Here is a 72,089-nt window from a genome sequence, read left to right as displayed (position 1 = left end):
TCATTATGATGCCAGTGCTCATCCAAGGCCCTAAGCAACCAGGCAACGACATTGATGTGTACCTAAGGCCATTAGTTGAAAAACTCTTACAGCTGTGGAATGGAACAGGTGTACGTGCGTGGGATGAGCACATGGGGGAAGAATTTGACCTAAAGGCCTTGCTGTTCGTGACCATCAATGATTGGCCTGCTCTCAGTAACCTTTCAGGACAGACAACAAGGGATACCGCGCATGCACGCACTGTTTGGATGATACCGACAGTATATATTTGGATATTTGTAACAAGAATGTGTACCTGGGGCATCGTCGATTTCTTCCGAGCAGGCATCCCGTAAGAAAGAAAGGAAAGCATTTCAAAGGTGAGGCGGATCATCGGACGAAGCCTCGCCACCGTACTGGTGCTGATGTACATGATATGGTCAAGGATTTGAAGGTAGTCTTTGGAAAGGGTCCTGGCGGACAACCTGTTCCGAATGACGCTGACGGACGCGCACCCATGTGGAAGAAGAAATCTATATTTTGGGACCTGCCGTATTGGAAAGACCTAGAGGTCCGCTCTGCAATCGACGTGATGCACGTGACGAAGAATCTTTGCGTGACCCTGCTTGGCTTCTTGGGCGTGTATGGGAAGACAAAAGATACACCTGAGGCATGGGAGGACCAGCAACGTATGCATGGAAAAGACGGCATACATCAGGGTCATGCCAGCTACGCTCTTACCAAAGAAGAGAAGGAAATCTTCTTTGAATGCCTGCTCAGTATTAAGGTACCGTCTCGCTTCTCGTCGAAAATAAAGGGAATAATAAACATGGCAGATAAAAAGTTCCAGAACCTAAAGTCTCATGACTGCCACGTGATTATGACGCAACTGCTTCCGGTTGCATTGAGGGGGCTTCTACCGGATAACGTTCGATTAGCCATTGTGAAGCTATGTGCATTCCTCAATGCAATCTCTCAGAAGGTAATTGATCCAGAAATCATACCAAGGTTAGACAATGATTTGGTGCAATGTCTTGTCAGTTTCGAGTTGGTGTTCCCACCATCCTTCTTCAACATCATGACGCACGTCCTAGTTCACCTATGCAAAGAGATTAACGTTTTGGGTCCTGTATTTCTACACAATATGTTCCCCTTTGAGAGGTTCATGGGAGTCTTAAAGAAATATGTTCATAACCGTGCTAGGCCATAAGGAAGCATCTCCAAGTGCCATGAAAATGAGGAGGTCACTGAGTTTTGTATTGACTTTATTCCTAACCTTAAGCCGATTGGTGTTCCTGAATCGCGGCATAAGGGCAGACTGGATCGAAAAGGCACGCTAGGAGGGAATCAAAAAATATGTATGGACGGACATTCTCTCACTGAAGCACACTACACAGTTCTATAGAATTCCGCCTTGGTGGCTCCGTATATGGACGAACACAAGATTTTTCTACGCTCCAAACACCCGGAGCGGTCTGATGACTGGATCACACGTGAACAAACCAGGAGTTTCGCCGGCTGGTTGCAGACACGTACCATGCATGACGCCTCTATTGAAGATGACCTGTACTCGCTGTCCCAATTACCATCTTCGAATATAATGACTTTCAAAGGGTACGAGATAAGTGGTAATACATTTTACACAATCGCCCAAGATAAGAAGAGCACCAACCAAACCAGTGGTGTCCGCTTTGATGCAACAACCAAGACGAGAAAGGAAACATATTATGGTTACATATAGGAGATATGGGAACTTGACTATGGACGTGGTTTGAAGGTCCCTTTGTTTCGGTGCAAATGGGTCAATATGACACGAGGCGGGGTAACGGAAGACCCGCAGTATGGAATGACAACAGTGGATCTCAACAATCTTGCGTCTGCAGACGAACCATTCGTCCTAGCTAATGATGTGGCATAGGTTTTCTTTGTGAAGGATATGTCTACCAAGCCGAGAAAAAGAAAAGATAAGGAAGCGAATGCATCATACGATGAGCCAAAGCGCCACATAGTTCTTTCTGGGAAGAGAAACATCGTGGGAGTGGATGACAAGACAGACATGTCAGAAGATTATGAAAAGTTTGATGAAATTTCTCCATTCACAGTGAATATTGACCCGAGCATCCAGTTAAATGATGAGGATTTTCCATGGCTACGGCGCAAAGGGACACACGCGAAGAAAAAGTTTCACACCCAAAGATCTGGGATGTGATCGGCTTCACTATCATCACTTTCTTTTGTGTTTCACACCCAGGAGGGAATCTCTGTAATAGTTAGGGTAGTTATGTGTTTTGGCATTTGAAACGCGAAGAAATTTTCTATGCAAACAAATTCTTTCATGCATTTACTGATTTTTTCAGCTAAATGACCCTGAAATTGAAAAGCATTTCAAATGAACTCAGAAAAGGTTGAAAGTTGGCATGGTATCATAATTTCACCCACATAGCATGTGCAAAAAAGTAGAGAGGGTTACCGCAAAACTGGATGCACTTCGTGTACAAAATGGACAATCTCTTTCGAAGTATCAGGGTTTCGGACGAAAACTCATCCGTTACAAAGGCATTTAATTTTTAAATAACCTAAGCATTACCAAATTGAATATAATGATAAAACACACTAATATTAAACATAAGAAAAAAGAATCACTGAAAAATCTATTTTCAAACTTAAGTTATTCACAAACTAGTGAGTCACACAAATTTCAAATAATTCAAAATGTAAACTATTCAAATTTGTAAACTACTGGCACTAATAGGAAGTTTGTAATTTTTTGTACCTAAAGCAAAAATATTCACAAAGAAACTCTAAATACAGCAAAAAAACAACTCAAAAATAAATAAAGCAAAAAAATTAAGAAAATAAAAAAGCCCGCCTACTGCGCCACAGCGGCCTGCATACGACTAGAAAACCAACCTGTTGTTGGGCCATGATGCAGGCCCGCAAAGGCCCAGTAGGCCCACAGGGCAGCACAGAACATTTAGGCCCAGTAGGCCTGCTTTGGAGAGGAGCTCGAGAGAGCTACCGCACTGGGGCTTATAAACCAGTGCGGACGCCCCTCGGCTAGCGAGGTGGGACTAAACATGACGCACCGCACCTGCGCCAGTGCACCCCCTTTAGTATCGGGTGGTGGCTCAAACCGGTACTAAAGGGGGGTCTTTAGTACCGGTTGGAGCCACCACCCGGTACTAAAGGGTGTGCGCTTCCCGCCACTTGGCCTGGCCAAAACAGACCTTTAGTACCGGTTGGTGGCTCCAACCGGTACTAAAGGGGTGTTTTATATAAGAAAGCACTTCAAAAAAAATTAGTTTCTCATCTCTCCCTCTGGTTCTTTCTCCTCTGCCCCGTCGCCGCCGCCCCTCGTCGCCGCCCCCATCGCCGCCCCCGTCGCCGTCCCCGTCGGCGTCCGTCGCCCCGGCCGTCCCCGGTCCCGTCGTCCCGGTCGCCGCGCCCCGCCCCGTCGTCCCGTCGTCCCCGCCCGGCCCGGCCCGTCCCCGTCCCCGTTGTCGCCGTCCTGTCCCCATCCCTGTCGTCACCGCCCGTCTCCGTCCCCGTCGCGGCGCCCCGTCACCGCACCTCGCCGGTGAGCTCCTGCCCCGACCGTCATGTCCACACACACACACACATTAGTTTTTTAGTTATAAATTTTAGTTATAGAAATTTTTCTGTTTTTTAGTTATAGAAAAATTAGAAATGTTATAGAAATATTAGTTATATAGAAATGTTATAATTTTTTTTCTGTTTTTTAGTTATAGAAATATTTATAGAAATGTTAGCAATTTTTCTTTTTTTTTTAGTGATAGAAATATTAGAAATGTTATAGAAACGTTAGTTATATATATATAAATGTTAGAAATTTTAGAATTAGTTTTAGTTAGATGAATTAGATTAATGTCAAATTGTTAGAATTTGCATATAGAATTTTAGTTATCACAATCCAATCATTTAAAAAATGTTACTTTTTGCGGGCATATAGTATTTGTTCTCGACGATGCCCGGCCCGCATCCTCGCCGTCGACCCGTTCGCGATGACGTCCGGCTGACCCATGTCCGGGATTGGGCTCCGCCGGGCTGGCACTAGGAGGTGCTACCTGGAGGGGCGCGCCGCTTGGTGAGGAACCCGGCCTTGGGTCCCGTCGTCGACCCTGATCTCCTTTGGTGGCGTTCGCGTGGGCCACATTCGGTGCAGAGGGAGCCGGCCCCGCCGGAGGTGGTGCGTCGTCGTGTCAGGGAGGAGGACGAGCACGTCCATCGCTACATGGCTGCTATGGACGTCAGGTTCTCCAATACCTGGCAGGTTCTTTGGGCAGATGACCGGAGATATGATCCTGTGATGGTTCCTTGCCCGCGCCCCAGGAACCGCGAGTGGCCTAGATTCTTCTATAGTATTCGATCTTTATTAGGTACCTAGCCAATGATGTATTCGAGATTATATATTATTCGAGACGATGTATTCGAGATTATATATTATTCGAGACGATGCATATTATGTACTATATGATTCAGTTTTTCCTTATTGATTGCATCCATGCATTGTAATTTGAATACTAAATTGTTTTATATTTCTTCTGCATTAGTTAAATAAAAGCTATGGCGGACAATACCGGCAGAGAGGGAGAAGAGGCCCTGTTCGAGATCATACGCAGCCCTAACAGGCCAGATGATCTGAATGAAGCAAATGACGGCTCCCAATATCTGAACAATACCGGGGAGGGTGATGATAAGATACTCGATCTCGACGACCAAGCTGATGAAGTCATGAACTATGATTATGATTATGATGACGCAGACAATGACGACCAAGCTGCTCTTAAGAAGATGGCAATTGCATTCGACACCCACAAGAAAACTGTATGGGCCAACTACCTCGCTGCAGAAAGGCAAACTCCAGAATTCAAGGGAACACTGGAGAAGCAAAGAGAACACTGGCCCGCTTTCGTGAAATTCAAGGAATCAGAATTATCTAAGGAACGGTCGAGAAAATACAAGGCCAATGCCGCAAAAAAGTCACAGTTCCATAGGCTGGGTCCAGGTGGCTACGCGGTGGCAATGCCTAAGTGGGATAAGTCTGAGCAAGAGATGGAGGATGCAGGGGTCACTCCAGTTACTAGGAGCTGGCCCCCCATGTGCAGAGCTTGGTTCTATGCGCATGGGGGGCGTTGGACCCGAAGACAGGCCTGGTTTCGAAGAAGGCAAGTCTAAAAGGAGCAGAACAAAAGTTACTTGACGCAATAGAAGCTGCTCGAAAGGGGGTGTTCACGCCCAACAGAGAGAACGACGAGCTTACGCGCGCCCTGGGAAATCCTGAACACCCGGGAAGAACACGAGGCAAGGGCGTTATTCCCTAGTATGAGGGCTTTTCGGAATGGAACGACGACTACAGGACCCGTGCAAGAAAGAAGATGGAGGACGAGAAGAAGAGGAAGCTGGAGGAGGAGCAGAGGAAGCAGGACGCGGAACACCTTCAAGGCCTAGAAGCAAGGCACGCGGACTTGGCACTCAAGTTCCAGCAGCAGCAGCAGCAGCAAATCGACTCACTTAGCCAGCAAAGGGGGTCTCAGCAGCGGCAGCAGCAAGCAGATGATCATCCAGCATTGGATAGCACCGTCCCATCCATGTCGAGAAGCAGCGTTGGTTCCGCCCCGGGTGACGCACTGCTGGATACATACCCTGTGGATGACATCATAGAGAACACTAATTGTGAGCTACACTTCAAAATGAAGAACATATCCATGAAGGTGGCGGACGCCGTTGCTTTTACAATTACCCCCGAAGCAACCTTCCATTGCGCCCTGATTCCAGCGGGCTATGCTCGTGTCTTGGTTGATGAGGTGGTGGACCCATATTCGGGGCTACAGCTTGACATTCCTGGAGGTGACGACGAGCACACACTAGGAGAGGCCATACATCGTATCATCCTATGGAGAAAGGATTGCATCATCTTTTCAAGTCCACCGACACCGCGTCTGCCGACTCCTCCTCGAAGTCCGCCACCGTGTCAGCAGACTCCCGCTCCTCCAAGTCCACGAACGCGTGAGCAGACTCCTGCTTCAAGTCCAGCACAGCGTCAGGCCACTCCTCCTGTTTCAAGTCCGACACCGTGTCAGGCCACACCTCCTGCTTCAAGTCTGGCACAGCGTCAGGCCACACCTCCTGCTTCAAGTCCGACACCGTGTCAGGCCACACCTCCTGCTTCAAGTCCGGCACAGCGTCAGGCCACTCCTCCTGCTCCAACTAAGCCACGTCAGCCGTCTCCGTCGCCTAAGCAATCGCAGAAGAGACACGCCGCAGCTATGGTGCGTAGCGGTACGAGTCGAGGTAGTACAGGAAGTACAGGCGGAGACAAGCGATATAAATATGGTCCAAGCAGCCTCGCTCCTCTTCCTCAGAGGCCTTACGACATGACCGAGGAGCAAAATGATGCAATAGTGTGGGCCGAAGTGGACGCCCATTTTGGACCGAAACCGGCACCGCCGCCGAGGGAGAAAGTGCGTGAGGAAAAGATTGACCACTTCATTCGTATGGCTAGACCACCAGCTCCCAAGCCTGTTGACTCAGACTATGAGGGCCAAATCAGGAAGGCACATCGAGCACGACTACAGAAAGAAGCGAGCTCGAGCTCGAGCCAACAAGTAGCTGTGAAAAAATGCGGGAAAACCGTTGCCTACCTGGGAGAACAGGCGGCGCAATCGATCCCCCCGCTTGTTGTGCCAACAACACATGAGAGTACGCGCGCCCAATATTATTGTGGGCAAACCGTTTACGTTCCCGAGCTGGGCGATGTGGTAATAACCGAGGAGCATATAATGCAGGCTGAAATGCTCAAGATCACTGATGGACAACTCCTCGATATCGAGCCCATGTCTCCGCTTAGAGAGGAGGAAATAAAACGGAAATATGTCCGAGGCCAACCTTTGGTCGAGCCCTAGGAGGTCAAGAACCTCCCAACGAGAATGTATGAATTGCATGATTGGTACATGAAAATTACCAAGATTTCCAATCGAGAGTCCCTCATGGTGCAAGTCGAGGAAGATCATTACTTCAATAAGAAAGCTCTGTCCGTTGAGTATTCAGAACTATTTCAGTTATTCAATCAAGATGCCCTCGACAAATCTATCGTCAGTTGCTATTGTGTGTAAGTGCTTTCTTTCTGTAATTTAAGTCTCAAGCTAGCTCTAGTGCTCATTGATTGATCATTAATTACCTGTAATTATATATCCTCACTATATATTTTTTTCTGTGATATTATGCAGGATGAAGATGTATGAAATGAAAAAAGCTGGACGCTATGGCATTGGGTTCATTGACCCAAATACCGTTAATGAATACACATGAAAATTGGAATGGTGTAGACAAGATGTAGAGAAAAACATGCTAGAGTTCTTGAAGCGCCTCAATAGCAATGAAGATATACTACTTCCTTACAACTTCGAGTGAGTCACACTGTCTTGTACTACAAATTCTGTTTTTGCTTACTAGCTAGATGTTAATAAGTGTATAGGGTTTAGGGTTATAGTTGATTAGTGTTATGCACATGCCCGCTTAATTTATACATGCAAACGTATGCGCATGCAGGTTCCACTGGATCTTGTTAGACATTAAAGTTGACGAAGGAAAAGTTAAAGTACTGGACTCACTACTTAAAAAAGATAGTGACTACAGCATCGTGAAGGGGATAGTCGACAGGTTATTTCAATCATTATTAACTATATCTCGGCCTGTTTAGTTCGTCATTTCCTGATATGAACTATTTTTAATAACCCCTTTATTAATTTTCTTTGCCGACGGGCAGGGCTTGGGCAAAGTACATCAAGGTGACTCCAGAAAAATAACGACAAAAGCTATGTTGGTATCGACCCAAGGTAAGTAATTAAGTAGTACTAGCTAGCTAGCTACCATCTCTTTAATTCTTGTTTCAATACCATTAATTAATTAACGTGCTTGATTAATTATTATCTGATTAAATTCTATTCTCGTAAAGGCGCTGAAGCAAAGCAGGCGCCGGGGACTGAAGTGTGTGCATACTACGTTTGCGAGAACATTCGCATGATGGCGTCCGAAAAGAGCACATCTGATAGACAGGACTGGGTACGTTTGCCAGGATACTATTCACAAATCTTACATGATTATTGATATCTAGTCACACAACTAATACGCATGCATATTGATCTCCTTCTTAACAGTTCAAAGAGGTGCGGGACCAGCTCCTACCAACAGAGCGCATGCGAGCACTTCAAGAGGAAATAGCGGGTTTTTGCTCGACCAGGTCATAGATCCCAAAGGAGAATACTATTACCCGCTATCGCCCCCATGAACCACTTGTCATCGTGCTCCGAAGGCACCAAGGCAACATGTAGGAGAAATTGTATATATATACATGTGTATGTGTGAATAATTAATGGTGGTTGTGAGACATTCGATTATATATATATATATATATATATATATATATATATATATATATATATATATATATATATATATATATATATATATATGCGTAAATCTAATTAATGATCGGTTCTACGAGAAAATCTATTTATATATATGCGTAACGTGTACAATATGTAGTATCGTAAAATATCAGCAAACAAAAAAGAATTAAATGGAAAACACAAAATTAATGGAAAAATAAAAATTAAACCAAAACCCTCCAAACATTTAGTACCGGTTGATGCTACCAACCGGTACTAATGGTCAACCAGCACCCAGGTCTGGCTCGTGCCACGTGGTGGCACTTTAGCGCCGGTTCGTGCCGAACCGGTAGTAAAGGAGGGGGGCCTTTAGTGTCCACTCTTTAGTGCCGGTTAGAACCGGCACTAAAGGCCCTTACGAACCGGCGCTCAAGCCCGGTTCTGCACTAATGGCCTGGAGGTGATTGACTGCACAGATTATTGTCATGTGACAATCAGTCCTTAAACTTAAAAGAGATTTCAGTCCATACGTCCGGTCTGGTCTGTTCTTTCTTTTCTCAAGTGGCTATTTTCCTGGTTCCTACTAACTGGTTTACCTCACTGAGCATGCGTGCATAGTTCTTGCGCATCAACTTTCCATGCATCCTCGATTTTCACACAGTTTTCTGTTAATTAACTAGATAATTCTCTTATATTTAATTAATCAATAAGGCAAATATTTTCCCTCCGCTTCCAAAAAAAAAACATGCATCTGCATCCCTGATGCACCAATTCTTTTTCCAGATGCCTCGTACGTTTCTATACTCATGTGGCGCTTGTCGGTTATGGCGTCAGATCGCAAGAAACAAGAGATGGACTAGGTGTTAAAAAATTCCATAAAAAGCTGTAGCAACATAACAAAAAAAAGTATATCCTGAGAAAGACTAATCGGTAAACTTTGATAACCCAAAGATCGATCCTAAACTGTGACGAGCCAAATTGGAAAAAATATATATCAAATAATTGTTCATAAAGTTATTCTGTCTAGAAAGGACGGCACAACGCAACACGACTCAAAAAGAAATATTTTTAAAATAAATGTTTGTAGGCTAAAACCAAATTTTCATTTGTAGCGAGACCTGATCCAGCACAATAAGTCCCGTTATTTTTTAAGCCCAATAATAGTTACAAGAGTATACACATGGAGAGCAACTAGTTCATGAGTGCTCCTTCAGGAGCCTCCCCAACGATCATATGGGGTGGGTTGAGAGCGCGTCACTTCTTGCGCTCTCCGTCACTTGTTGCGCTCTGGCTGCTCTTTTCGAATTTTGTTTTTTTTCGCACCCGTTTTCGGCTTTTTAGGTGGTTTTTCCCGAGTTTTTTTTTGACTTTTCGATTTTCCACTGGTCTTTCTTAGCTTTTTGATATAAAAAATTGCGCGAAAAAACGTGTTTTCTTCCGTGAGAGGCATTCTTTTTTTTTCGCGAGAGGCCCGGCCCTGCCACTCGGAAATGGAAAAAAGAATGTGTTCTCTCTTTTTTTCCTTCCGTGAGAGGCACGGCCTTGCCTCTCGGAAACGAAAAAAACACGTTTTCTCTTTTTTTTTTTCCTTTCGTGAGAGGCACGGTTTTGGTTCTGCAAAAGGCACGGCCATGCCTCTCGGTAACGGAAAAAAACACGTATTCTCTTCTTCCTTTTCTTTTGTGAGAGGCACGATTTTGCTCCCACGAGAGGCATGCATTTTCTTCCGCGAGAGGCACGGCCGTGCCTCTCGCAAACGGAAATTACATGTTTTCTCTTTTTTTCTGTGAGACGCACGGAGTTGCTTCGGAAAGGCAAAAAAACATGCTCCCGGTTCGGTTTTTTCGCATGTTTTTTCTTAAAAAAAGTTCGTCAAAACCTATTAACATGAGATCTAGTTTAAAGATCTCGACGCGAGGAATCCAACGGTGAAAATGGTTCGAGATTTAGAGGCACGGTTTAAGAGATAAAACGTTTTGAATAAACGGATCTACGAAAAAAGGGAAAACTCCCAGGTTGCGACAAGTGGCGCACATGCAGCGCGTCACTTGCCACAATCTCGGGAGGTGGAAGTGATCTTTGGAAGAAGTATTCCTCAATTTGTGATTTCGGTATACATGAGTTTTATTCCCTGGAGGCACCGAAATATCAATTTGGGCGCTCTAGAAGATGTTATTACGAATTTCAAATTATTTTTTATCAACCAGAAATAAAAAATATGTTCAAATGCATACACAAAAGTGTTTCGTTAGTTTAAGGTATTGTTCTCATGGTACGAAATGATGGTGTGGAACGAAGAAAACCGTGTTGAACATAATAAACAAATATACAAGGAAGATAAATAAAAGTATACTTAAATATATGAAATGCAACCTCGATGCGGTAAAACAATGTTGATGAAACGGAAAATGGGTCATCTTGAAAGATACTCCCTCCGTCCGGAAATACTTGTTCTATAAATAGATAAAATGAATGTATCTATAACTAAAACAAGTCTAGATACAACGATTTTTAGGACAAGTATTTCCGGATGGAGAGAGTATATGTTACTGAGAACAAAGAACAACCGTAGGGAACAAAATACATTACGGAACTTAAGAATATGATCTTATACGGTGCCCTAGGCGCCAGTTGTCCTGCTGGCGCTCATCCTAAATGGTCAATTGGGTCGGCACATCAAGCACAACGCTTGCTCGATCTCGGTTACACAAGCCAGTTTGCTCACTCGATTTCCTTCACTGGCTCGGTTGTTTGTTGACCATTCACCATTGACTTTCAGAAATTTTAAAAAATCGACCTCGTGAAACTACAAAAAAGCTCTCGCCACAAAAATGTTCATGGAATTTAAAATTTTCATGAAAATACAAAAAACATAAATACGAAAGGTTCATGAATCTGATAGAAAAAGTTCAGGAATTTGGAAATAAATTTTAAAATAGTTCAAAAAATTGACAAGTTGATGAAAAAATAAAAAGGCAGGATAAGCAAAAAAAGAAAAAATGCTAGAAAACTCATCACAAAAAAACAATAAGGAAACCAGCCAAAAGAAGATAGAAGGTTCCCAAAACATGGCTGGCCTACTTTAACTCCCTAGCGCCGAATAGCAGCCCCCAGCTGACACTCGCGAGTGTCAAACAGACGCGCTTTTTGTTTTTTTGCGAGGGCACGATCCATCCCATTCAGTGGTGTCAAAGCGAGCCGATACTAAAATCCCAAAAAACACGCTCTATCAAGGAATCGGGCTCACAAACCAAAACTACATAGTAGATGTTCCTTACCACTTGAGCTGCTGAATGTTAGTGCTTAAATAGGCCACGCAAATATTTAAGAACTAAACGGAGCGGCAGATCCAAAAAGAAAATGAAAATTTTCAACCATTTCTTGGAAAATTGTGAACATTTTTTTCTTAAAAAAAGTGAATATAGTTTGCTCATGAACTAATTTCAAAATCGAAGAAAATTTGAAGTGCAATAATTCTTTTAAAACTGAACAGAACCAAAAAAACAAAATCTATTAATTTTTAACAAATATGACCATTTCCATAAATTATGAGCAAATCTCAAATGAGAACATTTTTAAACCCTGAACAAAATTTGAAAACAAGAATATTTTTGAATATGCGTTTTTCAATGAGAATATGTTTAGAAATTCTAAACAAAATTTGAAAATGCAAAAAAAATCGAAATTGGATAATAGTTTAAATTGTGAAAATGAATTACGAAATCACGAATTTTTTTTGAAATTTGTCAAAATAAAAAATGAAAAAAGAGCAGAAACGAATAAGAAAAACTTGAACATTTTCTAAAATATGAATAATATTTTGAAAAACATGAACCCTGTTTGAAATTCTGAACATTTGTAAACGTGGGGATAATTTGAAATATGTAAATAATTTTTGAAATCGTTTTTCTGGAATTTCGAATAGTTTTTTAAAATTTAAACAATTATGTACTTCTGAACATTTTTGGAAAAAAAATTACACCGCGCATTGAAAAATTCTTCGCCGTGTATAAATGAAAGAAAAGGGACAGAAATTTTTCAAAATTACAAAAGAAGGGGAAAGGAAAAAACCAAAAAAGCATGAAAGAACCAGAAAATTAAAGTCGAAAAACAACAGAAAAAACGAACAAAAAAACCGAAGTAGCGAACCCATGGACTGAAAAACAACTGGGTCGGCCCACCCATGGGGGAAGCCTGTTTTGTTTACTACCCGATTTGCTGTTAGAGAAGCTCTTTCCCTGGCTGAGAATTTGAACCTGGAACGTATATATGTTGCATCAGACTGCTTGGGGGTTATCGACGACATCAATCAACGAGCTGGAGGAAGAAACGGAGCAATTATAGTAGAAATAGTTGAGAGATCGAGTTTATTTCAGTCTTGTACTTTTGTTCATGAGCGTAGGAACTTTAATTTTGAAGCACACAATCTCGCAAAATTCGCATATAATTTAGCTATAGGTCGTCACTTATGGCTGGGTCTTCCCCAGACCAGCTTGTACCTTTGAACATTTTCCAATAAATAGATGCGAGATTTCTCAAAAAAAGCCGATCTACGGATCTTCTTATTATGAAAGAAAAGATAGAGTAAATGTTGTTGGGTCGTAACAGATGGATCTACCTAATGTTGTAAAGTGTAAAACGAGATGAACCAAAGAAACAAAGAGGAAGTTGGGTCAAAATGGGCCCACTTCTAGCCCAGGACCACCCATTCCCTCTCCTGCCAGAGAAAACCCTAGGGCGCCACGTTATATAAAATATCTCTTCACCTGGCCTGCCGCTGTCGTTGCCCACACAGCCTAGCACAACCGCCTCCCCACTCCACCGCTGCGGCCCACACAGCCCAGCCCAGCCGCCACACTACACCGCTGCGAAGGAGGAAGAAGAATCATCGAGCGAAGATAAATACCATTCTGGTGCCGGAGACGATGGAGATCCTGGAGGATGTCACCGTGAAGGTGTTAGTGAAGATGACCACGATGACGGAGCCGCATGGGATGCTGACCCGCAACTTCAAGCACTTACAAATGGGAAAGATTGAATTTCAACCATTGAAGTAGCTCCAAATATCAGGAGAGAAACAACTCACTGAATAGGTGCACTAGTAAACCGCTGCTACGATGGAGATCGGCAATCCCGCCAAGTATACCGACAAAGCATATATATACAGACAGACAGTCATGCAGGTATCTTGATCGCATTAACATAAGACTAGACCAAGACAATCTTGGTCACATTAACATATATTCCGAAGAAGAACAACAACAGTAACTGATGTTGGGCCGGCGCAGATGGATTCACGCACATGCTGTCAGGTATTGTAAATTCGTTCGGCATTAAGAATGATGATTGGCACAAAGATGAGAAGGGAAGCAGGGATTGACGGGACAACAGGGTCATGAAGTAATGATCGAGACGCGGCCTCCTGGAAGCTCCTTTGGAAAACGCAAGTGCCTGGCAAAATTCGCATGTTCTTATGGCATTTGGCAAAGCAATCGCTTCCTACCGAGGATGTGAGAGCTCACCGAAACATGTTCATGAAGAGCACTTGCAGGCTATGTGGTGCAGAAGACTCGTGGCTTCATTCTCTACTTGAGTGTTCCATGGCACGGTGCATCTGGGCATTGGTCGATGGGGAACCGGGGGAACATCTATGTGAAACAGCTGAGCCGAAGGCGAAGCAATGGATTTTCTACATGTTGGGCTTGGTATCACATGCAGCATTTATCCGTTAGCAGTGACACTATGGGAGATTTGGTTGGTGAGGAGGAAGGCAATACATGATGAAATCTTTCAAAGCCTCTCGCCCACTCACCAGTTCATCACACATTTTATTTCTGAGCTTGAGATGTTACCAACCAACGCAAAGATAACACGAGGTGTGCAAATTCCAGCAAGGGTCAGACAAAAGGCTCCTCCGCCATGTTTCTTGAAGGTCCATGTAGATGCTACAGTATCAAGGGCTCATAACAAAGGAGATGCCGCGGCAGTTTGTCGAGATGACATGGGAAATTATGTTAGTAGTTCGTCCCTGGTGATAGAAGGGATAACCAATGTAGCAACTTTGGAGGCTATAGCGTGTCGTGAAGGTCTTGCTCTTGCAGAAGATTTGACGATCCACAATTTTGTAATTGCATCAGACTCCAAGCAGGTGATCAACGACATGGACAAAGCTAGTTGTGAAGGCTACAAGGTGATCATTAGAGAGGTTAAACTAATTGCGATGCCGATAAGTTAGCCAAGTTCTCACATTCGCTTGATCGAGCTAGGTCAATACACCTGGTTGATTGAACCTCATGATCCTTTTTGTATTCCACTACACATGGATTTTGATCAATAAAGCCTGGTTTAACCCCTACAAAAATGTGTCGTAAACGGGAAGAAGAAAGGAGTATTGGGCCAAACCAGGGCCACCCATTCCCTCTCCTGTCTCCCACAGCCCACAGACAGAAAACCCTAGCGACGTCAGTTATATAAGATCTCACCTCGCCAGACGCGCCACTGCCGCCGCCCGCATAGCCCAGCACAGGAGCCGCCACCGCCGTCGAGGAAGAAAAAGAGGAGCGACCAAACCCGGCATGCGAAGATGAAGACGATCCTTGCGTCGGAGACGGTGGAGATCCCGGAGGAGGTCACGGTGAGGGTGTTGGCGAAGATGATCACGATGACGGGTCCCTAGGGCACCCTAACCCGCAACTTCAAGCACCTCAACCTCGACTTCCAGCTGCGGGAGGGCGGGCGGAGGCTCAAGTTAGATGCCTGGTTCGGCACCCGCCGCACCATGGCCGTCATCCGGACCGCCATCTCTCACGTCCGGAACCTCATCACCGGCCTCACCAAGGGCTTCTGCTACAAGATGCGCTTCGTCTACGCCCACTTCCCCATCAACGCCTCCATCATCGCCGCCAATCGAGGCATTGAGATCAGGAACTTCCTCGTTGGGAAGAAGGTAAATTCTTTCTTTCCTTGACGAAACAGTCAGATCGGGGAGGTCGACTGTGTTTGGTTGGAAAACTTTTCCCAGCTGCTTTTGAGAAGCTAAAAGCCAACCAAAGGGGTAAATTCTCACAGTTGTTTGTAAGAATCTGTAGCTTTCTCGTAGTGTAATTTTCGCAGCCGGGCTACCCTAACTTCCAAAGATTCTAAACCGATCACTTTTAGCAGTCCCCATGAAAATTGATGTTATTTACCCACCATGCCACTCCCAAGTCATATCGATTCAGCTAGGTCCCAGTTCTTTTTAGCTTTTGATTCTCCAGAATCAGCTTTGGGAAACTTCCCCCAGAATCAGCCGTTGATTTCTTTTCTGAAATTGTGGTCTGAGATTATGGGACGAGTTGTATGCTGAAATGTCTGTAATGCCCCTGAACAGAAACTAGGTGTTGACTTGCTAACACTTAGAAGTTTCGAACAATTTATCATCAAATATGAGCATGAATACTTTTTGTGAATATATTCGACTGATAAATATTACAATAAAGAAGGTTTCAACGTTTCCTTTGCCAAAATAAGTTCCACTACAAATAGATTGACTAATCTTATGGTACAAGACTGGTAGCAATAGCCTCACATGTTGCGGCCATGGTACCATCATCTTCTGCTGGTAGAGCGTTGGCGCCTGTAAATGGCAATGGTGGTTGCACATATGTGTCATTGTCAAACTTGTCAAAATGCTCATCATGCAACTTGCTATCACGAATGAAGTTGTGGAGACACATGCATGCAGTGACAATCATCTTTTGGGTCCCTGGTTTGTATCGTGGTATGCCTCCGAGAATTCGCCATTTCATCTTGAGAACGCCGAGTGATGGTTCGATGACATTTCGCAAAGAAGAATGGCGATGGTCGAATGTCATATATCTACCAATGGGTGGGTGTTGTTGGAACTCTGGTACATGGTATCATTGCCCTTTGTATGGTGCTAGATATCCAACCCTGTTTGCATATCCGGAAGCTACAAGGTAATATTTATCTATAGTAAGACATCAGAAGATATTAGAAATTTACAATGGACCATCATGTACGTAAGAAAAGGCAGACATACAAGAGATTACCAGTGGGGGGTTGTGGAAAATGATCATAACGAACAATAGCATCACTCCATACACGTGTGTCATGAACAGATCCGAGCCATCCAGGTACAACAAAATTGAACCTCATATTGAAATCACAGCCTGCCATGACATTTTCACTTGTAACCCCTTTCCTCTTGCTCTGTTGTGGCTCCAACTCCTTAGGCACAATCACTTCACTGTGTGTTCCATCTATGGCTCTAATAGCATTTCTCAAATGAGGCCAGAACTTTGTTTTTCTTAGTATGCGTTGTGGTTCGGAGAAAGATGGATCAATAGGCCTAATGAAATCACCGGCCATGTGGTCTACACACTCCAAAACCTCATGAATTTTTTTGTTAATGACAAAACGACTATGTCCAAACCGATCTGCTACTGTAACATCCCAAATTTTCAATTTGGATGTTATACATAGGTCATCATATGCATATCATATTTTATCTGCATTTTGGTTGTGATCCTAGAAATCTTAAGCAACTCAAGGACCCACGGAGAGAGTTGGGGATTTCATAATTTTCATATTTGGATTTTCTCAAAATTGAAAAGAGGATCAATTTGGTTTTAATATTTTTCTCTCCGAATATTTCCAATATTAAAGATAAATGAGAGGAGATAAAATTACTTCTCCAAAATAAAAGTAATATTGGAGGAAAAATGTTAAAATCAAATAAATATTGTATCTGGATTTTTTATTGCTATTTTATTTGAATTAGAAAAGGGATATTTAAATTAGTGCCCCTGGTTCCTTAGTTGTGCTCACTTTTCCCCACGCTCCAAACGTTTGCTCACTTTTCCCGTCTTCCTTAGCTGAAACTCTCACAAATGCTCATAGCGGGCGTTTGCCGTCTTGACCGTCCATTGACCGTTAATTGCTGACGAGTGGGGCCGAGTCTTCGTCTGACTGTTGCTTGCTGACGGGTGGGACCGCAAGGAGACACGTATTGGGCAGCTTGTCTGAATCTGAAACAAATCTAGACAGGCTGCACTACACCGCGCCGCCCCGCCCCCTCCGCCGGCGTCGTGCCGCGTCCACCGCAGTTGTTTCCTCCACCCTATGCCCCTATTCCGTTCATCAGCGACGCCGCATCTCCGCCAGATATAGCCCACCTCCCCATCTGGGATTACATAGCGATGTTGAGTGAGGACGCCCGGAATGCAGTCGACCGTGGAGAGGATTGGGTCGAATCCGCGGCAGATAATTCATGGATTAAACCTGGGTAAGCATTGTTTCCTCTCGAATTGACGTTCTAAGTCGTATTGTAGGCCGTATTTGACTTCTGTTTGCTTGAATCGTTCGAATTTGTGCTCGATTTTACCCGGCTAACTGAAGCCTTTGTTTCCTTCAACAAAATAGGATTGATCCCGCGCTGGCTTTCCGGCTGGCGATTAGAATGGAAACTAGTGTGCTGCGTGGTACTAAACCGCATTTGATTTCATCATTTTTCTATCCCAAAGTGGTAGAAACCAATATATCTTTCAAAGATTTGCGAGCTGAGCTCCGAAACACCTATCCCTGGAGTGATGCCGATGCTGATGAACTGAATTACTTCAGTAGTGACGAGCAAAGATTTCTCCCACTAACTTGCGACGATCATATGTCGTTGCTTTTTGCTGGGATTGCTGGCTGCCGATTCGGTAAACTCCAAATCGATGTGCTTCAGCCACGCGCAGAACGGGCGAAGGGGAAGGGAGTTCAGACATCATCTGTCGGTGCTAATAGCTAGCACCCCGGCACTCCTTGTAGGTCGACACCAAGTAAAGCAAGTGGTTCATGGAGCCACAACATGCCTGCTGCCAATTCTGGTTCCGATTCAGCTGCTGCTTCTCGTGTACCTTCTGCAGTTGGTGTAGAAGAAGATGCAGAACCTGACGAGGCAGTGCCTACAAATGATGATGAAGACGAGATGATGTTTCCTGAACTGGCCGATGTAGCCAGTCAGCAAGCAGTGGATGACGAATATATGGAGGAGCCCATCAGCCAAGCTAGGTTTGATGACACTGATGATGAAGAGAAAGTGGAGAACATGGACAGCTTAATCGAGGATGAATACGATGGTGATGACATGCCAACAATTGAGTGGAACAGGGAAAAACCTGAGCTTAGTGTAGGTACCATTTTCCAATCAATGGTGGACTGTCGGAATGCAGTGACAACATGGTGCATTATATCTGAAAACACCTATAAGATTAAAAGGAGTGAGCCAGCAAGGTTCACAGTATTTTGTCCATATCCTAGGTGTAGGTGGAAGTTGCATGCATCTCGTATGAGAAAGGGCAAATATATTCAGGTAATCCAAGTTCAGTTAGTAATTTAGTTTCAGATCGTTGAGTAAGGTTTCTTAACTGTTTTTTACCCTTTTATTTTGTTTCAGATAAAGAAAAACCCACACAAGCACACATGTCCACCTGGAGGGGGAGGGGGGAAGGCCAAAACCAAGCTAGCAAAAACTAGGTGGGTGGCAGATGCTATATTGGATTGGCTGAGAGAAGAACCTGGACTTGGTCCAACAACACTCCATGGGAAGCTTTTTGAGAAGTACAAGATAGAAATTCCTTACATGAGAATTTTCAATGCTAGGGAAAAGGCTCTTGACAGAATTAATGGTCAATGGAATGACAGTTTTCAGCTGCTTTACACTTTCAAAGCTGAAGTGGAGATGGCAAGTCCAGGGAGTGTTGTAGAGATTGACAAGCATACAGTTCCATTCAAAATAAAAGGAAAGTCATTTCAGAAGGAGTGCTTCAGAAGGGCTTTTGTTTGTTTCAAGGCTTGCTGGCAGGGGTTTCTAGATGGTTGCAGGCCCTATTTGGCTGTAGATGCTACACATTTGACTGGAAGATGGAGAGGACAGCTAGTAGCAGCTTCTGCAGTTGATGGACACAACTGGCTATTCCCAGTTGCATTTGGTGTGGTGGAGGCAGAGTCTGAGGAAAGTTGGGTCTGGTTTCTGCAGCAGTTGTGCAACATTATAGGCACACCCCCAGGTTTAGCTATACACACAGATGCTTGCAAGGGTTTAGAGAGTGCAGTGGAAATTGTATTCCCTGGAGTGGAGCATAGGGAATGTATGCGACACCTAGCGCATAATTTCAAAAAGAAGTTCAAAGGTAAAGTTTATGATGAGAACTTATGGCCAGCATCATACACATGCAGCAAAAGGAAGCATGAACACCATTTGAGAGTGTTGTATGCTCAAAATCCTCTTGTGAAGGAGTACATGGATGCACATCATGGTAAGGTGTGGTCAAGAAGCAAATTCAACGAAATCTGCAAAGTAGATTATGTGACCAGTAACCTTGCAGAATGCTTCAATTCAAAGTTCAAGTCAGTGAAAGGGCTCTTGTTGTGGAAAGCATTTGACAAGATGAGGCAAATGATCATGATAAAGATGGCTCTTCGCAAAAGAATTGCAGAAACACAATATGTTGGTCATCAAATGCTCCCATCACTGATTAAGGCATTGCACTTGAAGGCAAGAGGACTGAAGATGAAATGTATTCGATCTGGTACATATGAGGGAGAGGTTACCTATACTGACACTAAAAATAGGGTATGGAGGTATCATGTGAACCTAAGTACTAGAGAATGTACTTGTAGGCAATGGCAGATCCGTGGGAAGCCATGCATACATGCCCTACATCTGATGACCGTTATCGGGGGTGCAGATGGTGAAGTTGATCAATATTGCTCTGAGTATTTCTCTGTTGCCAAATTTATGGCTGCTTATGCTGACAATGTGCCTGCACTATTGGGGAAAGATCAATGGAACATAGTAGATCCAGGGTTCAAACTCCACGCTCCTGTCATTACTAGACCACCAGGAAGACCAAGGAACCAGAGGATTAGAGTAGGTGAGGAGGGTCGTCTACCAAAGAAGCGTGCTTGCAAAAAATGTGGAGTTCTGGGGCATATTGCTATGCTTTGTACCAATGCAGTGGATGCATCATTTGGAGAGGAGGAAAGATGGACAACAGCCAATGCTGAGGAGAATGCAGCAGCAATGGAGACTGAAGATGCAGTGGAGAATGCAGCAGCAAATGAAGCAGTGGAGAATGCAGCAGCAAATGAAGCATCTTGGTATGTGTTTGCACCCTTTGTAGAATGCAGCTACCCTTTTGTTTGCATTTGTTCTCTTTTTTGCCAGTGGCTTATAATTTTATTTACCAGCTCTAGGGAGAAAAGGCCAAGAGATGAAGAAGCAGAAGATTTTGAAACCATGGCCCTTGATGGTTTTGAAGCTATAAGAGAGCAAGAGGAGGGGGTAATTTTTCCAATTGTGCCTTTAAAGATTACTGAACCCATAGATGACCGTCAAATGGTCGTCAAGTGCTCGGCGAGTGGAACTACTCCATCAGCACCTCCACGGGGAAAACCCCAAGTAAAGCCCAAGATCAAAAGGAACAAGAGTCTGAAAGAAAAGAGCATCTCAACTAGGGAAACCAGGAGCAAGACGGTGAAGCCAGCTGCAAACACAAGGAGCAAGTCGAAAATTTGAATTAAGTTGTTGGGAAATGTTTGTGTTGTCAATTTGAGGGCGAGTCGATTGCTTAAAACTTGGTAGATTTGTATTAAGATGTTGGCATCTTAGAACTTGGTAGATTTGAGCTACTGTGAAAACTTATCAGTTGTAATAATGTTGCTTCTACTTTGGTTTCTTATTTGAGTCAGAATTCAAATTTCCATCAAAATTTGAATTTAAATCAATATTTAAATTTGGGCCAAAATTTGGATTCGAGCCAAAGTTGAAGTTGAACATTGGAGGTTCATTGCTCTGTGCGGTGTATTTGATCGAGCATTTGAAGTCCAATATTCGTAGGTGAACAGCCCGAATGAGAAATGTGCTAGAAACGAGCTCGAAAGCTAGGGTAAACAGCCCTATTTGAAATCAAGTTTTTTTTGACCTTGCCTAAATGAGGCATATATATTTTTATTAACACTCGTTCCATATATATAGGGTAAAAATTAAGTCTCACTATTTATTGATTAATATTCATATTACAACATTTTTTTTTGAAAAAAATATGCTTTTAATTCAAAACCATCAAATAACACGTTTTAGATATGAAAATGAAAAAGTAAGTTCAGATCCTTCTTATTCACTCCAAAATGAAGCTATGGAGATTTTTCTTTTTTTTTTGAATTATTTTGATTTTTTTTCAAACCCTAAACCCTCTCTCCCTATTCTACGAACTCTGAACATGTTCATAGGTGATAGCTCATTTGTGTGAAGCCTTTTTTCATGAAAATGACCTACACCAAGTTTATATTTTTTTCTCATAACCTTGTCACATATGACGGCTATGTGCGCAAGAATTACAACATTTTGATTTTTTTTGAATTTTTTAAAAACATTTGAACTTGATTTCGAAAGATCACTTCAAAAAATGTTTTTTCAAAAAAACGCCCCTATACCGAGTTTATATTTTTTATGGTAACTAGGTCTCATAAACGGACGAACTACGTTTGTTTTATATTTTTGTGATTTTTTCTAATTTAGTTATGGCCATTTGAAATCTGGTCAAACCCTAATAACCCCGTTGACTCGCTCATAACCCCTCAGAAATGCTCCAAACCCTAGCGTCGAACGTCCGCCGTCAGATCCTACCAAGCGCCAAACACCACCCGTCAGATGTGGGGCAGGCATGCGCGATCCGCGTGATGCATCCTGATTGGCTATTGCACTGTCCTTCTCGGGTTTTTACGATCTGCCCCACTTTACATATGAAATTGTATTTTTCGCACATGACCACCACATGTCAGTGTTAAGAGTTGGTTCAAATATTCAAACTACAAAATACAATGTGGCAAATCGTCAATATAGCTTCCCCTTCTCCTCTTCTCCATCTGACAGACAAAGGCATCGAGCAGATCGGGCAATTCCTCTGTTTCTTTCCCCATATTCTCGTTCTTCTTCCTCTCGAGCAATTCCTCTGTTTCTTTCCCCATCTTCTCGTTCTTCTTCCTCTCGAGCAATTCCTCTGTGTCTTTCCCCATCTTCTCGTTCTTCTTCCTCTCGAGCAATTCCTCTGTTTCTTCCTCTCGGGCGATATGTCGACCTCCTCGTCAGCCCCCCCTTCCACGTGGCCGGTGTATGGTCCAGTGCCGATGACTCGATGCACTGACTGCCCACGGACTGCGCCACTGAAGCGGTTGACTTCGAAGGAGGAGAAGAATGGGAACTTTGGGCGCGAGTTCGTCAAATGCGAGAGCAAGCCGGAGGGGCAGGTTAGATCTGAGTTTTCCTCACATCCTTTATCTCTAATTTCTCAAAAAATCTATCAGATTTGGATTTAGATTACATGATTCCGTTTTCAGATCGTGAAGAAATGCCACCATTTCGAGTGGATGGATGATTACATCCAGAGGCTTCAAGGGTTGGGCTTGCTGGATTCGAGGGGGAATGCAATCCGTGAGTTCAATCTGCCCCATGACAGTGCCGCTCCGGCAGCAGCAGCGCGTCCGGAATACCCGACGGTGGTAGATGTCAAACTGAAGACGGAATTGAAGAAGATGAAAAGAACTTCAAGCAGCTAATTGAGTTGAAGAAGCAATCCAATCTGATAGCTTTAGGAATACTTGCTCTAGGAATTTTTAACTTGATGGCCATCTCTTGTTAGAGATGTTTGTCTACTGTTGTTGCCACTGTTTAGCAATCCAAGTTTGTTTATCTCAAATGCAACTGTTTAGTGCAACTGTCGATCTCTGAATGTATGCAGTTTACTGTTAAGTTTCAACACTTTCAGTTTCGGCAGAAGACAACTACCAGTTCAGTGATAGGATTATTTTGTTAGCTAATAACCTCGAGTGTTGGATCATACCCTAGCTCGTCAGATGACAGTAAGCAGTACTTGAGCGGCACAAGGGATATACATCAAGTTCATCTCTTCTCTCTCGCACTTGCCAAACTTTTGTCCTAGAGTTCGTCAGTTCTGCTAGAAACCTAGTTCGCGGGCCCAAAGAGAATCAAGCTGCAATAGGCCCACAAAGGATAAATGAGGCCCAGAAACAAGCGATGTTTCTTTTTTTGTTTAGGAACGATTGCTTTGTTCTTTTTTGTTTCTAATTGCTTTTTCATTAATTTGATTGCCCAATCTCTTCTATCTCATTGAGGATTTTTTTTTTGCTTTCCTTTATGGGTCCCTTCATTTTTTAGAATCAAAGTATTTGCAAACCGCAGTATTATTATGCCTAGTGAACCAATACTTCATGATTGGAAAAAGAGGTCCAACCCTCTTTTTTATATACTTCAAACATAGTGTAGTTTTCTACATATTAAAGTATATAAAACTACACATTTGACTAAAGCCAAACATCTCAAAGTATTTGATACTTCAATATTTCTGAAAACCAAAGTATTCTTGGAATACCTAAAAAATACAGAGCTCTCAAACCAAAGCCGTGTACAAATGTACAATATGTTCTTATTTTTAGAAGGCATCTATAAACACATCATTTTTATTTAGTTTGGTTAATTTTCCCCACGCCAATTAGCCGTGTCTAAACTTGGGACAAACAAAAAAAAACATAACAAAGCATTAATATAACACACATAACTTAACTTAGATAGGGTTGCTAGGGCAACATATGTTCTTACATATAACATAACCTTACATAGATAGGGTAGCTAGGTCGGGCAACACACACCCAAACTCACACTACATAGTAGATAGGGTAGCTAGGGCAACACCACCATGTCTTCACCGTCGTCTTCACCTTAACTGCCGGCTTCACCGTCTTCTTCGCCGTCGGCTTCAGTACTGCTCCTCCTCAAGGCCGTTGTCGCCGAGGTAGTATGGGAGGCTGTGCATGCGGTTGCGAGCGGGGAAGACGCTCTCAAAGTCGGTGAAGATGTTATAGGTGGTGAATGCGATGAACTCGCACCCACACCAATACACCTTGCCGAGCAGGTAGTAGGCATCGAACCTGTTGGTGAAGTGGACAACGAGCCCTACCACTGGAGCGTTGGCATGGGGACGCTGCTCCACGAGGTTGAACATGGGCGGCGAGCCCGCCGGGAGGTGGTGGAAGCCCGCACGGAGGAACCCCCGTGCAAGCTCAGTGCTATCCCTCCAGCGTGAGAACGCCCACACACGGAGCGATGCCTCGACGACGATGCTGGCGGGGTACCGCCGTTCCGGCACGGTGGACGGCTCTTGGAACGTCGGCCCGTTGTACTGCATCTTGAACGCTTCACTGAGTGGAACGGCTTTGGCTTTTGGGCGAAGGAGAGAAGTGGGAGGCACAGATGGATCTGTAGACGAAGGGGCAATGAAGGGCAGTTTAAATAGCCAGGGGAGACGAAGTGGGTACACGCGCAAACGGCGTAGATCGTGACTCAGTGCGTGCGTGAACTGATGCGATCATCAATGTGTGAACGTGAATCGATGTGAACGTGCTTTGCGTGCTCTGCGTTGGCGGCTGCCTGCCTCCCCCTTCTGCGTGCTCTGCGTTGGCGGCTGCCTGCCTCTCACAACTGAATCGAGCGGCAGTTGTGCGGCGTGAACCGATGCCTCGACATAGACGCGAGCGTGCGTGCAGCCTGCCCCTTCTGCCACCGGCACGTATGCCTGCGACGCATGAAACGACGCTGCGGAGCGACTGAATCCACCGGCAACCGTGCGGCACGGATCGATGCGTGCGTGTCGGCATGCATGCATGCGTTTAGGTCTAGGTCACTAGATGCGTGCGTGGCGGTGTTCGCATGCATAGCAGGCTACATCGATGCCAAAGCCGGGCATGCATAGCAGGCTGCATCCATCGATAGCAGGCTTTTTTAATTTATTACCAACAAACTAACGGGCCCGTCCTATGAACACAAACACGGCCCAACCAGCGAAGCCACAGCCACAGTCAACAGAGTCCAACGTGGCCCCACAAGTCAGTTAACGGCCAAGACGGCAAACGTCTGTTATGAACATTTGTGAGAGTTTCAGCTAAGGAAGTGGGGAAAAGTGAGCAAAAGTTTGAAGCGTGGGGAAAACTGAGCACAACTAAGGAATCGGGGGCACAGATGGAATAAGCCCATTAGAAAAATATGCATTTTTCAAAATTGCATTTTTAGGCCAGAAAAATGTTCACTTTGTTCTAAATATTTTATTTAGACTGTCGAACTTGTTTTTGGCATTTTTAGAATTTTTTTATTTTATTAGGATTTTCCTCGGCGGAATTTATTTAAAAAAAATTCCGCCCGACTGTGCCAAAGGTCCAGCCGAGCCGGGCCGAAGCCTCTCAGCGCCGCCGCCTCCCTCCAGCCGTGCGAGCGTCGGACTCCCGCCGGAGTCCACGTCAGCCTCGACATCCGCACCCCCTCGCGCAAGCCGCCGCCCCTCCCCTCGGCCTTTATAAGCCGCCCCGCCCCGCCGCCACTTCCCCACCCCGCCACCGCAACCACCGCCGCCTCCCAAGTTCGTTCGTTTGGATCTGTTAGCGAACGTTCGTTCGTTAGTCTTTTTCTTTTATTTTATTTTCGGCCAGGGACCTATCCGCAATTATTTTTATCGCAGATTAGCACCTGATCTTCAAACCCTCGTAACTTTTTAACCGTTTGTCCAAATCCAGTGAAACCAACGCCTAAATCTTTGATTTCAAGCAAATTTGAATTCGAACTTCTTTTGATCGTAGTTTGAGTTTCGTAGCTCCGATTTGATTGATTCTTTTTGCAAATCGAAGCTCTTCAGTTGAAATTTTAGTTTGGACCTTCTCATATGAGTTTTACCCTTGCATCTATGCTTGAGTGCTTATGTATGATATTGTTTATTTACGATAGAGTTTCCGGAGTGCGAAGCGTGCTACTACGAGTCACTAGGGTTTGCAGATCGTCAGCAAGGCAAGTAACACTTTGATCATATCCCTTATTACCCAGTTTTTATGCATTAGTTTCAATCCTCAAACATTGCATGAGTAGGATCTGTTTAACATGTGGGTATTGAGAAGTAGTTGATGAGGTAGTACCTATTGCCCTTTTATTTTAAACCTTGGGAGTTACTTCTACGTTATGCTATTGTTGCTATGCTATGCTCGTAGACGTGGTTTGGTTTGATATTCATGACAGATGTGAGAGATTATTATGAACTAAGGGTTTATTTAAGGTGGCTACTTTAATAAACATCTGGGTGGATTGTTTGTGGGCATCTGGGGAATCCAGTGTTGTCCAAGGAGATCCCGGGGAACCCGTGTGATCATCCTATGGTTCGCCACCCAGGCTCAAAGGGATCATAAGATTATTCATGATAGAAACTTCTGTGTGCAGAGACAAGCCATTATGGGCTCTGGCATAGTTGAGTATGTTGTGTGACCTCTTTCAGTGGTAGACTAGCAGATGTAGGGGATGTAGGTGGTACGGTCTACCCGTCGAAAGAGTTAATGCTTCTGAAAGACTGTGTCTCGGTCATCCGTTTCTCAAACATCATGTAGTGCGAGAAATACAACGGAGGCGATCGAGTCTTGTGGGGAAAAGTGCGCAAACCTTTGCAGTGTGTATAAACTAATCATGGTTAGCCGTGTCCCCGATTATGGACATCTTGAGTATCTGGTACTTGAATTATTGATTTGATCTCATCACTCTTAATTAATTTGTTGGGTTGTTAATATTATTAATTGGGATTGAGATGGGATTTCCATTCTCAATGTTTATCAACCACCATGATAGTTAAACAAAAATATATTCCTTTGTTGTAGGGAAAAATTGGCTTTCTGCACAAATAAACTCAGAGCCTCCACCAGTCGTATATGCATGTAGTGTTAGCATTTACCTTGTTCATTGCTCTACAGTGTTATTTTGCCAGCATATTCCATGTGCTGACCCGTTTCGGGCTGCAACGTATTATGTTGCAGACTTTTCAGACGAAGAGTAAGGTGCGCTAGGTCGTTGTCGTGCACTCAGCTATGCCGTTGGAGTTGATGGACTCATTTACCTTCGATGCTTCCGCAATTATCTTATTAGATGGCCTTCAGCCATATTATTGTAATAAGTTCTCTTTTGAGACATTCGATGTAATAAGTGTGTGATTGCACTCTGTTATAAATCCTTCAAGTACTGCGTGTGTCAGCATTACCGATCCAGGGATGACACTTATGCACAGAGATTTGACCGTTTGAGGTCGGATCGCTACAAGATGGTATCAGAGCACACGCTGATTGTAGGACGCGACCACTAAGAACAGCCATAGGATTCTCTTCTCTACTCATTTCTGACTCCTCGCCATTTTCTACTCTATAGATGGCGGACCCAAGGAACAAGTTTGCTCAACCGGATGAAGACACACCTTTTGGAGGACACTTGAAGGAAGCCACTAGGTACCTGAACATCGGAATACCAAGCTTCACCGGGACCTACACCGCCACTCTACCAGAAGAAGAGCGCTGGAAGATTCGAGTACATGTTCTAGGAAGGACATTCACACCAGTTACTGAGCCCATAGAGTTTTCTTTTGATGCACCAACCTGGAGTCTGGGAAAGAGCATGGCAGCTCACCTCGCCATGGGACGCATCGGCGAAGTATACCACAAGGATCTAAAGGACACCATCTACCAGATATGTGGGCGCCGAGACGAGCAATGGGAGATGATTAGCACTAGGAGGGACAAGTCCATTGCAGCCTACATCCAGGAGTTAAACCAGCACATTCGACGACAGGAGAACCAGATGTGCGCCAACATGATCGATCAGAAAAAAGAGATGACCAAGAACATGGAGCTAGAAGAGGAACTCAAGTCTACACGCGATGGATATGAGGAGGAAATCGCAGTACTACTAGAGAAGAATGAAGACCTGAAGAAGAAGCTAGGAGTATTTGAAGGAAATATGCCCTAGAGGCAACAATAAAGTTATTATTTATTTCCTTATTCCAAGATAAATGTTTATTATTCATGCTAGAATTGTATTAACCGGAAACATAATACATGTGTGAATACATAGACAAACAGAGTGTCACTAGTATGCCTCTACTTGACTAGCTCGTTGAAAAAAGATGGTTATGTTTCCTAACCATAGACATGAGTTGTCATTTGATAAAAGGGATCACATCATTAGAAGAATGATGCGATTGACTTGACCCATTCCGTTAGCTTAGCACTTGATCGTTTAGTTTACTGCTATTGCTTTCTTCATGACTTATACATGTTCCTATGACTGAGATTATGCAACTCACGATTACCGGAGGAACACTTTGTGTGCTACCAAACGTCATAATGTAACTGGGTGATTGTAAAGGTGCTCTACAGGTGTCTCTGATGGTACTTGTTGAGTTGGCATAGATCGAGATTAGGATTTGTCACTCCGATTGTCGGAGAGGTATCTCTGGGCCCTCTCGGTAATTTACATCACTATAAGCCTTGCAAGCAATGTGACTAATGAGTTAGTTGCGGGATGATGCATTACGGAATGAGTAAAGAGACTTGCCAGTAACAAGATTGAGCTAGGTGTTAAGATACCGACGATCAAATTTCGGGCAAGTAACATACCGATGACAAAAGGAACAACGTATGCTGTTATGCGGTTTGACCAATAAAGATCTTCGTAGAATATGTAGGAACCAATATTAGCATCCAGGTTCCGCTATTGGTTATTGACCGGAGACATGTCTCGGTCATGTCTACATAGTTCTCGAACCCGTAGGGTCCGCACGCTTAAAGTTCTGTGACGATCGGTATTATGAGTTTATATGTTTTGATGTACCGAAGGTAGCTCGGAGTCCCAGATATGATCATGGACATTACGAGGAGTCTCGAATGGTCGAGACATAAAGATCGATATATTGGACGACTATGTTCGGACACCGGAAGTGTTTCGGGAGGTTTCGGACATTTACCGGAGTACCGGGGGGTTACCGGAACCCCCCGGGGTTATATTGGGCCTAATGGGCCTTAGTGGGAGAAGAGGAGGGGCAGCCAGGGCAGCCGTGCGCCCCCTCCCCCTCTAGTCCGAATTGGACAAGGAGGGGGGGCGGCGCCCCCCTTTCCTTCTCTCCCTCTCTCCCTTTCTTCCCTTTCTCCTACTCCGACTAGGAAAGGAGGAGTCCGACTCCCGGTGGGAGTAGGACTCCCCCCTTGGTGCGCCCTCCCCTTGGCCGGCCGCCTCCCCCCTAGCTCCTTTATATACGGGGAGGGGGGCACCCCTTGGAGACACAAAAATTGATCATTGATCTCTTAGCCGTGTGCGGTGCCCCGCTCCACCATAATCCACCTCGGTCATGTCGTAGCGGTGCTCAGGCGAAGCCCTGCGTCGGTAACTTCATCAACATCGTCATCACGCCTTCGTGCTGACGAAACTCTCCCTCGAGCTCTACTGGATCATGAGTTCGTCGGACGTCACCGAGCTGAAGGTGTGCTGAACACGGAGGTGCCGTACGTTCGGTACTGAGGATCGGTCGGTCGTTAAGACGTACGACTACATCAACCGCGTTGTCATAACGCTTCCGCTTTCGGTCTACGAGGGTACGTGGACACACTCTCCCCTCTCGTTGCTATGCATCACCATGATCTTGCGTGTGCGTAGGAATTTTTTTGAAATTACTACGTTCCCCAACAGTGGCATCCGAGCCAGGTTTATGCGTAGATGTTATATGCACGAGTAGAACAAAAGTGAGTTGTGGGCGATACAAGTCATACTGCTTACCAGCATGTCATACTTTGGTTCGGCGGTATTGTTGGATGAAGCGGCCCGGACCGACATTACGCGTACGCTTACGCGAGACTAGTTCTACCGACGTGCTTTGCACATAGGTGGCTGGCGGGTGTCAGTTTCTCCAACTTTAGTTGAACCGAGTGTGGCTACGTCCGGTCCTTGTGAAGGTTAAAACAGCACTAACTTGATGAAATATCGTTGTGGTTTTGATGCGTAGGTAAGAATGGTTCTTGCTCAACCCGTAGCAGCCACGTAAAACTAGCAACAACAAAGTAGAGGACGTCTAACTTGTTTTTGCAGGGCATGTTGTGATGTGATATGGTCAAGGCATGATGCTATATTTATTGTATGAGATGATCATGTTTTGTAACGGAGTTATCGGCAACTGGCAGGAGCCATATGGTTGTCGCTTTATTGTATGCAATGCAATCGCCCTGTAATTGCTTTACTTTATCACTAAACGGTAGCGATAGTCGTAGAAGCAATAGTTGGCGAGACGACAACGATGCTAAGATGGAGATCAAGGTGTCGCGCCGGTGACGATGGTGATCATGACGGTGCTTTGGAGATGGAGATCAAAGGCACAAGATGATGATGGCCATATCATATCACTTATATTGATTGCATGTGATGTTTATCCTTTATGCATCTTATTCTGCTTTGATTGACGGTAGCATTATAAGATGATCTCTCACTAAATTTCAAGGTAAAAGTGTTCTCCCTGAGTATGCACCATTGCCAAAGTTCTTCGTGCCGAGACACCACGTGATGATCGGGTGTGATAAGCTGTAGGGTAACGTAGCAGAAAACAAAAAAATTTCTGACCTACGCACCAGCCCAGGACCACTATGGAGACTGCATACAAGGTTTGATCTTTTTCGTTACCGACTCGTAGCGCAGCGGGAAGTAGAGTCGATGACGATCGGCGGTGCAGATCCCCGCAGCTAGGATTTACAACCTCCCAACCGCGAGGATGAATACCCTCATCCGCCATACGGACAGCCCTCCGGGAGGCGGTCGAACAGTCCCCCGGATGGTGTCGCGGACAGCCCTTCGGGAGGACCTTCGAAACTCGAACGGTCACTCGGACAGCCCTCCGGGAGGACCCACAGAACTCGGACCGTCACTTGGACAGCCCTTCGGGAGGCACTCTCGAACAGCCCCTCAGGGCACTAAGATCAAAACTACGACCTCTCTACAGAGTTGCACACATACGGTGTCAGCTATCCGGCAGAGCTTCGCCGTCCAGAACTAGTTCCTGCCGGAACCCAGACAGCCTTTCGGCTCTACGAAACTATTTCGCTGGGAGGGAGAGAAGAAGCCAGATCATTGCAATGGCATGTATGTGAGAAGGGATGATCCTTTAGGCAGCCCCCTCCACCCCTATTTATAGGCCAAGCCCAAGGGTGGCTTCTCCAAGAAGCCAAGGGGGGAAATACCAAAAAGGCCCTCAAGGTGGCTTCTCCAAGAAGCCAAGCAAAAAGCACTTTCACTATTCATGACGACATTTTTCAGCGTCCGTTCGAATTGAAAATATTTATGTGGGATCAGAACATTTCCAGTACCCACTAAAATAATTTTCAACGCGTTCCGAAACAATTTCAGTTTAGTGATTTTCATCTGCGAAAAGCAAACAAGAATGCGTTTTCACTATTCATGAAGACAATTTTTCGCGTCCACTAAATCCGAAAATATTTCTGTGGGTCTTAGAATAATTCCAGTACCCACTAAAATGATTTTGGATTCGTTCTGAAACAATTTCAGATTAGTGAATTTCATCTGCGAAAAACAGCCAAAGCGGTACCGGCAGCTCCGAAACATTTTTGGTTTTTATTTCTGAAAATTCCAAAAAGTTTCCAGAATGATTCTGGCACCCTCCAAGAATTATCAGGCATGTGCCGAAACCATTTTGACTTAATGGCATACCCCGAAACAACTTTTTCGGTTTCACCGAAACTCATCCGGTGACCTCTCTCTGCGGTACGATTCCGCTGTCCGAAACTTTTCGGTGTCCGAAACTTTTTCGGTGATTTTCTCTCAGACTCCCTGTCTAGTATTCAGCAGATAGATGACCCTTAAGCGTGTGACCCTATAGGTTCGGTGAAGTATAGACATGACCTGGAACCCCTTCCGATCAATGATCAACATCGGAGCCGTGGACACCCATATTGACCCCTATACCCACACGAATGAATATTCGAGTGAACCTCCAGTTGAGGTGAGCTATTCCTGTTGCTTCACGATATATCACAAACACCTGAGGTGAGATTTATTGCATCCCCGTGGGCCAACATTTTGTCCACTATGCAAGTTACCTCGTTACCGGTTTTGTTCTCTTTTCTCGTTTCGTGTTCCGGCATCCCCGTGATCAAATCACAAAGTGTCTGGCCAGACGATGATGGACACCGTAACACCGAGTGGGCCCGAGTATATCTCTCCATCGTCGGAGGAGCAAATCCCAATCTCGAGCTATCAAGTTACTTAACATACTTTCCCATGAACCCGCAAGCCGCCGTAATAGCCATCCAGTTACGGATGACGTTTAACAAACCCCAAAGTTCATGAAGCAAGCATGAAGAAACTCGATACTCTCATGGTCTAAGGAATTATGCAAACATTAACTATCTCTGTGTTATAAACCATTAACTTGCGACGAATGTATCTCATAGCATAACATCAATTCGGGTCGATTCAACACAAATGTCCTTCCTGACATTGTGCCCTCAAAGTTGCTTGGCATAGACATGCCCATGATTGGGAAAACATAATCATCATGCAACACTTGAGCTAGTCTTAGAGGCACGACTAGGAATACATTTTACCGTTTATTATTCCACACGTGCATATGGGTTCTCCCCAGAGCCTTTATGGATATACGGGCTCGGGAACCACAGCAGTTATAGCATGGAACATAAACATAATTATGAACAAGGAGATAATCAATAACATTTATTATTGCCTCTAGGGCATATCTCCTACAGACTCCCACTTGCACTAGAGACAATAATCTAGCTTATGCTAATGCACTTCACACCTGTGGCACACCGGTGTAAATATGCTTCGCTTGTGGTATAGCCTGATGTCCAACGGATCTGACGACTTCAGTTCCGTGTGTATCTTTGCATGTCCTCGCGTTTTCACAAAATTCATATTTTGTGTGGACTTGGCTTTGTATGTATGTGAATCACAGGTCGAACCTGGATTCCTCAGACTGAGTTATGGAGCAACTACCTGCAGTAGTGTCCCATTGTCAAAAGCCATCTTGGAACTATACTAAGTTCATGAATGAACTATATGATTCAACATCTTCTTTGTCGCTTCTAAAGCGTCAACATACTTAGCCCTTGTTATAGAATTCGCCACAGTAACTAGTTTGAACAAATTCCAACTAACTGTGCCACCACATTATGTGTTACACAAAACCCTTAATTTAAATCGAAAATCGCATGGAGAAAAGATGAAGACTGTATCGATGTAACATTTTACAACGAACTCTTCATTATCTCTGCTTGCGAGAAAACCATGTCATCAGTACTTACTCTAGTACTCTGTGACATCTTTCACTGTTGTCCCATGATCAGTAATTTGATCACTTTGGTATCCATACTCGCAACACCTTGGGAGTATCGGACATATCTGGTTGTTTTACATACCATGGAATACATGATTAATCCAAACACAAAAGTGTGTGGAATCTGCATCATGTATTTTACTCATCAGTGTTTTGGGACACCGAGTCTTGCAAAAACTCTTTCCATGTGACTTTGGCAAGAATCACTCCTTGGCGTTTTAAATGCTAAAAGGTTTTAGCATCTTGTCAATATGTATTCATTGCTTAGCCCCATTAGGTAAATCTATCTCCATAGATCATCATGCCTAATATTGAGGCTATTTAGCCTAAGCACTTCATCGAAAAACTATTTTCAAATGAAGTCCTAATTTGTGTCAAGAAATTTATTTCCAATTACCAATGTGCCAAGCACATAAGGTTTTTAGAAATATTATTACGCTCCCACTTACTTTCTTGAATTACAAGCATCTTCGTTACCCATTGATGAAGTCAAAACCCCTTTGACCATTTCATCAAAACACGAAGATTCCAACTCCATTTTGCTCTCTTCTGTCCATTGCTGGAACTCTGAAGTTTGCATACCTACTAGCATCCTCTGGATCGACAAATTACTTTGGACTGTATCATATACAAGTCCTAGCTTTCATTTCCATCAGATGGAAATCCTTTTATCATCCATGTTTCATATCTCATGATTGAAATATGTATTAATTGCTAGTTCAACCCGAACCGACTTTAAGCATCGCTACGATGAAAACAACCTCATCGTAGTCAACTCTTGAACTTGTTATTTCAACAAGTCGAGCTTTATGGATAAAACATTTTTATCCGTATCAGTTTTAAGTTCCATAAATGTTCGTTAGACTCTAAGTCTTCCGAAAGGTGTATCAAGGTTTTAATCTTGAATCACTTATATGGAAACTAACTCGGGTTGTATTGGCATTTAGCCAATTCTGGAGTCAGGGCCCATCAACGCTTCCTTGTGTATCGTAGGTATAATGTTGTCTAACAACAATATCTCGTTTGCGCACCTGAGAGGTTTGCACGAGCCTTGCCTACGTGGTTCAGCTGCAAGTTCGACCGAAGTTCATACATTTTATTGTAGAGACTTCCGTATCAGTCGCAGTAGGAAACTCTGGAATTACTTCCAAGGTCTCTTTCCTTTGATCTGATGAAGATACTGTTTATCTCGTCGAGTTGCACTATTCTCCCACTCACCTTTTAGAAAGAACCATTCTCTTTAAAAGCATACCGTTCTTTGTGGCAAACCTATTTGCCTCGGTATAGTGAGGGAGGAATACCCAATGACTTGGGATAACCTACAAAGTAGCACTTGTCTGATTTGGAATAGGTTTGTAACCTTTTACACAAGCCCCATATTCCAAATGTTAAGAAAAGATACAACATGGTTGGGCGTACCATACCATGGCTTCATTTCAACAGACCCGATGTAGCTCTTTTCAGTGTAAAAGCCGCAGTCTCTAAAGCATCACTTTAAAAAGGATAATGGCAAATTTATTTATGTCATCTTTGACCTTACCATGTCATAAATGGTTAGATTACATCTCCACGGACTTTTCACTTGCAGTGGTGTTCCGGGAGGTGCAAGTTATGAAACCCCTTTCACAACTCATCAGACATTCGCTAAACATGTAACTCAAATATTCCTTTGTGCAATCAAATTGCAGAAACATAATTTTCTTGTTACAATAACTTCTACTTCATTTTTGAAAACCTTTCGAATGATTTCAAAAGATCCAGACTTACGTCTCATCAAGTAAATATCCATATATCTACTTGAGTCATTTATGAAGATAAATAAATCCACCACTAACAACACTTATCGGACTACACACATCAAATGTGTGATCACTAATAAGTTTGTTGTTCGTTCCTTATGGCTTGTGAACGGTATTTTAGTCACTTCACTTTTCGGAGGAAAGTTGCAAGTGTCAGATGATTCAAAATCAAAAAGACTTCAAAATCCATCATAATGGAATTTTCCATGTGGGTTTCTCCAATGTGACCAAATGTAGTGCCACACTTGTGTGGTATTCTTTTAGTCTTGCGACATTTAGCGTCAGTGTTATGGATGTATCATATTACCCTCAATATTCAGAACATACGTCCCATCTTGGATGGAAGCATGGCCCTTCATGTTATTCATAATACTTAACAATAATTGTTGTTTTTATGAACAACTCTTTTGCAACAAACATTGTGCAATGGGCTAGAGTGTATGAAACTCTAAAATGAATTATGAAAGTAAACCCAGAGGTATTGTATTATTATCAATATTCATAACATACATCTCATTCATAATGAAAGTATGGCCCTTGTGTTATTCATAACATCGAACATAAAAGGTTCTCTTATGAACAACCTTCTTGCAAGATACCTTATGCAATGGGCTAGAGTTTTTAAAACTCTAAATGAATTATGAAAATAAATACAGACGGCAATACACCGATGGAAGGTATAGTAACATTTACTATGTTCCCTGTGTATACCTTAACCTCATTTCTGGCTAGTCTTTTTAGGCCACAGTAGCTCTTACAGTGATTCGCAATTGAATGCAATCGAGCGGGTATCTTTGTGATTAACTCACAATACCCAAGAATTAGTGATTAACATGTTTAACCATAATTCCCAAGAACTATCTCCTTGAACAGCCTACTATACATCAAAAACTTGTATGACATTCATACATGAGCTGGATATTCCAGTCATCTTTCTTTCTGCCTTTATACTTCTAACAGTTTAACTTTTAGTATTTCTCCTACTCGCAAAAGAAGCACCCAACTTAAGAGTGGCGTTAGCCCCGAACTTCCTAGGCGTGTAAGTCATACTAACACCCTTTGGACACTTCCTTTCTCTTTAAGTTGTTGTTTTATTCACCTTTCATTATATGACAGGCGTTCTTCTGGATCCCTTTCCCAACAGTCAAATGCATAGTAAACACTTTTACTAATACTTGTAAACAAACATTGCTTTGTTTGTACCTGAAAATAATTTTCAGTTCCATGAATATCATATAACTATCCCAACTTTCGAAGTTTGGGTTTCATGGAAGCAAACATATTGCACTTGACTGAAACGGAATTATAGCTTTTGGATCGAAGGACGAGAGTCACATGATCCATAGCATTAGCGGGAGGATACGGAAAGCATGCGATAGGACAAAGTCCTTCTCGGCACTTTTGAGGACAATCCTCATATTACGTTACCAATCGTAAAGTTTTAACCAGATATTTAACAGCTATTCAATTTTAATAGGGAAGGTGGAAACGCGAGCCATTATTCTACAACTATTTTGCAAGAAACACGTAGACAGTGTTCATAATTAATTGCACTAAGAATTAAACATGTTAATTCAACAGTGCGCTCCCACTCAAATCAATATCTCTCAACATTGATTGTGAGTGATACAAGACCCACATTTCAATTGTTCGCCATTGGTGTAACACCACTGATGATGAAAAATCTCAACCGGTAGGCCAACTTGCCAATCACATCTCTATGTGACTCTTGTTCATCTTTCGATGCGTGTGTTCCGAGCTCATGACGGTCATGCCTGAACGTCAAGACAACCAAGTGATCTCGCTGCAAGGTCTCAACTCACCCGCCTCACACTTCTCTAATCGTTCGTACCCGTGTGACACGGCGCACCTCGAAAAGATAGGTGCCGTGACGGTGCTACACTTGGGAGAACACTAACTACTTGGTATTTTTGTGAGAGATCACCCTAATAAAAAGCGACTACCGCGCAATCAAGAAGGGTGCAACATAAGGGATAAACATCTCAGGCAATTCATAATAGCATGATATGGTATAGCCCTTTCTGACGGAGAAGTATTTCATTTCTTCGTCTTCGGCATTCGTGTTGGTGTTCACCTTCACGAAGATTGCCACCACCTTGTCGATGCACCAGATAATATTGCTATCTCCATAGCGTATAAAATTAATGCATTACTTAAGGTTGACACGCAGGTCATTAAAGTGCAATCATATGGCTCCAGCCATCATGCCGAACCATGACACGCAGGTCATGTTAATCAAATTACATCATATAGTCATCTCATACATAATCGAATTAGTATGAGCACTGCTATACCACATCACATGCACATCCTGCAAAACCAAGTTAGACACCTCTAATCGGTTTATGCAAAATTTTATTTTACGTGGCTTCTAAGGTTTTGACTTAAACCGCAGCTACCAACGTTTTATCATCAAGTATGATTATTCAAGTTGCTAGATTAACATCTCGGGGTATATGAAGCACGAGATAATTAAATCTCGAGCCCCATACTAAACTTCGTCATACGCATGACCCCCGTGCAGATAATATCTGCAATGCCCTTTCATCTGCGAATTTCATCTTTCTTTTGACTACGGCAGAACCCAAAGAACTGATAGCACTTCCATGATCAATCAGGATCACGGATTGCCAGAACTTTGTCAAATTCCACCATGCTGTCTCGAGATTGAGCAAACGCAAATTCTAGGGAAGCAACAAGAACGTCGGGTAACAGATTTCATCTGTCACCCGCATAAATAATTTTCAGCAATAGATCTCATCTACTACCTAATTATATTATGCAATACCCATACATCTCCATGTATTCTAGATCGAAACCTGCATCTACGCATAGCACGGCTCTTGATGCCACTGTAGGGTAACGTAGCAGAAAACAAAAAAAATTCTGACCTACGCACCAGCCCAGGACCACTATGGAGACTGCATACAAGGTTTGATCTTTTTCGTTACCGACTCGTAGCGCAGCGGGAAGTAGAGTCGATGACGATCGGCGGTGCAGATCCCCGCAGCTAGGATTTACAACCTCCCAACCGCGAGGATGAATACCCTCATCCGCCATACGGACAGCCCTCCGGGAGGCGGTCGAACAGTCCCCCGGATGGTGTCGCGGACAGCCCTTCGGGAGGACCTTCGAAACTCGAATGGTCACTCGGACAGCCCTCCGGGAGGACCCACAGAACTCGGACCGTCACTTGGACAGCCCTTCGGGAGGCACTCTCGAACAGCCCCTCAGGGCACTAAGATCAAAACTACGACCTCTCTACAGAGTTGCACACATACGGTGTCAGCTATCCGGCAGGGCTTCGCCGTCCAGAACTAGTTCCTGCCGGAACCCAGACAGCCTTTCGGCTCTACGAAACTATTTCGCTGGGAGGGAGAGAAGAAGCCAGATCATTGCAATGGCATGTATGTGAGAAGGGATGATCCTTTAGGCAGCCCCCTCCACCCCTATTTATAGGCCAAGCCCAAGGGTGGCTTCTCCAAGAAGCCAAGGGGGGAAATACCAAAAAGGCCCTCAAGGTGGCTTCTCCAAGAAGCCAAGCAAAAAGCACTTTCACTATTCATGACGACATTTTTCAGCGTCCGTTCGAATTGAAAATATTTATGTGGGCTCAGAACATTTCCAGTACCCACTAAAATAATTTTCAACGCGTTCCGAAACAATTTCAGTTTAGTGATTTTCATCTGCGAAAAGCAAACAAGAATGCGTTTTCACTATTCATGAAGACAATTTTTCGCGTCCACTAAATCCGAAAATATTTCTGTGGGTCTTAGAATAATTCCAGTACCCACTAAAATGATTTTGGATTCGTTCTGAAACAATTTCAGATTAGTGAATTTCATCTGCGAAAAACAGCCAAAGCGGTACCGGCAGCTCCGAAACATTTTTGGTTTTTATTTCTGAAAATTCCAAAAAGTTTCCAGAATGATTCTGGCACCCTCCAAGAATTATCAGGCATGTGCCGAAACCATTTTGACTTAATGGCATACCCCGAAACAACTTTTTCGGTTTCACCGAAACTCATCCGGTGACCTCTCTCTGCGGTACGATTCCGCTGTCCGAAACTTTTCGGTGTCCGAAACTTTTTCGGTGATTTTCTCTCAGACTCCCTGTCTAGTATTCAGCAGATAGATGACCCTTAAGCGTGTGACCCTATAGGTTCGGTGAAGTATAGACATGACCTGGAACCCCTTCCGATCAATGATCAACATCGGAGCCGTGGACACCCATATTGACCCCTATACCCACACGAATGAATATTCGAGTGAACCTCCAGTTGAGGTGAGCTATTCCTGTTGCTTCACGATATATCACAAACACCTGAGGTGAGATTTATTGCATCCCCGTGGGCCAACATTTTGTCCACTATGCAAGTTACCTCGTTACCGGTTTTGTTCTCTTTTCTCGTTTCGTGTTCCGGCATCCCCGTGATCAAATCACAAAGTGTCTGGCCAGACGATGATGGACACCGTAACACCGAGTGGGCCCGAGTATATCTCTCCATCGTCGGAGGAGCAAATCCCAATCTCGAGCTATCAAGTTACTTAACATACTTTCCCATGAACCCGCAAGCCGCCGTAATAGCCATCCAGTTACGGATGACGTTTAACAAACCCCAAAGTTCATGAAGCAAGCATGAAGAAACTCGATACTCTCATGGTCTAAGGAATTATGCAAACATTAACTATCTCTGTGTTATAAACCATTAACTTGCGACGAATGTATCTCATAGCATAACATCAATTCGGGTCGATTCAACACAAATGTCCTTCCTGACATTGTGCCCTCAAAGTTGCTTGGCATAGACATGCCCATGATTGGGAAAACATAATCATCATGCAACACTTGAGCTAGTCTTAGAGGCACGACTAGGAATACATTTTACCGTTTATTATTCCACACGTGCATATGGGTTCTCCCCAGAGCCTTTATGGATATACGGGCTCGGGAACCACAGCAGTTATAGCATGGAACATAAACATAATTATGAACAAGGAGATAATCAATAACATTTATTATTGCCTCTAGGGCATATCTCCTACATAAGCTCAACGTTCATCTACAACGGGTGTAAGACAGTTTTGCACACGCAGAATACTCGGGTTAAACTTGACGAGCCTAGCATATGCAGATATGGCCTCGGAACACTAAGACCGAAAGGTCAAGCGTGAATCATATAGTAGATATGATCAACATAGTGATGCTCACCATTGAAAACTACTCCATCTCACGTGATGATCGGTTATGGTTTAGTTGATATGGATCATGTGATCACTTAGATGATTAGACGGATGTCTATCTAAGTGGGAGTTCTTAACTAATATGATTAACTGAACTTAAATTTATCATGAACTTAGTACCTGATAGTATTTTGCTTCTCTATGTTGTTGTAGATAGATGGCCCGTGATGTTGTTCCGTTGAATTTTAATGCGTTCCTTGAGAAAGCAAAGTTGAAAGATGATGGTAGCAATTACACGGACTGGGTCCATAACTTGAGGATTATCCTCATTGCTGCACAGAAGAATTACGTCCTGGAAGCACCGTTGGGTGCCAGGCCTGCTGCAGATGCAACTGACGACGTTAAGAACGTCTGGCAGAACAAAGGTGATGACTACTCGATAGTTCAGTGTGCCATGCTTTACGGCTTAGAACCGGGACTTCAACGACGTTTTGAACGTCATGGAGCATATGAGATGTTCCAGGAGTTGAAGTTAATATTTCAAGCAAATGCCCGGATTGAGAGATATGAAGTCTCCAATAAGTTCTACAACTGCAAGATGGAGGAGAATAGTTCTGTCAGTGAACATATACTCAAATGTCTGGGTATAACAATCACTTGATTCAACTGGGAGTTAATCTTCCGGATGATAGTGTCATTGACAGAATTCTTCAATCACTGCCAGCAAGCTACAAGAGCTTCGTGATGAACTATAATATGCAAGGGATCGATAAGACAATTCCCGAGCTCTTCGCAATGCTAAAGGCTGCGGAGGTAGAATTCAAAAAGGAGCATCAAGTGTTGATGGTCAACAAGACCACCAGTTTCGAGAAAAAGGGTAAAGGGAAGAAGCAGGGGAACTTCAAGAAGAACGGCAAACAAGTTGCTGCTCAAGAGAAGAAACCTAAGTCTGGACCTAAGCCTGAGACTGAGTGCTTCTACTGCAAACAGACTGGTCACTGGAAGCGGAACTGCCCCAAGTATTTGGCGGATAAGAAGGATGGCAAGGTGAACAAAGGTATATGTGATATACATGTTATTGATGTGTACCTTACTAGAGCTCGCAGTAGCACCTGGGTATTTGATACTGGTTCTGTTGCTAATATTTGCAACTCGAAACAGGGACTACAGATTAAGCGAAGACTGGCTAAGGACGAGGTGACGATGCGCGTGGGAAATGGTTCCAAAGTCGATGTGATCGCCGTCGGCACGCTACCTCTACATCTACCTTCGGGATTAGTTTTAGACCTGAATAATTGTTATTTGGTGCCAGCGTTAAGCATGAACATTATACCTGGGTCTTGTTTGATGCGAGACGGTTACTCATTTAAATCTGAGAATAATGGTTGTTCTATTTATATGAGTAATATCTTTTATGGTCATGCACCCTTGAAGAGTGGTCTATTTATGTTGAATCTCGATAGTAGTGATACACATATTAATAATGTTGAAGCCAAAAGATGCAGAGTTGATAATGATAGTGCAACTTATTTGTGGCACTGCTGTTTGGGTCATGTTGGTGTAAAGCGCATGAAGAAACTCCATACTGATGGACTTCTGGAATCACTTGATTATGAATCACTTGGTACTTGCGAACCATGCCTCATGGGCAAGATGACTAAAATGCCGTTCTCCGGAACAATGGAGCGAGCAACAGATTTATTGGAAATCATACATACTGATGTATGTGGTCCGATGAATATCGAGGCCCGCGGTGGGTATCGTTATTTTCTCACCTTCACAGATGATTTCAGCAGATATGGGTGTATCTACTTAATGAAACATAAGTCTGAAACATTTGAAAAGTTCAAAGAATTTCAGAGTGAAGTGGAAAATCATCGTAACAAGAAAATAAAGTTTCTATGATCTGATCATGGAGGAGAATATTTGAGTTACGAGTTTGGTCTACATTTGAAACAATTCAGAATAGTTTCGCAACTCACGCCACCTGGAACACCACAGCGTAATGGTGTGTCCCAACGTCGTAATCGTACTTTACTAGATATGGTGCGATCTATGATGTCTCTTACTGATTTACCGCTTTCGTTTTGGGGTTATGCTTTAGAGACGGCTGCATTCACGTTAAATAGGGCACCATCGAAATCCGTTGAGACGACGCCTTATGAACTGTTGTTTGGGAAGAAACCAAAGTTGTCGTTTCTTAAAGTTTGGGGCTGCGGCTTATGTGAAAAAGCTTCAACCTGATAAGCTCGAACCCAAATCGGAGAAATGTGTCTTCATAGGATACCCAAAGGAAACTGTTGGGTACACCTTCTATCACAGATCCAAAGGCAAGACATTTGTTGCTAAGAATGGATCCTTTCTAGAGAAGGAGTTTCTCTCGAAAGAAGTGAGTGGGAGGAAAGTAGAACTTGATGAGGTAACTGTACCTGCTCCCTTATTGGAAAGTAGTTCATCACAGAAACCGGTTCCTGTGACACCTATACCAATTAGTGAGGAAGCTAATGATGTTGATCATGAAACTTCAGATCAAGTTACTACCGAACCTCGTAGGTCAACCAGAGTAAGATCCGCACCAGAGTGGTACGGTAATCCTATTCTGGAGGTCATGTTACTTGACCAAGGCGAACCTACGAACTATGAAGAAGCGATGGTGAGCCCAGATTCTGCAAAATAGTTTGAGGCCATGAAATCTGAGATGGGATCCATGTATGAAAACAAAGTGTGGACTGCTTGACTTGCCTGATGATCGGCAAGCCATAGAGAATAAATCGATCTTCAAGAAGAAGACTGACGCTGAAGGTAATGTTACTGTCTACAAAGCTCGACTTGTTGCGAAAGGTTTTCGACAAGTTCAAGGGGTTGACTACGATGAGACTTTCTCACCCGTAGCGATGCTTAAGTCTGTCCGGATCATGTTAGCAATTGCCGCATTTTATGATTATGAAATTTGGCAAATGGATGTCAAAACTGCATTCCTGAATGGATTTCTGGAAGAAGAGTTGTATATGATGCAACCAGAAGGTTTTGTCGATCCAAAGGGTGCTAACAAAGTGTGCAAGCTCCAGCGATCCATTTATGGACTGGTGCAAGCCTCTCGGAGTTGGAATAAACGTTTTGATAGTGTGATCAAAGCATATGGTTTTATACAGACTTTTGGAGAAGCATGTATTTACAAGAAAGTGAGTGAGAGCTCTGTAGCATTTCTAATATTATATGTGGATGACATATTGTTGATTGGAAATGATATAGAATTTCTGGATAGCATAAAAGGATACTTGAATAAGAGTTTTTCAATGAAAGACCTCGGTGAAGCTGCTTACATATTGGGCATTAAGATCTATAGAGATAGATCAAGACGCTTAATTGGACTTTCACAAAGCACATACCTTGACAAAGTTTTGAAAAAGTTCAAAATGGATCAAGCAAAGAAAGGGTTCTTGCCTGTGTTACAAGGTGTGAAGCTGAGTCAGACTCAATGCCCGACCACTGCAGAAGATAGAGAGAAAATGAAAAGTGTTCCCTATGCTTCAGCCATAGGCTCTATCATGTATGCAATGCTGTGTACCAGACCTGATGTGTGCCTTGATATTAGCTTAGCAGGGAGGTACCAAAGTAATCCAGGAGTGGATCACTGGACAGCGGTCAAGAACATCCTGAAATACCTGAAAAGGACTAAGGATATGTTTCTCGTTTATGGAGATGACAAAGCGCTCGTCGTAAAAGGTTACGTCGATGCAAGCTTTGACACTGATCCGGACGATTCTAAATCGCAAACCAGATACGTGTTTATATTAAATGGTGGAGCTGTCAGTTGGGGCAGTTCTAAACAAAGCGTCGTGGCGGGATCTACGTGTGAAGCGGAGTACATAGCTGCTTCGGAAGCAGCAAATGAAGGAGTCTGGATGAAGGAGTTCATATCCGATCTAGGTGTTATACCTAGTGCATCGGGTCCAATGAAAATCTTTTGTGACAATACTGGTGCAATTGCCTTGGCAAAGGAATCCAGATTTCACAAGAGAACCAAGCACATCAAGAGACGCTTCAATTCCATCCGGGATCAAGTCCAGGTGGGAGACATAGAGATTTGCAAGATACATACGGATCTGAATGTTGCAGACCCGTTGACTAAGCCTCTTCCACGAGCAAAACATGATCAGCACCAAGACTCCATGGGTGTTAGAATCATTACTGTGTAATCTAGATTATTGACTCTAGTGCATGTGGGAGACTGAAGGAAATATGCCCTAGAGGCAATAATAAAGTTATTATTTATTTCCTTATTCCATGATAAATGTTTATTATTCATGCTAGAATTGTATTAACCGGAAACATAATACATGTGTGAATACATAGACAAACAGAGTGTCACTAGTATGCCTCTACTTGACAAGCTCGTTGAACAAAGATGGTTATGTTTCCTAACCATAGACATGAGTTGTCATTAGAATGATGTGATTGACTTGACCCATTCCGTTAGCTTAGCACTTGATCGTTTAGTTTACTGCTATTGCTTTCTTCATGACTTATACATGTTCCTATGACTATGAGATTATGCAACTCACGATTACCGGAGGAACACTTTGTGTGTTACCAAACGTCACAACATAACTGGGTGATTATAAAGGTGCTCTACAGGTGTCTCCGATGGTACTTGTTGAGTTGGCATAGATCGAGATTAGGATTTGTCACTCCGATTGTCGGAGAGATATCTCTAGGCCCTCTCGGTAATGCACATCACTATAAGCCTTGCAAGCAATGTGACTAATGAGTTAGTTGTGAGATGATGCATTACGGAACGAGTAAAGAGACTTGCCAGTAACGAGATTGAGCTAGGTATTAAGATACCGACGATCGAATCTCGGGCAAGTAACATACCGATGACAAAAGGAACAACGTATGTTTGTTATGCAGTTTGACCGATATAGATCTTCGTAGAATATGTAGGAACCAATATGAGCATCTAGGTTCCGCTATTAGTTATTGACCGGAGACGTGTCTCGGTCATGTCTACATAGTTCTTGAACCCATAGGGTCCGCACGCTTAAAGTTCTGTGACGATCGGTATTATGAGTTTATATGTTTTGATGTACCGAAGGTAGTTCGTAGTCCTCGATATGATCATGGACATGAGGAGGAGTCTCGAAATGGTCGAGACGTAAAGATCGATATATTGGACGACTATGTTCGGACACCGGAAGTGTTTCGGGAGGTTTCGGACATTTACCGGAGTACCGGGGGGTTACCGGAACCCCCCGGGGAGTATATTGGGCCTAATGGGCCTTAGTGGGAGAAGAGGAGGGGCGGCCAGGGCAGCCGCGCGCCCCCTCCCCCTCTAGTCCGAATTGGACAAGGAGGGGGCGGCACCCCCCTTTCCTTCTCTCCCTCTCTCCCTTCCTTCCCCTTCTCCTACTCCGACTAGGAAAGGAGGAGTCCTACTCCCGGTGGGAGTAGGACTCCCCCCGTGGCGGGCCCTCCTCCTGGCCGGCCGCCTCCCCCCCTAGATCCTTTATATACAGGGAGGGGGGCACCCCTTGGAGACACAACAATTGATCATTGATCTCTTAGCCGTGTGCGGTGCCCCCCTCCACCATAATCCACCTCGGTCATATCGTAGCGGTGCTTAGGCGAAGCCCTGCGTCGGTAACTTCATCAACATCGTCATCACGGCGTCGTGCTGAGGAAACTCTCCCTCGAGCTCTACTAGATCGTGAGTTCGCGGGACCACCACATCAGTAGTATTCCCCCCATGTATATAGTAATAGTCCGAGTATTTTGTAACGGTAGCTAGATCGATTGTATGCCCTTGTTTGAATTGAGTGGTGTGATACGAATGTGTTTGTCTCATGTCCATATGGGTAGTGCTTTCTCTTTAGACCTCATTCTATTCTAATCTCTTCCCTCTAAACCCATCAGATGCCTCCGAGACGTGACACCAGATTTGTCTTCCCACCGGAGCTCACTCAGTTGATCCAACAACAGAATGCCTTGATGCAGTTGCTAGTCCAGAACCAAGGCAACAACAACAACAACAACAACAACAACAACAACAACCCGCCGCCACCACTGTTTTCTGAGGTTGAATCCGCCGGTGTTTTCCAGTAGCACCGAGCTAATTGTTGCTGATGATTGGCTCCGCAAGATAGGAAGGGAGTTGACCACCGCAGGTTGCACAGATGCTGAGAAGGTGCGTTTTGCCGCACACCAACTGGAGAATTACACCACCACTTTCCCCATAGCCAATGTCACTTGGGATCAGTTTCAGCAAGCATTCCGCACAGCACATGTCTCAACTGGAGCTATGAGCATGAAGGAGCGTGAGTTTCGCAACTTACGCCAGGGAAACCGTACTGTGGGGCAGTACGTGGATGAGTTCAGCAAGTTAGCTCGCTATGCCCCAGATGATGTGGCCTCAGATGCCGCGAAGCAGGAGAAGTTTATGGAAGGACTGAATGGTGAGCTGAGCATGCAGTTGATGGTAGCAACATTTGCTAACTAACAGGAGTTGGTACATAGGGCTCTTATGATTGAAGGGAAGCATCAGCAGATAGAGAGCCGCAAAAGGAAGTACGGACAAGGGAAGTACAATTCAGGAGCTCAGCAGAAGCCTCGTTTTACCCCGAACTCAGGAGGGCATACCCATCATAACCATGGAGGCCACACTCACAATGGAGGAATTCCACACAACCAGAGTGGCCCCAAGAATGGAAATGGGAATGGAGCAAGCAGCAACCAGAACCATTCCAACCCAGCAACACCCGCTAAGAAGGATGTGAGGCATGTCACATGTTACAAGTGCGGGAAGACTGGGCATTACGCCAATGACTGTTCTGAGTTCAAGAATGGCAATGGAAATGGAAGGTCTGGGAAGAAGCCCAATCCGTTCACCAGAGGTCAGGTGAACCACATCAATGTGGAGGAAGTTGAAGATTTGCCTGACGCATGATACGTCTCCAACGTATCTATAATTTTTGATTGTTCCATGCTATTATATTATCTGATTTGGATGTTTAATGGGCTTTATTATACACTTTTATATTATTTTTGGGACTAACCTACTAATCGGAGGCCCAGCCCAAATTGTTGTTTTTTTGCCTATTTCAGTGTTTCGCAGAAAAGAAATATCAAACGGAATCCAAATGGAATGAAACCTTCGGGAGAGTTATTTTTGGAACAAACGCAATCCAGGGGACTTGGAGTGGACGTCAAGAAAGAAGCAAGGAGGCCACAAGGCAGGGAGGCGCGCCTGCCCCCCTGGGCGCGCCCCACCCTGATGGGCCCCTCGTAGCTCCACCGACCTACTTCTTTCTCCTATATATACCCATATACGTACCCCGAAACCATCCGAGGCCACCATGAAACCCTATTTCCACCGCCGCAACCTTCTGTACCCGTGAGATCCCATCTTGGGGCCTTTTCCAGCGCTCCGCCAGAGGGGGCATTGATCACGGAGGGCTTCTACATCAACACCATAGCCTCTCCGATGACTTGTGAGTAGTTTACCTCAGACCTTCGGGTCCATAGTTATTAGCTAGATGGCTTCTTCTCTCTCTTTGATTCTCAATACAAAGTTCTCCTCGACTCTCTTGGAGATCTATTTGATGTAACTCTTTTGCGGTGTGTTTGTCGAGATCCTATGAATTGTGGGTTTATGATCAAGATTATCTATGAACAATATTTGAATCTCCTCTGAATTCTTTTATGTATGATTTTTTATCTTTGCAAGTCTCTTCGAATTATCAGTTTGGTTTGGCCTACTAGATTGATCTTTCTTGCAATGGGATAAGTGCTTAGCTTTGGGTTCAATCTTGCGGTGTTCGATCCCAGTGACAGAAAGGGAACCGATACGTATTGTATTGTTGCCATCGAGGATAAAAAGATGGGGTTTATATCATATTGCTTGAGTTTATCCCTCTACATCATGTCATCTTGCCTAATGCGTTACTCTGTTCTTATGAACTTAATACTCTAGATGCACGCTGGATAGCGGTCGATGTTTTGAGTAATAGTAGTAGATGCAGAATCGTTTTGGTCTACCTGTCGCGGACGTGATGCCTATATACATGATCATGCCTAGATATTCTCATAATTATGCACTTTTCTATCAATTGCTCGACAGTAATTTGTTCACCCACCGTAATACTTATGCTATCTGGAGAGAAGCCACTAGTGAAACCTATGGCCCCCAGGTCTATTTTCCATCATATAAGTTTCCGATCTATTTTATTTTGCAATCTTTACTTTCCAATCTATATCATAAAAATACCAAAACTATTTATCTTATTATCTCTATCAGATCTCACTTTTACAAGTGCCCGTGAAGGGATTGACAACCCCTTTATCGCGTTGGTTGCAAGGTTCTTATTTGTTTGTGTAGGTACGAGGGACTTGCGTGTGGCCTCCTACTGGATTGATACCTTGGTTCTCAAAAACTAAGGGAAATACTTACGCTACTTTGCTGCATCACCCTTTCCTCTTCAAGGGAAAACCAACGCAGTGCTCAAGAGGTAGCAACGCAGTGATTGGTAAGTTTTTGGTTAAGTCATTTCCCGCTCTCGTACTTTTTGATACTGGTGCATCGCATTCATACATATCAAGGGGATTTGTGGACAAGTTTAAGTTACCCACCTTAGCCGTTAGGTCACCCATGTTAGATATGATAGATATGATAAGATAATATTTTTGGTATTTTGATGATAAAGATATGATAAGATAATATTTTTGGTATTTTTATGATAATGATGCAAAGTAAAGAAAGCAAAATAAAAACGGCGACAGAAATAGCTTGTTGTCGGGAGATTAAATATGATGGAAAATAGACCCGGGGGCCATAGGTTTCACTAGTGGCTTCTCTCGAGAGCATAAGTATTAAGGTGGCTAAAAAAATAATGTTGAGCAATTGACAGAATTGAGCATAGTTATGAGAATATCTAGGTATGATCATGTATATAGGCATCACGTCCGCAACAAGTAGACCGACTCCTGCCTGCATCTACTACTATTACTCCACACATCGACCGCTATCCAGCATGCATCTAGAGTATTAAGTTCAAAAGAACAGAGTAACACTTTAAGTAAGATGACATGACGTAGAGGGATAAACTCATGCAATATGATATAAACCCCATCTTGTTATCCTCGATGGCAATAATACAATACGTGCCTTGCTTCCCCTACTGTCACTGGGAAAGGACACCGCAAGATTGAACCCAAAGCTAAGCACTTCTCCCATTGCAAGAAAGATCAATCTAGTAGGCCAAACCAAACTGATAATTCGAAGAGACTTGCAAAGATAACCAATCATACATAAAAGAATTCAGAGAAGATTCAAATATTGTTCATAGATAAACATGATCATAAACCCACAATTCATCGGTCAACAAACACACCGCAAAAGAAGATTACATTGAATAGATCTCCATGAGAATCATGGAGAACATTGTATTGAGATCCAAAGAGAGAGAAGAAGCCATCTAGCTAATGACTATGGACCCGAAGGTCTGAGGTAAACTACTCACACATCATCGGAGAGGCTATGGTGTTGATGTAGAAGCCCTCCGTGATCAATGCCCCCTCCGGCGGAGCGCCGGAAAAGGCCCCAAGATGGGATCTCATGGGTACAGAAGGTTGCGGCGGTGGAATTAGGTTTCTGGCTCCGTATCTGGTAGTTTGGGGGTACGTAGGTATATATAGGAGGAAGAAGTACGTCGGTGGAGCAATGTGGGCCCCACGAGGGTGGAGGGCGCGCCCCCCTACCTCGTGCCCTCCTGGTTGCTTTCTTGACGTAGGGTCCAAGTCCTCTGGATCACGTTCGTTCCAAAAATCACGTTCCCGAAGGTTTCATTCCGTTTGGACTCCGTTTGATATTCTTTTTCTGCGAAATTCTGAAATAGACAAAAAACAGCAATTCTGGGCTGGGCCTCTAGTTAATAGGTTAGTCCCAAAAATAATATAAAAGTGTATAATAAAGCCCATTAATGTCCAAAACAGAATATAATATAGCATGGAACAATCAAAAATTATAGATACGTTGGAGACGTATCAATTCACGATAGCTCCTTGAATAAAAAGCATGATTGCAATGATTTTACTATAAATTCTCTTGATGTCAATTGTGCTATTAATATGCAAAACCCTAAGCTTGGGGATGCTAGTTTTGCTATGTCTACTACTTGTTGCAATGATCATGATTGGGGTGATTCTTCTTATGATCTTGAAAATTTATTTAAGCCCCATGATGAATATGAGATTCATAATAATGTTTGCATTAATATTGAAAGTGGGTTTGGAAGAGTGTCGACTTTAGATCCCACATATTTGGAGAATGTTCAATCTTATGAATTTTTTGATAAAAGTGGGTTTGGAGAGGTCATGACTTTAGTTAATGATAATCCCACTATTTTGGAAGAGTGTCAACTTCGCATGCATGTGGATCATGTTGATAATATGTTATGTGATAGCTATTTTGTTAAATTTGCCTATGATCCTACATGTAATTATTATGAGAGAGGAAAATATGGTTGTAGAAATTTTTATCTTACTAAACTACCTCTCGTCATGTTGAGATTGCTATCGTCTCTTTCTTCTTCCTTGCATATGCTAATTTTTGCTTGCTATGACAATTTGTTTGCTTATAAAATGCCTATTCATAGGAAATATGTTAGACTTAGAAGTGTTTGTCACGTGTTTCATGATGCTCTCTTTGCGCTTCAATTCTTGTCTTTCATGTGAGCATCATCAAAATTATCAATGCCTAGCTAGGGGCGTTAAAGAAAAGCGCTTGTTGGGAGACAACCCAATATATTTCCTTTCTTTTTTTGAATTAATAATTCATCATGCTACTGCTATGAGTGTGTTTTTTTATTTTTAATTAGTGTTTGTGCCAAGTAAAACCTTTAGGATAACCTACAGTGATAGTTATTTTATCTTGCTGTAAAAAACAGAAACTTTGCGCGCATGAGATTAGTTTTCATAAATCGCAGAAACGTGCGTTTCATTTGATTATTTTTGCAGAAGATCAATAAACAAATTATCTAGGACTTCCTAATTTGGTAGAATTTTTGGAGTTCCAGAAGTTTGCGTTTGATACAGATTGCTACAGACTGTTCTGTTTTTGACAGATTCTGTTTTTCGTGTGTTGTTTGCTTATTTTGATGAATCTATGGCTAGTATCGGAGGTTATGGACCATAGAGAAGTTGGAATACATTAGATTTAACACCAATATAAATAAATAATGAGTTCATTACAGTACCTTAAAGTGGTGGTTTGTTTTATTTCGCTAACGGAGCTCATGAGATTTTCTATTGAGTTTTGTGTTGTGAAGTTTTCAAGTTTTTGGGTAAAGATTTGATGGATTATGGAACAAGGAGTGGCAATAGCCTAAGCTTGGGGATTCCCAAGGCACCCCAAGGTAAAATTCAAGGACAACCAAAAGCCTAAGCTTGGGGATGCCCCGGAAGGCATTCCCTCTTTCGTCTTCGTCCATCGGTAACTTTACTTGATGCTATATTTTTATTCACCACATGATATGTGTTTTGCTTGGAGCGTCTTGTATGATTTGAGTGTTTGACTTTTAGTTTGCCACAGTCATCCTTTCTGTACACACCTTTTGGGAGAGACACACATGAATCGGAATTTATTAGAATACTCTATGTGCTTCACTTATATCTTTTGAGCTAGATAATTTTGCTCTAGTGCTTCGCTTATATCTTTTAGAGCACGGTAGTGGTTTTATTTTATAGAAATTATTGATCTCTCATGCTTCACTTATATTATTTTGAGAGTCTTTTAGAACAGCATGGTAATTCTCTTTGGTTAAAATTAGTCCTAAAGTAATAGGCATAATAAAAACTTTCATATAAAGTGCATTGAATACTATGAGAAGTTTGATACTTGATGATTGTTTTGAGATATGGAGATAGTGATATTAAAGTTGTGCTAGTTGAGTAATTGTGAAATTGAGAAATACTTGTGTTGAAGATTGCAAGTCCCGTAGCATGCACGTATGGTAACCGTTGTGTAACAAATTTGAAACATGAAGTGTTCTTTGAGTGTCATCCTTTGTGTGGAGGTCGGGATCGCGCGATGGTTAACTCCTACCAACCCTTCCCCTAGGAGCATGCGTGTAGTGCTTGGTTTTTATGAATTGTAGATTTTTGCAATAAGTATGTGAGTTCTTTATGACTAATGTTGAGTCCATGGATTATACGCACTCTCACCCTTCCATCATTGCTAGCCTCTTCGGTACCGTGAATTGCCCTTTCTCACCTTGAGAGTTGGTGCAAACTTCGCCGGTGCATCCAAACCCCGTGATACGATATACTCTATCACACATAAACCTCGTTATATATTCCTCAAAACAGCCACCATACCTACCTATTATGGCATTTCCATAGCCAGTCCGAGATAAATTGCCATGCAACTTTCCACCGTTTCATTTATTATGACACGCTTCATCATTGTCATTTTGCCATGCATGATCATGTAGTTGACATCGTATTTGTGGCAAAGCCACCATGCATAACTTATCATACATGTCACTCTTGATTCATTGCCCATCCCGGTACACCGCCAGAGGCATTCATATAGAGTCATATTTTGTTCTAGTATCGAGTTGTAAATAAATAGAAGTGTGATGATCATCATTCATAGAGCATTGTCCCAAAGAAAAAAAAGAAAAAAAAGAGAGAAAGGCCAAAAAAAGGGAGGCCCAAAGAAAAGAAATAAAAAGGGACAATGCTACTATCTCTTTTTTCCACACTTGTGCTTCAAAGTAGCACCATGATCTTCATGATAGAGAGTCTCTTGTTTTGTCACTTTCATATACTAGTGGAAATTTTTCGTTATAGAACTTGGCTTGTATATTCCAACAATGGGCTTCCTCAAATTCCCTAGGTCTTCGTGAGCAAGCAAGTTGGATGCACACCCACTTAGTTTCATTTGTTGAGCTTTCATATATTTATAGCTCTAGTGCATCCGTTGCATGGCAATCCCTACTCCTTACGTTGACATCAATTGATGGGCATCTCCATAGCCCGTTTATTAGCCGCGTCAATGTGATAATTTCTCCTTTTTTGTCTTCTCCACACAACCCCCATCATCATATTCTATTCCACCCATAGTGCTATGTCCATGGCTCACGCTCATATATTGCGTGAAAATTGAAAAAGTTTGAAAATTCTGAAGTAGGAAACAATTGCTTGGCTGAAACCGGGGTTGTGCATGATTTGAATATTTTGTGTGACGAAGATGGAGCATAGCCAAACTATATGATTTTGTAGGGATAAACTTACTTTGGCCATATTATTTTGAGAAGACATAATTGCTTAGTTAGTATGCTTGAAGTATTATTATTTTTTATGTCAATATTAAACTTTTATCTTGAATCTTTTGGATCTGAATATTCATGCCACAATAAAGAAAATTACATTGAAGAATATGCTAGGTAGCATTCCACATCAAAAATTCTATTTTTATCATTTACGTACTCGAGGATGAGCATGAATTAAGCTTGGGCATGCTTGACACGTCTCCAACGTATCTATAATTTTTTATTGTTCCATGCTATTATATTATCTGATTTGGATGTTTAACGGGCTTTATTATACACTTTTATATTATTTTTGGGACTAACCTACTAACCGGAGGCCCAGCCCAAATTGCTGTTTTTTGCCTATTTCAGTGTTTCGCAGAAAAGGAATATCAAACGGAATCCAAACGGAATGAAACCTTCGGGAGAGTTATTTTTGGAACAAACGCAATCCAGGGGAGTTGGAATGGACGTCAAGAAAGAAGCAAGGAGGCCACGAGGCAGGGAGGCGCGCCTGCCCCCCTGGGCGCGCCCCCCACCCTCGTGGGCCCCTCGCAGCTCCACTGACCTACTTCTTTCTCCTATATATACCCATATACCCCGAAACCATCCGAGGGCACCACGAAACCCTATTTCCACCGCCACAACCTTCTGTACCCGTGAGATCCCATCTTGGGGCCTTTTTCCGGCGCTCCGCTGGAGGGGGCATTGATCACGGAGGGCTTCTACATCAACACCACAGCCTCTCCGATGATGTGTGAGTAGTTTACCTCAGACCTTCGGGTCCATAGTTATTAGCTAGATGGCTTCTTCTCTCTCTTTGATTCTCAATACAAAGTTCTCCTCGACTCTCTTGGAGATCTATTTGATGTAACTCTTTTGCGGTGTGTTTGTCGAGACCCGATGAATTGTGGGTTTATGATCAAGATTATCTATGAAAAATATTTGAATCTCCTCCGAATTCTTTTATGTATGATTTGTTATCTTTGCAAGTCTCTTTGAATTATCAGTTTGGTTTGTCCTACTAGATTGATCTTTCTTGCAATGGGAGAAGTGCTTATCTTTGGGTTCAATCTTGCGGTGTTCGATCCCAGTGACAGAAAGGGAACCGATACGTATTGTATTGTTGCCATCGAGGATAAAAAGATGGGGTTTATATCATATTGCTTGAGTTTATCCCTCTACATCATGTCATCTTGCCTAATGCGTTACTCTGTTCTTATGAACTTAATACTCTAGATGCATGCTGGATAGCGGTCGATGTTTGGAGTAATAGTAGTAGATGCAAAATTGTTTAAGTCTACATGTCGCGGACGTGATGCCTATATACATGATCATGCCTAGATATTCTCATAATTATGCACTTTTCTATCAATTGCTCGATAGTAATTTGTGCTCGACAGTAATTTGTTCACCCACCGTAATACTTATGCTATCTTGAGAGAAGCCACTAGTGAAACCTATGGCCACCGGGTCTATTTTCCATCATATAAGTTTCCGATCTATTTTATTTTGCATTCTTTACTTTCCAATCTATATCATAAAAATACCAAAAATATTTATCTTATTATCTCTATCAGATCTCACTTTTGCAAGTGGCGGTGAAGGGATTGACAACCCCTTTATCGCGTTGGTTGCAAGGTTCTTATTTGTTTGTGTAGGTACGAGGGACATGCGTGTGGCCTCCTACTGGATTGATACCTTGGTTCTCAAAAACTAAGGGAAATACTTACGCTACTTTGCTGCATCACCCTTTCCTCTTCAAGGGAAAACCAACGCAGTGCTCAAGAGGTAGCAACGCAGTGATCGGTAAGTTTTTGGTTAAGTCATTTACCGCTCTCGTACTTTTTGATACTGGTGCATCGCATTCATACATATCAAGGGGATTTGTGGACAAGTTTAAGTTACCCACCTTAGCCATTAGGTCACCCATGTTAGTAAGCTCGCCAGGTGCAGAGTATATGGCCAGTGGTGTGAACGGTTACCCTTAACCATTGGTAGCCACGTGTTTCCCTCAGACCTAATAATTTTGGAGTCACAAGGATTGGATATAATACTAGCCATGGATTGGCTATCGAAGTATGGAGGAAACATTAACTGTGCTAGTAAGTCGATACTTCTCACCACCCCGGAGGGAAAGAGGATCAAGTATGTATCCAGGCATGCGCTCGGGAGGACTCAAGTAAATTCTCTCTCGGCAGTTGTTCAAGAGGAAGTGCCTGTTGTGAAGGATTACCCGGATGTATTTCCAGAGGAATTACCAAGCATGCCACCACATCGAGATATAGAGTTTTTGATAGAGCTGTTGCCAGGCACCGAACCAATATCAAAGAGGCCATACCGGATGCCCGCAAATGATCTGGAGGAAATTAAGAAGCAGATTAAGGAGCTATTGGAGAAAGGTTACATTCAACCAAGCTCATCACCGTGGAGAGCCCCAGTGCTCTTGGTTGAGAAAAAGGATGGATCTTTGAGAATGGTTGTTGATTATCGTACATTGAATGAAGTGACGATCAAGAACAAGCACCCACTACCGATGATCAACGATTGGTTTGACCAGTTGCAAGGAGCTAAAGTATTCTCCAAGATCGATCTTCGATCAGGATACCACCAGCTGAAGATCCGGGAACAGGATATACCTAAGACAACTTTTACCACCAGGTATGGGCTATATGAGTACACGGTCATGTCTTTTGGATTGACTAATGCCCCTGCCTATTTCATGAGTATGATGAATAAGGTGTTCATGGAGTTCTTGGATAAGTTTGTTGTGGTGTTCATTGATGATATTTTGGTATACTCGAAGAATGAAGAGGAGCACAAGGAGCATTTGTGTTTAGTTCCCGAGAAACTCAGGGAACATCAGTTATATGCCAAGTTCAGCAAATGTGAGTTTTGGTTGAAGGAAGTTTGATTTCTTGGACATGTTATATCAGGAGAAGGTATAGCAGTAGACCCTACCAAGGTTCAGTCAGTCACTGAGTGGTTGGCACCCACCTTAGTAGGAGAGATCCGCAGTTTTCTAGGACTCGCGGGATATTACCGGAGATTCATTGAGAATTTTTCCAAGATTGTGAAACCCATGACGGAGTTGTTGAAGAAGGACACCAAGTTTAAATGGACCGAAGATTGTGAAGCCAGTTTTCAGGAGTTGAAGAAACGTTTGGTTACAGCCCCAGTGTTGATTCTTCCGGATATACGCAAGGATTTCCATGTGTATTGCGACGCTTCTCGCTTAGGACTTGGAGGTGTACTTATGCAGGACGGAAGAGTTGTTTCATATGCTTCACGTCAGCTTCGACCGCATGAGTTGAATTACGCCACACATGATTTGGAGTTAGCAGCTGTAGTGCATGCACTCAAGACCTGGAGACATTTTCTCATTGGAAACCGTTGTGATGTGTACACGGATCATAAGAGTTTGAAGTACATCTTCACGCAGAAGGAGTTGAATCTCAGGCAGAGGAGATGGTTGGAGCTTATAAAAGATTATGATATGAAGTTGCATTATCATCCAGGAAAGGCCAATGTCGTAGCAGACGCTTTGAGCCGGAAGATTTATATCAATACCCTCGTCAGCGGAGGATTACCGCAGGAGTTAGCCGATGATCTCAAGGAACTTTGTTTGGAGATAGTTCCAAGAGGTTTTGTTGCAGCAATGGAGGTTCAGTCAACATTATTGGGAAAGATTCGAGAAGCTCAGAAGGATGACAAGGAAATTGCTGAGATAAAGGAGAAAGTGAGCAAAGAAAAAGCCAAGGGTTTTCGTGAGGATGAACACGAGATTTTGTGGTTTGAGGATCGTGTTTATGTGCCCAATGATGCAGAGATCAGGAAGTTAATACTTCAGGAAGCTCATGATTCGCCATACTCGATACACCCCGAAAACACCAAGTTGTATTTGGATTTGAAGGAGCGTTTCTGCTGGACCGGTATGAAGAAGGATATTGCCGAGTATGTAGCCGTGTGTGATGTATGTCAGAGAGTGAAGGCAGAACATCAGAAGCCAGCAGGATTATTGCAGCCTATGCCGATACCCGAATGGAAGTGGGACAAGCTTGGCATGGATTTCATCACCGGATTACCCAGGACCCGATCGGGATATGATTCTATCTGGGTAGTAGTTGATCGCTTAACCAAAGTGGCTCACTTTATCCTCGTGAAAACCACATATACCAGTGCTAAGTTGGCCAAGATATATATGACCAGGATCGTATGTCTGCACAGAGTTCCGAGGACCATCGTATCAGATAGAGGAACACAGTTTACTTCAAAGTTTTGGCATCAGTTGCATCATACTTTGGGTACCAGGCTAGAGTTTAGTACAGCCTTTCACCCGCAGACAGATGGACATACCGAGAGAGTCAATCAGATTCTGGAAGACATGTTGAGAGCTTGCGCATTAGATTATGGATCACGTTGGGATGAAAATTTGCCTTACGCAGAGTTCTCATACAACAACAGTTATCAGGCTAGTTTGAAGATGGCACCTTTCGAAGCTTTGTACGGAAGAAGGTGTAGGACACCGTTAATGTGGGACGAAGTAGGAGACCATCAGTTGTTTGGACCAGATTTGATCAAGGAATCTGAAGAGAAGGTAAGTTGATTCACAACAGACTAAAGGTAGCTCAGTCCAGACAGAAAATTTATGCATACTCAAAACGCAAGGAGGTAGTCTACGAGGTCGGAGACAGAGCATATCTTCGTGTGTCACCACTCCGAGGAGTTAAACGATTTGGAGTTAAGGGAAAGTTAGCCCCGAGATTTGTAGGACCATACCGAGTTTTGGAACGTATGGGAGAAGTGGCCTACAAGTTGGAGTTACCCGAAGGATTGTCAGGAGTTCATGATGTGTTTCACGTTTCCCAGTTGAATAGGTGCCATGCAGAGATGGCCGATATTCCTCTGAGAGATACAGTGCCCCTAGAAGCAATTCAGTTGGATAGTGATCTAACCTACGAGGAGAAACCAGTCAAGATTCTCGAGTTTGCCAGCCGAGTAACACGCAGCAAGGTTATCAAGTTTTGCAAAGTTCAGTGGAGCCACCATACCGAGGATGAAGCCACCTGGGAACGAGAGGAAGACCTACGGAAGGACCACCCACACCTATTTTCTAGCCAACCCGAATCTCGAGGGCGAGATACATCTTAAGGGGGTAGGTTTGTAACATCCCAAATTTTCAATTTGATGTTATACATAGGTCATCATATGCATATCATATTTTATCTGCATTTTGGTTGTGATCCTAGAAATCTTACGCAACTCAAGGACCCACGGAGAGAGTTGGGGATTTCATAATTTTCATATTTGAATTTTCTCAAAATTGAAAAGAGGATCAATTTGGTTTTAATATGTTTCTCTCCGAATATTTCCAATATTAAAGATAAATGAGAGGAGATAAAATGACTTCTCCAAAATAAAAGAAATATTAGAGGAAAAATGTTAAAATCAAATAAATATTTTATTTGGATATTTTATTGCTATTTTATTTGAATTAGAAAAATATGCATTTTTCAAAATTGCATTTTTAGGCCAGAAAAATGTTCACTTTGTTCTAAATATTTTATTTAGACGGTGAAATTTGTTTTTGGCATTTTTAGAATATTTTTTATTCTATTAGGATTTTCCTCGGCAGAATTTATTTAAAAAAAAACATTCCGCCCGACTAGGCCAAAGATCCAGCCGAGCCAGGCCGCCGCCTCCCTCCAGCCGTGCGAGCGCCGGACTCCCGCCGGAGTCCGTGTCGGCCTCGACGTCCGCGCCCCCTCGCGCAAGCCGCCGCCCCTCCCCTCGGCCTTTATAACCCCGCCCCGCCGCCACTTCCCCATCCCGCCACCGCCGCCTCCCAAGCCGCGCCGCGCCACCGCCGTTAGCCGCTACCGCCGCCGCTGCCGCCGCCCGCCGCTGTCTCCCGCGCCGGAGTCGCTGCCCAGCACCAACGCCGCTGCCCGCGCCGGATCCCGCCGCTACCGCAGTTGACCCGCCACCGTTGACCAGTACAAAACCGCCCCGGTTCGCCGGTTCGTTCGGTTTTTTTTCTGTTTTCGATCTAGATCGGTTTTATTTTTAGGGTTAGGGTTTTTCTCGGTTTTTCCGATCGGATCTAGTTAGCGAACGTTCACTCGAACGTCTCCGCTAGCGAACTCATTCATTCGTTTGGATCTGTTAGCAAACGTTCGTTCGTTAGTCTTTTTCTTTTATTTTATTTTCGGCTAGGGACCTATCCTCGATTATTTTTATCGCAAATTAGCCCGTGATTTTCAAACCCTCGTAACTTTTTAACCGTTTGTCCAAATCCAGTGAAACCAATGCCTAAATCTTCGTCTCGAACCCTTCTTTCCATTTAATCAACTTGAACATGGTTTTGACAAATTAAAGTTTGGTTTAAAGCAGATCTGAATTCGAACTTCTTTTGATCGTAGTTTGAGTTTCGTAGCTCCGATTTGATTGATTCTTTTTGCAAATCGAAGCTCTTCAGTTGAACTTTCAGTTTAGACCTTCTCATCTAAGTTTTACCCTTGCATCTATGCTTGAGTGCTTATGTATGCTATTGTTTGTTTGCGATAGAGTTTCCGGAGTGCGAAGCGTGCTACTACGAGTCACTAGGGTTTGCAGATCGTCAGCAAGGCAAGTAACACTTTGATCATATCCCTTATTACCCAGTTTTCATGCATTAGTTTCAATCCTCAAACATTGCATGAGTAGGATCTGTTTAACATGTGGGTATTGGGAAGTAGTTGATGAGGTAGTACCTATTGCCCTTTTATTTCAAACTTGGGAGTTACTTGTACGTTATGCTATTGTTGCTATGCTATGCTCGTAGACGTGGTTTGGTTTGAGATTCATGACAGATGTGAGAGATTATTATGAACTAAGGGTTTATTTAAGGTGGCTACTTTAATACACATATGGGTGGATTTTTTGTGGGCACCTGAGGAATCCAGTGTTGTCCAAGGAGATCTCGGGGAACCCGTGTGATCATCCTATGGTTCGCCACCCAGACTCAAAGGGATCATAAGATTATTCATGCTAGAAACTTCCGTGTGCAGCCACAAGCCATTATGGCTCTGGCATAGTTGAGTATGTTGTGTGACCTCTTTCAATGGTAGACTAGCAGATGTAGGGGATGTAGGTGGTACGGTCTACCCATCGGAAGAGTTAATGCTTCTGGAAGACTGTGTCTTGGTCATCCGTTTCTCAAACATCATGTAGTGCGAGAAATACAACGGAGGCGATTGAGTCTTGTGGGGAAAAGTGCGCAAACCTCTGCAGAGTGTATAAACTAATCATGGTTAGCCGTGTCCACGGTTATGGATATCTTGAGTATCTAGTACTTGAATTATTGATTTGATCTCATCACTCTTAATTAATTTGTTGGGTTGTTAATATTATTAATTGGGATTGAGATGGGGTTTCCATTCTCAATGTTTATCAACCACCATGATAGTTAAACAAAAATATATTCCTTTGTTGTGGGGAAAAATTGGCTTTATGCATAAATAAACTTAGAGCCTCCACCAGCCGTATATGCATGTAGTGTTAGCATTTATCTTGTTCATTGCTCTACAGTGTTATTTTGCCAGCATATTCCATGTGCTGACCCATTTTGGGCTGCAACGTATTATGTTGCAGACTTTTCAGACGAAGAGTAAGGTGCGCTAGGTCGTTGTCGCGCACTCAGCTATGCCGTTGGAGTTGATGGACTCATTTACCTTTGATGCTTCCGCAGTTATCTTATTAGATGGCCTTCAGCCATATTATTGTAATAGGTTCTCTTTTGAGACATTCGATGTAATAAGTGTGTGATTGCACTCTGTTATAAATCCTTCAAGTACTGTGTGTGTCAGCATTACCGATCCAGGGATGACATTTATTCATAGAGATTTGACCGTTAGAGGTCGGATCGCTACAGCTACATTATCAGTGGTTTGGCACGTCCCCAAAGTCCATAAAAATTGTGCCAATGCTTCTTTCGATGATATGTTGCAAGCTGACTTATGCCCGTACTTCTGAACCAACAATTCATGCAATGAGTAAAACACTGACCTCTCCTCATTCTGAACATAGAGTAGAAAGCTTTTGCATCTTGCTCCTTGTCTTCCACCCATTGGAGGCCTTTAACACGGTGCAACTTTCTTGGTGCATACGGCAATCTCTGACTTGACGACTCCATTTCCATAGCACAAGCAAACATGGCCAAATCCCATTCCTCATCTGATTCATCTGAAGTGTCCATCTGCCACATAAACATACACATGAGAGTTTAGCAACAACATACAAAATTACTAACAATAGTTCAACATGATACATCACAATTTCAAAGCAAATAACTATGTTCTGAACATTACATTATGAGAGCAACCAACATGTTCAAAGTAAATATTATAGTTCAGAACATTACAAGTTGGAAGCAAAGGGTTGCGTTCAAAGCATTACAGGTTCGAAGCAAATAGTTGGAAGCAAACAATACATATAGGTTCACAACATTACAAGCTGACAGCAAATAGTTGGGTTCTACTTAATTTGGTTGAGCTCCCATGTCATCAGACCCAAATTGTCCAGAATCGAGCTAAAAGAACTGGGCCTCTCGATCCATATAGAGGAAACCCACGCATGAGCTATCCCTCTGCTCGCTTATGCACAAGGACAAGGAGTTGCCACAGCAGCTAGCTAGAGTTGGCCGCCGTCGCCTGCCACCGGCGCCTGCTCCGGTGACCCGCCGCCGCCGTGTGCTCAGCCCCCCGGAACTCTCCTCCCTCTTCCCCACTACTCCCTGCTCCTCCATTCCTCCCATCCTCCTCTGTCCTGATGCACAGGTCCGGCTGCCGGCGTACCGGGCTCCCTCCTCCCTCCTCCTCCCCCCAACTCCCTCACAGGGGTCACCCCTCCCGGCACCAGCCTACTGCCTCATCCTCGTGTTTAGTTATTCCATTGTTTTTTTTTTGCTTAATTTGTTGGTAATTTTCTAACATGATATGCCTAATTATGTAGAAAATGTGTATGCTTGTATGAATGTCATGTAAAAAACAGCAACATCATAGTATAGTCGTTTAATTGTGTATGTGTTACCTATGAATCACCTACATTTTATAATTTTCCTTTGCAAAATGAAGGTTCAGTTACGTACAGATGTATATATGACTGCTTTACGGTCAATTAGCATATAAACATATTCACTCATGCTCCGGGGCAGTACAGACATTTCACAGTGAAATCTACAGTTTCACGGTTGTTTTAACCAAACAGCCTCCAACTTTTCAATAGCAGCATTTTCACAGCTGCTTTTTCAGAATCTGCAGCTCAACCAAACACAGCCAGGTGCTTTGAGATGTTCTGAGCTGGTCCCGTGCATAGAAATTTCTTCTGATGCTTTAGCCGCAGCAGATACATTATTGAGTGGGCTAGTTTATAGGCAGTCAAATCTCTGTTCATGTACCATTATATGTATGTGATGTGCCTTTGGCTTTCTGCTCATCAATCCACCTCTATGAGTAATTGGAATCATGTAGGTTTATAAATCAGTGCAATTTGTTCACCTTGGGTTGGGATTATTGATGTCAATAATGCAGCAATTGTGTCAAGCTTATTTAAGATGTTTGATCCCCGGCCCAATGCCAATGTTCTGAGAATAGGGGTCACTAGCATTATTTACTGTAGTTTTTGTAGGGTAATTGGCCCATAGTGCTACTTCAGTGTGCTATGCCACTTTTGACATTGAACGTTTGTGATGTCCTGTTTGTCTTTTTTTTGACTCTTGTGACGCCCCTATATGTGTATTGTTCCAAGTCATGTATGAAGTGTACTGATGTTCTTGCTTTCCTTGAACAGGTAAGGAAAGTGGACATGCTTGACGGTGTCACGATCCTGCGGTCCGAGAAGGTCAAGGATGAGATCGTCTTCGATGGCAACGACATTGAGCTCGTCTCTCACTCTGTTGCCCTGATCAACCAGACTCCTTGCCTATGTGCTTCTCATACTGTAAACTCTAGTTCTGTCGATGCGTAGCTACATCGCAATGATCATGTACTTCAACACCAGCATGCCCAGCTGTTTATGCATCAAGGTGGATGTCTGGTATTCTGTAGTTATAGCATTTCCCCTTGTTTGTTCACATCAATTTGTTTAGCCGGAACACTTATAGGTGAATAATTTGCTTGTATTGTCTGATTGAATGAGAAAGTTGCCACCGCATGTGCGTTACTATGCTTACTCGGCGGCACACTCGGCCACTTTGCTTGCTGTTACTGGTGCCTCGACTAAACCTGCCGAAAGGAGAAGAACAAGTGATTGAAAGGCGGTAATGAAAACTGAGGTGGGATTATTATTATTATTTGCGCGCAATAGCTGCGTAAATTTTGTTCCAAAATGATGGAAGGGGTGTGATCTACGAACCGTTATCGAAGTACTCGGCGCGACTAAGCTCCAAATAGCAGCCCCCAGCTGACACTCGCAAGTGTCAAACAGATGCGCTTTCGCGAGGGCACGATCCGTTCGGGCCAGCCCATTCAGTGGTGTCAAAGCGAGCTGATAATAAAATCCCAAAAAAGAAGCTCTATTAAGGAATCGGTCTCACAAACCCAAACTACAGAGTAGATGTTCCTTACTACTTGAGCTGCTGAGTGTTAGTGATTAATCGGCCACACGAACATTTAAGAACTAAACTGAGCGGCAGATCCAAAAAGAAAATGAAAATTTTCAACCATTTCTGGGAAAATTGTGAACACTTTTTTCATAAAAAAGTGAATATAGTTTGACACATGAACTAATTTCAAATTCGAAGAAAATTTAAAGTGTCAATATTTTTTTTAAAACTGAACAGAACCAAAAAAACAAAATCTATTTATTTTTTAACAAATATGACCATTTCCATAAATTATGAACAAATCTTAAACGAGAACATTTTTTAAACCCTGATTTTTTTTAAAACAAGAATATTTTTGAATAATGAGAATATGTTTTGAAACTCTAAAGAAAATTTGAAAATACAAGAAAAATTCAAATTTGGATAGTATTTTAAATTGTGAAAATAATTTATGAAATCACGGACATTTTCTAAAATTTGTCAAAATAAAAAATGAAAAAAGAGCAGAAACGTATAAGAAAAACTTGAACATTTTCTAAAATACGAACAATATTTTGAAAAACAAGAACACTGTTTGAAATTCTGAACATTTTTAAACGTGACGATAATTTGAAATATGTAAATAATTTTTGAAATCATTTTCTTTGGATTTTCGAATAGTTTTTAAAAATTTAAAAAATATTGTAATTCTGAACATTTTTATAAAAAAATACACCGTGCATTGAAAAATTGTTTGCCGTGTATAAATGAAAGAAAAGGGACAGAAAATTTAAAAAATAACAAAATAACTGGAAAGGAAAAATCCAAACAAATGAAAAACCAAAAAAGCATGAAAGAACCAGAAAATTAAAACCGAAAAACAACAGAAAAAACGAACAGAAAAACGAAATAGCAAACCCATGGACTGAAAAACTACTGGGTCGGCCCACCCATGGGGGAAAACTGAGGTGGGATTATTATTATTATTTGCGCGCAATAGCCGCGTAAATTTTGTTCCAAAATGAAGGCCACATGACACGCTTTATGTACAACTCACTCACGTACGTGCGGGCGGCTCGTCCACCGTAGTAGGGGCGTCGGGCGGCGCGGGGCTCGAGCACGGCGCCCTGCGGAGCCAGGGCGGCAGCGAGGCGCAGGGCGGCGGCCCGATCCAGATCGTGGGAGGGGTGCGAGGATTGGGGAGAAGTGGGAGGGGATTTAGGGTTAGGTGGGGGGAGGCCAGCCTAAGTAGGCCAGGGGAGTGGGTGGGCCGGCCTGCTAGTGGCCAGGTGGGTCAAACGGCCCAGGGGGAAAGGTGCCTTGCCCCTGTTTTTATTTTTGATCGTTTTTCTTTTTTGCTTTCGTTCATTCATTTCTTTACTATTTTTACTTTGCTTGTAATTAAAAAAATATGTAGAGGTAGCTCCTAAACTAGTATAACCAAACATACTACAGTCACATTAATTCTTAAACAAAATAAAATAGTTTATTTTTTTATAAAACTCAAAAGGCATTTTATTATATGTTTTTGTTTATTTTTGAGCATCTACCTATTTTATCAAAATATGGTTTCTCCACCATAATTACTCATGATTTATTTGACCCATCTTGAACATTTTAGTTTTAATGTTTAAAAACTTTGATGTTTGCCTTTAATTCTAATTTGAATTTATATCGGTTTTTAAACTAACGCGAGATCAACAATAGTAATCGAGGTGACGTGGCATCATTAGCATGGAATTACTGTAGCTTAATTATCCGGGCGTCACAATTTTCCTCCACTACAAGAAATCTCGTCCCGAGATTTAAGAGGTGGTGTATGGGGGAAAGTTCTGGGTACGAAATTCTAACGAGCGTACTCTTCCACTACAAGAAATCTCGTCCCGAGATTTAAGAGGTGGTTGCTCTTCTCGAAGCGGTTGATCCATTATGTTGATGTCTTCATTTCTCTTCTTCAGGTCATCATGATGAAGTCGTCATCCTTTCTTTGGAGTCTTCATTGTATGTATGAAGGACAAGGGGTGACTTCGGAAGAACGGACCTCTGAAAGGTTGACTATCTGGTTGATAACATCGGGGATGGTGGCGGAAAGTAACTCTCGAATGGAAACTTAAGACAATATCGAGAGCAAGGTAAGAAGGTACCATGAGAAGTTTCGAGCAATTGAATCGTTCGATGCCTGAAACAAAGTGTGAAAGGGGTTCAAGCAGCGAGAGTAAGTATTGCGTCTGATACCAGAATAAAGCACTAGGAAGGTGGCCCGTCAATTAAATATGAAGCCAAGCATGAGGAATAACCATGAGAAACAGGGTTGTACAGGAGAGTCAGGTTTCGATCATGTGGAACTGTGGGTTATGGGCCCATCATGTGGGTTAAAAGTAGGAAGGGCGGTGACATCTTGCACGATCATGTAAGCAAGGCATGTCAGAGGATAGTCTGTCGGTTATGTCGGCAACAACATCGGTACCAAGGGCGAGGGACGGAGAGAACCATTTTCCCGCTCGTTGAACGAGGTAGACTAGTAGGCAAAGTTCTCATTCATCGGTGGTTACCGGAATTTCATCAACAAAAGTAACAGGGTCTTTCTGACAGAATTGTACACCGAGTTGGTTACATAAGCAGGGAATTGTTACTGCTTAGATCGTATTGATCGCAAGAAAGGTTAAAGAAAACAATGGAAAGGAAAAGTGATTATCAGGTTTAAACAGAATAATGGAAGGGAAAATGTGTTTAAACACATATTTCAAGGGTATATCCTTACCAAGGACAAGTAGAGAATGATATCCATGACACGAGACCAAAGGCATGACCATTCAGATAAAAGGGATAAGAAGAATCATGATATGTACCCATACAACGGTGTTTGGATAACTGATAAGGAAAATTTAGCACTGTGCTTCAAATGTTCTTATTGATGATAGGAGTACCACATACATGCTTCGAGGTAGCATTGACATGATCTTCAAGCAAAGGTCGGACTTTGCATACACAAAGGATTCATCAGGAACAACTTATAAAATAAGTCTTACGATTTCCTCATGGATGAACCGCTAAGCTTGCTAAAAAGGAAACTATAACAATAGGTCCTCCGGTCAGGTGTGCTAGGCATGACATCACCTTACCGAGTCATATAAAGACCAATGTTATAACTCTTGGAAATATGTTCCAACCATCATATCTGACCGAGGTTCAGATCCGATTGGTGTCAGGATACCTCCGACTTAGGATGCCTGAGAAGAAAAGGTACAACACAAATTGACGAGATGACAATGTAAGATTCTCGGGAGATGAACTATGAGAGCGAGTTCCGAAACAAGAGTCATCACTAAATCAAGAAGAGAAAACACTAGTAGAAAAAGGGTCAAATGTGAAGCACATTAGTGCCGGTTTGATTTTGAGCCGGCACTAATGTGTCCATTAGTGCCGGTTCTAATGGCTAGGCGGGCGGAGATCATTAGTACCAGTTCGTGAGCAACCTTTAGTACCGGTTCGTGTCATGAACCGGTACTAATGAGGCTGCGTCATGCTGTGGTCAGGCTGGGGCCCCACCGGCACCTTTAGTACTGGTTCGTGCCATGAACCGGTACTATAGTTTCTTAGTAAGCTGTTTTTTAGTCCCACCTTGCGAAGAGAGAGGCACTAGGAGTGGTTTATAAGCCCTGAGTGGAGAGACGATGAAGGAGAGGCGCAATGCTCATCTGCACGTTGCTTAGCTTTAAGCCTTGAGGAATAGTGTAGACTGCACGGAGCTATGTGCAGTGCAGTTTGCACTATTCCGAAAGGCTTGAAGCTAATTAATGAGCATTGTGCCTCTTTTTTATCTTTAATAACTTATTACAACTCCGGACTTCTTGTGTTACGGCAAAAACTGGACGCACTTCGTGTACAAACTGGACAATCTCTTTCGAAGTATCAGGGTTTCTGACGAGAACTACTCTGTTACATGGGCACTTCATTTTTTTAAACTTATTACAACTCCAGACTTTTTTGCGTTCCGTACACACCATTCAAAGCGACGTCATCAATTTTCAAAACTTTCTGACATCATTTGCTATTTTTTAGTCATTTACCGATTTGTTTAGAGAGCTAAATGACCGTGAAATTAAAAATCACTACAAAATGAACTCTGAAAATTTCGAAACTTGGCATGGTATCATCATTTCACCCACATAGCATGTGCAAAAGAGTAGAGAGGGTTACGGCAAAAACTGGACGCACTTCGTGTACAAACTGGACAATCTCTTTCGGAGTATGAGGGTTTCGGACGAGAACTCATCTGTTACACTGGCACTTCATTTTTTTAAACTTATAACAACTTCAGACTTTTTTTGCGTTCCGTACGCACCATTCAAAGCGACGTCATCAATTTTCAACACTTTCTGACATCATTTGCTATTTTTCAGTCATTTACCGATTTGTCTAGAGAGCTAAATGATCGTGAAATTGAAAATCGCTACAAAATGAACTCTGAAAATGTTGAAACTTGGCATGGTATCATCATTTCACCCGCATAGCATGTGCAAAAGAGTAGAGAGGGTCACGGCGAAAACTGGACGCACCTCGTGTACAAACTGGACAATCTCTTTCGGAGTATCACGGTTTCAGACGAGAACTCATCTGTTACATGGGCACTTCAATGTTTTTAAACTTATTTGAACTCCAGCCTATTTTTGCGTTCAGTATGCATCATAATAAAACAGAAAATAAATAACTTAGAAAAGACAAAAACTATATAAAAAATTACTCAAAAATAAATAGCAGAAAATAAATAATGCAGAAAAGAAAAAAACTATATAATTTTTTTATATTCACAAAGAAACTAAATACAGCAAAAAAATTACTCTGAAATAAATAGAATAAAATTATATAAGAAATTGTTGGGGCACTGCCCAGTGGGCCTGCCAGACCTAGGGTTTGCAAATACAGGCCCAGAAGGGCCAGCAGGCTCACAGCGCAGCGCGCCGAAGTTAGGCCCAGAAGCCTGCCATAGAGAGGAGTTCGAGACAGCAGCCGCGCCGGGGCTTTTAAACTGGTGCGGGCGCCCCTCGGCTAGCGAGGTGGGACTAAACTTGCCCGCACCGCTCCTGTGCCAGCGCACCCCTTTAGTACCGGGTCGTGGCTCCAACCGATACTAAAGGGGGGCCTTTAGTACCGGTTGGAGCCACGAACCGGTACTAAAGGGGCAGTTTCCTGCCCCTTGGCCTGGCGAAAATTGGCCTTTAGTACCGGTTGGTGGCTCCAACCGGTACTAAAGGCCCCTCCTATATATATGGCACTTACGAAAAATTCAGTTTCATCTACCACCACTTCTTCTCCAACTACTTCGCGCGACATCGCCGCCGCCGCCGCCGCGCCGTCGCCCATCGCGCGCCGCCCTCGCAGGCCCCGCCGCCCTCGCCGCCCCGCCGCGCGCCGTCGCCCCCGCCGCCCGTCGTCGGCGTCACCGCCGTCGCCCTCACCGCCCGTCGTCGCCGTCACCCCCGCCGCCCTCACCGCCCGTCGTCGCCGTCACCGCCGTCACCCCCGCCGCCCGTCACCGCCGCCCCGTACCACGTCGCCGTCTCGATCGCGCCGTCGCCCCCGGCCTGCCGCTCGTCGTCGCGCCGTCCCCGTCGCTTCGCCGTCTCGCGCCGCCGCCCGTATGCCGCCGCCTCCCGCTCGTACACACACACACACATACACACACATACACACACACACATATTGTTTTTACTTATTTTCTGTTTTCTGTTGTTTAGATTAATGTTTGATAAATTACGTAGATAAGAATGTTAGAATGTTAATGTTAGATGAATTATATGGAAAATATGTTAAATATTAATGTCAATTTTAGATGAATTAGCTAGATATTAATTAGGTATATATATGAGATTTGAACTAGTTGAATTAATATAACTAGTTTATTTTTATTATGAAAATTAATAGAACAAGTTTATTTTTAGTAAGAAAATTTAGGTATATGAGATTATTTGAACTAGTTGAATTAATATAACTAGTTTATTTTTAGTAAATGCTTAGTTGAACTAGTTGAATTAGTAGAACTAGTTTATTTTTAGTAAGAAAATTTAGGTATATGAGATTTGATGATCTAATTAAAATATTACTATATATATAGCTACTTTATATATTTTAGTACGAAAATTAATAGAACTAGTTTATTTTTAGTAAATTATTAGTTGAATTAGTTGAATTAATAGAACTAGTTTATTTTTAGTAAGAAAATTTAGATATCTGAGATTTGATGATCTAATTAAAATATTACTATATGGAACTAGCTACTTTATTTTAGTAAGAAAATTAATAGAACACGTTTATTTTTATTAAATGCTTAGTTGAATTAGTTGAATTAATAGAACTAGTTGAACTAATAGAAGTAGTTGAATTAGTTGAATTAATAGAACTACTAAGTGTTTAATGTTTCACCTATATGAACATAGGAAATGTCGTCTGACGACGAAAAAGATTTCATTAAGTGCGAATTCTGTGAAGACCAGCGCGGCCTGTGCGACAGAAATTTCCTTGTTGATGATAGGTGCTTCAGCATCAAGCTGGATGAGACCTTCGAAGTGGATACAGTAAGTCACAATGACAAGTCTTTTTTCGTAATTAAGCATGACTTATATATGCTTCATTTGCTTCAACTTATAATTTTAAATTTTCACTATTCTACTAGCGCATCCCCTGCCATGCAAGAATTTTTGTCTTGGATAAGATACGTTTCAGTGCTATGGAAACTATGGAGGTAAAGAGAGTTTACCTGAAGACCGAGCATGGTTATACTTTCAACGTCAAATTATACAATGCAGACACGTACACCTATTTTGAATGCAAAACTTGGCAAGCACTATGCAAGGCTTATGCATTTGAGCCTGATATGGTTATCACCTTTGATATTCGTCCGGAAGATGATATTGAAGGTAATAGAGACATCTGGGTCGATGTGCAGACGCCTCCAGTTCTATCATTATGTGAGTTTCTCAACCATATTTATGTCTTTGATATTGTTTATTCAAAAATAGTTGACAACTAATTTCTATTGACAACTTATTTCCATTCAAGCAAACATGTCCGGTGCTTGGTAGACAGGACCTACTACTGTCCCGGAGCTGAACTAAACTGCGAGGAGATAAGTCATTATGTTTCATGGCTTGAGGATCTTGATGCTGTTAAGAGAAATCATTTTCCTGAATTTGAAAATCTTAGTACTCAAAACGTGCGACCAATAGTGATCGTATTGAACTACGGTCACATGTATTTAGGAAAGATGGTAAGATTTTTACTATTAGTCCTCAGTGCATCTTTTGCATACATTATTTTTCAAGCTAAACTTTCATTGCTAAGTATATTAATTACTATACGATGTTCTTCAACAGGGACTCCCGATGACAGTTGTGCCTCAGTGGATCGAGACTAAAGGTCGCATGTCAATTGTTAGCTTACGACCAAGATATCCTACAGTGCACATGAGTGCATTCAGGATTTCTGAAAGCGATGAATGCTTAATAGTGAAATATTGGAGCAAAATTGTTAACGATCGCAGAGAAGTACTAGGGGGCAGCAATC

At 42.9% G+C, this 72,089-nt stretch overlaps 1 protein-coding gene and 1 pseudogene across 1 annotated transcript; both read left to right on the top strand.

Moving 5' to 3' along the window:
• Positions 1-14,970: 14,970 nt before the first annotated feature.
• Positions 14,971-64,089, top strand: LOC120976326 (large ribosomal subunit protein uL6-like; annotated as a pseudogene).
• Positions 18,418-22,855, top strand: LOC141042208 (uncharacterized). The gene is made up of 2 exons (XM_073509743.1): positions 18,418-22,682; positions 22,773-22,855. The coding sequence occupies exon 1, from the start codon at positions 19,015-19,017 to the stop codon at positions 20,950-20,952; it is 1,938 nt and encodes a 645-aa protein (XP_073365844.1). The 5' UTR covers positions 18,418-19,014; the 3' UTR covers positions 20,953-22,682; positions 22,773-22,855.
• Positions 64,090-72,089: the final 8,000 nt, after the last annotated feature.

This window comes from Aegilops tauschii, chromosome 3, assembly GCF_002575655.3.
Source record: "Aegilops tauschii subsp. strangulata cultivar AL8/78 chromosome 3, Aet v6.0, whole genome shotgun sequence".
Classification (NCBI taxonomy): Eukaryota; Viridiplantae; Streptophyta; class Magnoliopsida; order Poales; family Poaceae; genus Aegilops; species Aegilops tauschii.
The sequence above is the reverse complement of the archived record's forward strand: the minus strand, read 5'-3'. Positions and strand labels throughout refer to the sequence as shown.

What these genes read in the sequence shown, in the direction of transcription:
- LOC141042208 (XM_073509743.1), top strand. Translation starts at nt 19,015, where the DNA reads ATGAGAATTTTCAATGCTAGGGAAAAGGCTCTTGACAGAATTAATGGT.